This window comes from Globicephala melas, chromosome 9 (genome assembly GCF_963455315.2).
Source record: "Globicephala melas chromosome 9, mGloMel1.2, whole genome shotgun sequence".
NCBI classification, from domain to species: domain Eukaryota; kingdom Metazoa; phylum Chordata; class Mammalia; order Artiodactyla; family Delphinidae; genus Globicephala; species Globicephala melas.
In genome coordinates, this window is record NC_083322.1 from 2,578,958 (window position 1) to 2,648,721 (window position 69,764).

The following is a 69,764-nucleotide window of genomic DNA, read 5'->3' on the forward strand; positions in this document are numbered from 1 at the left end:
TTGCTCAAATCTTACACACTCAGGATTTTTGCACGCAGCTCAGAACGTCAGGTCAGTTAAAAAAAAAAAAAACAGTTTCGAGAGTAGTCTCATCTCAACGGGAAATACTGTGGTGTGTAAGGACGGCATCCAGGGTTCCAAAAGCGCCCTGCCAATGCTCAGACCCTCTCCGTTCAGTGATAGCGCGGCCCCTCGGTGTTTACAGTTTGATGGGGGAAGGAGAGGGTTAGGGAGGGGGGAGGGAGAATGGATTCTTGATCACAGTTAGATTTTTTAAATGAAAGAGCCAACTCTTCACTTTGAGGTTAAAAATGCTGCTTTGTGGACATGCAGAAAGGGCTATGAGCCTATTCGTATGGACCAGACAAGGAAATATACGAAAGCACACGCAGGCAGGAAGGAACCGTAACCATTCTGTTAATGATCTGCTTGATAAACTGTAATTTAAGAATTTACCTCTGTTTTCTAGCTTCTAAGTCCCGATAGATAGTTAATCTTTCGTTTCTGAAACAGGTTTTCAATTTGTTAACCTATGTTTTTGGTTTTATTTACAACTTACGATGCTTAAGTGGCACAATTAAAGGTGTAAATAAAAACGTGACTTGTGTTTTGACTGTGCGCTTTGAGCTACTTTCTTTAGGGTCTTTTGAGTGTAGACATTTAAAAAAATTAAAACACTCAATTTTTTAACTTGATATTTTAGCGGATAAAGAATGCTGCGGTACACTCCAGTTTAATAAACGACTTAATTGCAGAGATGACTGCATGGGCCTTGAAAGCAGTTCGTAATCAATCTCAAATCGAGGTTTGCGGGCAGAAGGAAGGATATTTTATCACGGCGCACGTGGTGGTGATAATGGAAAGTTCATTAGTGCCGGTTTTCTTTGGCTCCTTCCTTTTCTACAGAGTTCGTTCCTTGCCGAGCCTGGGGGGTGACGGGAGTGACGCTCGAGTGGTTTTGGCTGGAAGCAGGGTTAAGCGAAGAGGCGCGCCGCACAGCCCGCCCCGAGCCCCGCGGCCAGATGGCAGGGAGGGGCGCGGGGAGCCTTTGTGCGCCCGGAGCGCGCATGTGAATGCCGCGCGGTCGCCGGCACCGGAAGGGTTCACACTGCGTCTGAAAGGGGACAATGGAGGCTGGATATATCAACATCGGCGAAATCGAGTTCATTTGTGATTCAGCCCCTTTCACCATGGTTGTCATGCAAACTTCCTACTTTGATCAGCAGAGGGTGGAGAGGGAGAAAGCCCGCAGAGGCCGGGGCCGCGCCGCGTCCGCGGCGCCCTTGGCGGGTCCCCGCCCCCTTCCGGAAGGAGCCGCGGGGACGCAGCATCCTGCACCTTGACCTGTCTAGACGGCCCCCGAGTTTTTGTCCCGGTTACCAAGGGCGAGGGGTGCTCTTTGACCCCCGCGCGGGGCGGAGGTGGTTGGCCAAAGGGTCCTCTGAATCCTCGCTGGATTCCGGAGGGAGAGGGGCGTGCGGAGACGGGCGCCAGCTGCTCCAAAGACAGGGCAGCCGCGCCTGCGAGAGGGGCGATTCGGTCAGCCTGGCTTTTCCCTGCCCCCGGGCCCGAGCGGCCGCCGAGGGGCCACGGCGCGCAGGGCAGCGGCTGCGGAGCGCGAAGCCCGGCCTTCTCCCAGCTCGGGATGCGCTGGAGGAGAGACCCGAGCGCTCTCTCTGGCTCTGTCTGTCTGTCTCTTGCAAGTAGATAATAACAGCCATTACCTGTGCTTAATGCCTTATTCTGCATGTTCCATGACTTTCCAAAATTATCACCTGTAGAAGTATAGTTTCTAGCTTGAATAGAAGTTTGTTTTTCTGTCCACTTTCGAACATAGGCACTTTTTAAAAACCGGAATTTAGGCTAACCCCTTAAATTATGTAAATAATAGAACTGTGCACATGTTGTATCAGGACAGGAATACTGTTTGGGGGATGGGGTGTGCTGCCACGTGCATTCAGGGGAAGGTCTTTTAAATAATATCAACGTTAAGACGAGTTTCCTCCCTTTTTTGGCTTTTCTCCACAGATTCCCTTAGCCCAGTCGGAGGCATTCCTCACAGACCTCTTGGATAAAGTGTGTGAGCGAATGAATGACTACAAGCTCGAAGAAGACCCCGTGACTAAGGAGAAGACTTTCAAGAGATTTGCTCCAAGGAAAGGAGACAAAATATACAAAGAATTTTTAAAATTCTCTTTTTATTCTGATGCTTACAGACATTTGAAATTCTCGGTAAGCTATCTTCTTCGCAGAGGAATTCCGTACTCCATGAACATGTTTTTGGTACTTTTTTTTTTTTTTTTTTTTTTTGCTGTTTGTTTGGGGTTTTGTTGAGTTTCAAGACATGCCCATTAAACTGTTATCTATTAGCTTTGTTGTCCTGCTGCTTTCTCAGTGTTAACCGCGCACTTAGTGACTTGCCTTTTGAGACACCTAGGGGCTGTGGTATTTCATCTCCGTGGAGACAGTTAAGTGATATTTTCCAGAAAGTGCGTTACAAATCCTAGTGACTTGGAGGCACAGTTTGCACGTTGCTTTGCTCCTGGGGACGGTTGGGAAGAGGACTCAGTCCTCCCCGTGCCCGGGGAAGGTCTCTTACAAGTTCCTACGTCAGGAATCAGGGACTGTGTTTCCGAGGTTAAAATCCAAATTAAAATGAATGTCGTTTTCAAATATTTATAGCCACATGATGGAGGGAGAGTGACACACATCACTTTTTTTTCCCCAAGGCTTCACAGAAGAGGGAGATTTTTTTCCCTGAGTTCATTCGAGTATTTTAGCACAAACAAAAGCTTAGTATGGTAGTTGGCTTTATGCCGCATTTCCTCCCAACATAATGTTTATTTCACGTGAATGCTGGCCTCTGGCTCTCTAGAATGTGCCTGGCAAAATATATAGCAAGAGATTTCACTTTACTTAATGCTATTGAGTCAGACCAAGTGATGGGAAAGCCTGTTTGAGAAATGTCTTTGGTTCACACGTTGGCCAAAATGTCAGACATGCTGAACCCCTGGTATAAGGGCTGCAGCTGACTTTTGAAGATTTCATTTTAGTTTAAAAATCAAGGCAATAATTCAGGGCTAAAAGTACTGTAGAATGGGAATCACAGTGAGGAAGTGTGTTCGTATCTCACAGGTCTTCCATAAATATGTAATAGTGGAATTTAAATATTTTTAAATGCCATTTAAAACATTTTAGCTTCTCACTTAATGAACTCGGAAAATGAGTTACTAGTCTCCAGTGAACACTCTTTACCACCACAGTTCCTAAGCTTGTGCTTCTCCGACGCAGACACACGCTCCAGTCCGAATTTAAGATTTTTGGGTGCGTGGGTACATTTGAGCTCCCTCTTCTCTGAAATGTCAGATTTGGGGTGGGGGGAAGCAAAGAGAAATTACGGATGGATCCCTTAAGTGGTATGAGAGAAACTTTCCTGAGTAACTGAAAAGCCCCGTTATCCCGAGTGCAATTGAAGATGCACTTGTATTTTGGTTGCTGAGAAAGCTTAATTATTTTCACACTTCAGACCCTGTTTTAAAACCACAAAATGGATTATTATGTTAAATCTAAAGGAAACTGCTTTAACCATTTCAAGGAGCCGTGTGCTCTAAAGTTTCAAAACAAACAAACAAACAAAAATCCCGAAGACTTATAGGAGCTCCATCCCTCCTGTTCCTTGCATTCCATTCCAGTTTGAGGAAGAGGAACAAATACAAAGAACCATTTTCCTGCCTCACCCTCGTCTTTCAACAGGACTAATCAGTTAGCCAAGTCTCAGGAAAATGATGCAATTAACATTCTGGGAAGAGGGTTCATCCAATGCAATGTCGTCTTAAACCAAAAGGGCTAATAAAATGGACCACCTTGGTAACATGATTTTATATTTTTAGCTAATAAAACTGTGACAAGTTCTTCCTAACAAGATGTCCTGTGAGTGCATATCTATCCACATATGTTGTTATTCTGTTTCTACAGTGTGAAACTATAATGGAAGAGTACGAAGATGAACTATTCTCACTTATCGCCCAGGAGGCACACTACCTCGCTGACAAGCTGTGCAGTGAAAAACCAGGTACTGTGTCTGATGTAGCATGCGCCCTCTCCCTGGCCCACCCCTCCCTTGAGCTCAGCACTGCAGCATCTTTTTTTTTTTTTTTTTTCAAACCAAGCCTCGCTGTCTCCCTGCCCCTGACGGGGTCTCCACTGAATCAGAAACGACTCCATGTGAGAGAAAAGCACACAGACCTCAGGGCTCTGAGGCCTTTGCTGGTTGCACTTCTTCTCCTCGACATTTTAAATGAATTTAAAGATGCTTGATTTCCAATTGGGAAGGAGCACAGTTACAAGAATCCAAAGCGTTTCTCTTTTTAAACTTTCAGAGCTGTGGGCTCTCCATCCTGGACCAGGGGAGGAGAATCCCTTTAGGACTTGTGTACTTACCTCCACCAACAGAAAGTGGGACCTTTCTTTAGTAAGAAATTTCAAACGTTTTTCTGTTTGTTTATTTGGCGCTAGATTTTTTTTCAAGTTCCTTTCCTAGCCTACCTACTTCTTAAAAATGTTTTTCTGGGAGAGGGTGGAAGATAATACTCGATTCGTATTCTTAAACACACACATGCATACGCACAATAAGAAGCTAGAAAACACTGCCAGAAGTTTATTTTCTATATACAGAGTTGAAACACAGGGCCACCCTGACCCGACCCTCCATTTGGTTGAACACACGTCGTCTGTATCACGTTGATACTTTTAAAATACATTTACAAGAATGTAGTACAAGTCGTACATTCTTTTCAGATATCTTTGAAAAACTGAATGTGATCTATGAAGACACTGGTTGGAAGCTGGGGAAATACTTTGATGCAATTATGGAAGCTTGAGATGTTTAGCATTCGGCAATAAAGTATAATATACCTGCAGCCATAGGGTCAAATTTAGTGCTGAAGTCCTTAAAATAACAGTTACTGTGAGTAGAAGATAAATATTTGTCATCCAAAGTTACTGAACAAGAAAGTAACAAATTTCCATTCACGTGATGACGTTTTCTTACTCTGAGGAGATAATGGGGTTGTTCTCTGTTTAAAATCCAGTTTAGTTGGGAATTTGAAGGAGAGTGTGGTGAAATGATGCAGTCAGGATATAGCCAGGGATCCAAGAACTTTTTCCATTGATCTTGGTATTTACTGTTGTAACTTGTGAAATTCACGTAAATAAGTGCAGAGTCACAATTTCCCAAAGAAATTATTTTGGAAGGTTTTCAAGCTGTTCAGAGGTGAATGTGTGCGTTAAGATGTAAGCAAGAATGTAACGATGTTGAGAACATGTGTTTTCCTATTTTTTCCTCATAAAGGATTCGGGCTTGTCATAATCAGCTATGGTAAATGCAAATCATTTGCTGTATGAGCACCTGCTCAGATATTACAAAAGTCTCAAGAAAGTTTCACCAACTCTTTACGGCAGTAGTTGCCTCAGATAATAAGATTCTGAGGAAAGACTCTGTTCCCAAGTGCAGCAATTTGGCTTAATTTCGATAATATTAACTACCTCTTTTCATTCCTTCTGCATATTTATAATTAGAAATAAAAATTAATATTATCCTAAAGAAAATACAAGCGTAAAGCATAAACTTAGGATAGGTGCAGTATTACTAGTGTAAAATAAAACATGATCAAATAATTCTTAATAGCATCGATTTTTTAAAAACTGATTAAGTGCTTACACTGTAAACGTAAGTATCAGTGCCCTAGAACTACTGAGAACACAAAGTAACCACTCCAAAGAGTAAACCACCACATGGCTGCTACACAGTAAAATGGAGTGAGTTTTTTCAGGTTGTTTCTCTGTGAAACATACTTACGGATGTTCTAAACCACTTACAAATTAAAAACTAGGAATACCGTAATCCTAAAAAGAGAGAAGAGTCCCTGCCCTCCTAAACCCCCCTTATTATTGAAGTAAGTAAACCTCGGGACAAGATAAAGAGTTTTTCAAACTTAAACATTTTAGCCAGGAAAAAACTAAAGTGACAGAGCAATGAGAATAATTCCAATTAATGACTGCAACAACAAAGATATGATACGTTTTAACATATTGGGATGCTTTCGGAAATTTGTGGAAAAGGTGAGACTCTCGTGTTGCATAAAAAGTCCAGAAGCTTTTAAACATAATCTAATACAAGTACAGTAAGTTTCCCGCTATAGCATGACATTCACCCTCTGTTTTGTAAAGGCGATACTTTATTTTGTGCTGTTGTACCACAGTTTTGCTATGATCCCTCTGCACGATTCAAATGATGTTTTAAAAATATGACTCTGTGTGTGTGTGTGTGTGTGTGTGTGTGTGTTCATTGGAGGCTATGAAAACTACATTAACCAGTAACTCTGTACCTAGTATATACTATGAGCAGACTCTGTACTGAGAGCTCGTGAAATGTCCACATTGCTTTTACGGAGATGAATAATCTTTTCAAAGATAAATATTTCTAGGACTAGAGGTTTGAGTGGAAGTTTAGTCCCTTTATATACACCTTATGTGTGTGTGGTGTGTGTGTGTGTGTGTGTGAATTTTGCTTTTTTCTATTTCATGTAGACCTTTTCACTTTATTTTTAACAATTATATGGGAGCAGATGAGGGCTCATTCACAGACATTAACATTTCAGCTGTAGAGGTATAATTGGCCTAGAAAATTGTAAGGTATTTAAAGTGTACATCATGGTGATTTGATATGTGTGTACGTTGTGAAAGGATTCCCCCCATCTAGTTAATTAACACATGTATGATTCTTTAAAATATTAATATTCTAAGGCTCACCCCCTACACAAAATAAATGGGGAATAATGGAGGAAACATATTTTATGTTAAACTTAAAATGACTGTGTTTGGCTTTAAAAATAACAGTGTAGTGAGATTTTCATGAACATGTGTCATCCTTTCAACGAATGAAAAACGTCTCAGTGAAAGGCTATGGGTCTGCAGATGGGTCTGCAGATGCCCCTATAGCTTTATTCACTGGATAGAAGAAAAGTTATCAAATACACCCTGTTTGGGGGGCACGAGACAGTAATAGTGGTAGCAGGTTATTTCTTATGTATCTCTTTTTCTTTCCTAGGCATGAAGTAAAAGTGAGTTCGTTAGATTTTCCTGGTTGAATGTTTTGTGGCACATGACTCAGTCTTTTCCAGATTGTCGTTTAAATGTCTTGAAGTAAAAATGGTATTTTAAAATCTTAATAATATATAAGGTCATGATGCAAATGACAGCTATACTCCACTCAAGGTAGAACATGTCACTCTAGATTATGGATAAGTGGCTACTCTGGTCTGTGGAGGTTTTCATGAGGTAGAGTGAGGGTATAAACACAAATACATAAATACGTTTTGTATACATATCACTTCTGCTTTGATATCAAATCTCAACATTTAAAAACATCGGACCGATGAGAATTTGTGACACGATCATTTTGAATGCCACAGATGGAATAGGTCTCAGATATCCAGAAATATGTAGCCTACATTTAAAGTAAAAGCATTTTGACCTTTTTGTATAGACTTCCAAGCACTAATGGGGGTGTTAAATTCTAATATTCAAAATAATTACCTTCAAGGTTAATAAATCATACAAAATAATACGAAGGCCGGCCTATTTCCTATTTGAAATAAATTACGTAGCTAAAATAAACCATAGCCCAGTCTAAAGAGAGCGGGCATTCATTGCTTCCAGTTGGAAATGTACTATGTATCCAAGCGTCATTGCCTCTCTGCTCCTTGGATTAAATGCCCAGCGCAGGGATTCCCTGTCTCGAATGTTCCTTAAATACTCCCATGACCACGGGCAAGATGATACAACCCCTGGGCTTTGTTTCAGAATACTCCAGGAAAAAATACTGGAGATGGGACAGGAATAGCAGTGGCTGACCGAGCTACGGGGGAGTAGATTACATTCGTCTTCCTACTCTTGCGTGTATTTGAAAATGTCCGTAAGAACGTTTTAAAAAAAAAAGTGCTTCCACAAGAATGTGCTTTTGCAGAAAGTAAATTATGACTTCTGGGCTGGTGTTAAATGTGACAGTGATGCCATCTAACTTTTTTTTTCCATGTCTGTGTGAAACTTCTACTAATCACACTGAACTCTAGGAATGACGCTGCTACTTAGAGGAGAGACAAGTCACAGCCCCAAGGTCAATGTCTGCATTTCTGTCCTCATGTTTCTTCATGAGAAGAAACTTTACGTCTCTTGTTCATACTGCATTGTCTCATGTTTGATATTTTATTGAAAATCTCGTGTTTGGCATCATGACGAGCCCCAATTCTTTCTAGAGGTGAAGCTGAGGAGTGCATGAAACGAATTACCTTTGTAGATTTTGATACAAACAGGCTTGGCAGGAAAGCATTTAACTCAGTAATAGGAAAAAAGTGAAGACATTTCATAAATGAAATAAGGATTTAATAACGTGTACTGTATATTTCACGCACGTATACAAGTATAGTGTTCTGTCTGATAAAAACTAGATTTCATAAACACTTGATTAGTCATGAAATTAAGAAAACATGTTGCCGCAAATTCCAGGTTAATTTTTCTGGGCTGTGTGGCTATCACTGAAAGAAGCAAACTCACTTTATATCAGGAATAAAATTTAAATTTCTAGAAACCTTAAGTTTAAAAACTTTTTAATTTCTAAAATTTAATTCAATGCATAAAAAACAGTGAGTACTTCTACAGGGAACAATAACTCTGTTGGCCTCCCTGACGCGTACATCCTGAATTCAAATGACTTAGAAAGTTGATTTATTATTCATATATTTGTCATCATGTAGTCTCAAAGGATGATACCAGTGGCCATGTTTTGTTTTGCTGCAAACTCTCCTGTCGTGCCTTTGTTTCTTAAAGACTTTCACCTAACATTTAGCGTGTAGATTTTACTACTAACCAACCTATCATTCTTTCTGTGGATGTTTTTGTAGGTGTGGAGATGGAAGGAGAGGTGGGAACTTAGGGAACATTGCCTTTTGACCACGTTAATAACAGAGTGTAGTAATAATCTCACTCTTGGAGATTTCATTGTCTCTGTTAAGTTTACATTCATTGGAATAGAACTTTAATCATTTCAAAGGTCAGGACCCATTTTACACTTGTTTGAAAGAAGACGTTCTCATTGTTGTCTCTGAGAATCTACTAGGTAGGATGCTTATACTTTGTTGTGTGGATTACTATTTGCTAAGAAAAAGCCAAGACCAATGAATCCACTGCACTGAGGAGTGGAGAGTGGAATAGAGCAAAGTCCCCAGAACAAAAGCTATTTGCCATATGTTACCTGATGGCCTAGAAATCCTGCACGTTACGTAAGCCACTCAACTGACTCGTCAGGAGAAAACAATTCTTACATTTAGAAAAATCTGCCAAAATGAAGGGAAAGAGGTTTCCATTCTTCTCCTTTTCCCACCTCGACTCTTATTAAAAGTTAGATTTTTAAAGTTAATTTCATTTATTTGGGAGAACCGAGAAGGTTGGTGATTTTTTGATACGTCTGTAGCTGGCTAAGCAGTATAGATCCTACATGTTATAACCCGATGAGGCTGCACTGCATGCAACTGATAAAAAATGGAAAGAGGGTTTAAGAATAATGAGCATCACTTTTCTGTAGGGCAGTAAAATTGTGACTTAAAACATAGTCCCTAGAACTTTAGGAAACGTAGCTATTTAAGTTTAATTTCGTATTTCAAAGAATGAGTCATAAACATTTTCCTAACTTAGGCTTCCTTGGTAAGTGCACTAAACTGTTTCTTCACGGGAACATGTAGAGACACTGGCACGAAGTTCCCTCGAAAACCATAACATTGGTGATTGTGGAAGTGTTGGCTGCGGTCCGTCCATACCCTCAATGGTAAATCTGACACATTCTCACATCTAGACAGTACTAATGCTAATCGTAGAATTTAAGAGATTTGGGGCTTTTGTTTCCCACCTAAAGGACCGCGGGGAGGTGTGCCTTCCCTCCACTCATGGCTGTTCCGCATGGCTATCGCGGCTTCTGCTTTGACTGGAGAGAACCAAACATCTTGCCTCTGATGGGGAATATCTTAAGGTTTTGCTAAATAGGGCTTTTCAGGTTTTTCTTACTTCCCAGTAAAAATAATCTTGTCTCCTGCAAGATTTTCAATATCTCATGACTTAGATCATTTTTTTCTTTCCAGATTGAACTTGTTAAACGCATGTGAACGTTTGTAGTTACTGATTAACACTACATCTGAGTGAGCCACTGCGTTTCTTATGGCTGCGATGACTCTTAAGTTTCCCTCTGGGTGTGGTGAGGCTGCGCTGCTTTTGCTAATGAACAATAACGAGAGAGTAGCTAACTGCTGGCTTTGCCAGGCCTCCAAACACATTCCTGCCTTTTAATGACTTTTATTGACCAAAAACAAAGCAAAAGCAAAAAGCCAGAAAAAAAAAAAAAAGGAAGAAAAAGAAACAAAACAACACCTAGGGTGTGACAGAAAAGTTTCTTAGAGTCCATGAAAAGCACCTAATTCTGGGTTAGAAGAGAATCTCGGGAGAATAGGTGGGGAGAGGTTTATAATGCTTATTAAAATAATATGTGGAGAGAAGACATGTTTCAGGTGGATGATTTCAAATCGTACTTTTATGAGATGGTTTTTTGGGGTCTCCATGGAAGACTTCTGTGAGCCTCTCCTCATAAAGAAAAGACCAAATTGGCTGAGATGAACAGCTTATATTTTGTTGTGTGGATTACGATTTGCTAAGAAGAAGCCAAGACCAATGAATCCATTTCACTGAGGAGTGGAGAGTGGAACAGAGCAAAGTCCCAAATGGGAGAGATCAATACTTGATTTACTAAAGCAAGCCCTAAAAAAAAGTCATTAACTGGTTCCATTTTTTTATACCTATTTCTCTGCTTGGCTGGTATTTATTCATATATGTAATAGCATTATCTAAATAAATATTTGAAACTATATATCAATCTTAAAATTCACATGGTAATGGAATATGAGAAAAAGCGAGTCTTTGATGTGATCGTGTAGCCTGTTTGAAAATCTCATACAAATCTGTGAGCTTATCTTAAACCTTGAAACCCATTCAATGGCATATTTCATAGTTTTACGCCAAAATGCAATTAACAACGATATTATACTGTTACAATAAAAAGGATACCTATTAGATATGTGTTTTTATTATGATTTTTAACCTATAATTTAATTTCCCTTTATAAGTTTCTTAAATTCCTCAGGTTATTTGCTTTTAGAGCCAGGAACTAAATAAATAAAAGGTCAAATGAAATTGAAAGTCATTGCCCTTAAATTACCTAGGAAAAGAGGCAGGAAATGGCATGGTTCTCTCTGGGACTCGTAGTTGCTGCCCCTTGCCCTAAACATGTATTTGCTGAGGAAGCAGGATCCACTCTTTTTGTCTGTTTTCAGGACCTGCCCTGCTCAAAGGAGGTGGTGATTAAATTTAATATAATATTGGCTCATTTGTCTGTAGCGCCATCACCTGAAACCTCAAGCTTTGCTTCCTAAGGACAGTTTGTGGAAGTGGAGTCTAAAACATCAGATACAGGTCTGTGCCCGTCCCGATTCTCGGGGGACTCCGGAGATGGATGGGTAGATAGAAACATAGGTACGTAGCTGCAGCCTACAAACCTACATACATGGATGTGAATAAAGTCAGGACACAGACAGGTCCGCTAAAGCTTTGACTGCTCCGGGGTGGTCCCAGAAAAAAAGTGTCTAGAAATTTCTTTAATTCCTTAAGGGAAAAAATTATTCCTATATTCCCATCTTGATTTTCAAGATTTTTGAGAAAGAAAAAATATACCCTCCATCATAACACACATAGAAACACAACAGCAAAATATTTATGAAACATATTCGTTAAGAAGTTACTGGAAAACAAAAAATGCTCTGAGGTTACATGGGAAATGTATTAGAATGTTATTCTAATATGGCTTATGATTGTGGAACTCAGATTTCAAGGAACTGTGGGTCAAAATTGTATCCCCCCCACCGAACATAATAGCGCAAAGTAGCCCAATACAGAATAGCCCAATACAATGATGTGATATGTAGAATAGAGTCGTGTTCCATTGAACCACAGTGTCGGACAAAGTTCCTGAACTGCCGGCTTGGTTGATCTATGATGCAAGTCAGAGGCATACATGCCTTGCTTTAGAGCAGACAAAGATTCTAGTAACTTCTTTCTCCTTTCGGGATTGTTAATAAACCAACATCTAAGGAACGTAAGTTACATAATGGAACGTTGGAAGCCCAGTGTCAGCTAATTAAGTGTGGCCACGACTCGGAAAGATCCTGTAAGTGATAAGTTAAAATATTAATACCAATTTCCAACTTCTTGAATAGAGAGGTTGGCACCTGAAGAGTTAGAATGTATCCTGACATTTTGTATGAAAGGTTTGCCTCAAAGCTGCTCTCTGAACAAGTGGGGATTTCTCTGCTGCATGTTCTCTGATATCAGCCCATGAAAGGTGACGATAATCCTGGGGGTGACACCATTGTCCACAGAGAGAGAGAAGATTTCAGTCAGGTGATCTTCATTGTCTGATAGAAATGATCTTTATGGCTTTGTTGTTCTTCATCAAAGGGCCCTGATTAAGCATCTTCATGCCCTGTGGTTCGTAGAAGAAAGCAGAGAACCAAAAAATAGACTCTTTGGTCCCCATGAAAAATGGACCCTATTTAAAGCAACACGGTATTAAAACAGAGCAAAATCTAATACAAATGCAGCTTCAATAAGTGTTATTAAATTATGAGACCTTTAGGTGAAAACATACCCTCGAACTGCCTTTATATGCAATCAGAGCCGTGATTAAATATTAAAGCCCTAAGATTAAAGGGTCACTTGAGTGGGTTTTTTTGAGCAATACCCCCAAATGGTGAACAGCAGATGTTGCAAATTAGCCCCATTTTGTACACTTTGTGGGCATGAAAACCTGGACCCGTTCTGAGAGTGGAAACCCCAGGGGTCTGGGCCAGCGGTAGACAGGCTGACCTGTGTGCCTGTCGGTGCGCTGATTGTTCCGTGTCAGCCGTTCTTCCGTCCTCCTCCTGGGGCTGTGCAGGTCCTTCCACAGACAGAGAAGCATCTGGAGCGGCGTTCGTGTTAAAACAAAGCCCAGGACGAGCTGTTGACTGTCCTTTCGGATTAAGGGTGTGATACGCTCAGCCTTGAGAAAGGAATACTTCTTTCTTGTTTAGAAATCCTTTTCCATCTTCTTAGTGTCTGAGGCTCAGATCCAGCAGAGCCTCAGTTTCTGTCCTTCCTGGGACTCATTCCCAGCAGCGGTAGCTCCCTTTCCTGCACTAACCCGGCACTGAGGACCTGCAGCCACCCCAGGACTCAGGGCCCAAGCAGGGGGACCAGAGACCCTACTGCTCTCTGGTGAGGCTGTCACGTGACGCGCGCAGAGCCCCGGAGCACAGGCACCGAGGGGGCACCCTGGGCAGTTGAGGGGAGCGGGGCCCGTGGCGGGGCAGCCCCTTGGCCGTCTGTGGGGTCCTGCCTCCTTGCTCTGAGCAGCCCCACGCCCTTGAACCCGACGGTGCTTGTCCTGGGTCCCATGGGAGCCGAACTCTCCGCTGGCCAGCCCGTTGGGCTCACACAAAGCCTTGTGAACGCAGGGAGGCTGGAGCCTGACGGTCTCCCATTTGTCTTCATTGATCTGAACCCCGGGAGGCAGCCCGGCTGACGGCCCTTCTCTTAGTCTGGCAGCAGAAATGGAGCTTCAGAGTCAGATCTGAGTTAGCAACGTGCCCAAACCCACCCGCTCCCCGAAGCCCCTCGTCCACCCGCAGACTTGGGGCAGGCGGGCACCACTGCCGGACGCCTGGCACCTGCCCTGTGTTGGGCTCATTTCGTAGCAACTGTCCCCATCACGACTCCCCCCGGTCAAGCCTCCCAGAGCTGAGATGCCCCTGCTCTCTGCACACCTGGCTGTGCCCAGCGGGCCCCTGCACGTGACAAGGCCCCGTGGTAGGTGCTGAGAGGGACACAAGGAAAGGTGGCCATGCCCATGAGCAGGGCACCCTCCAGGCCCCGTGGAACGGGACCCCGACATGGGAACGGGGAGGTGAGGAGGGCGGCCTCGGCAGTCTTTGGCGTGAGAGCTGGTGCCTCCTTGGGTGGACCAGGGCCGGTCTCCTGTCTTCCTCCTGCGAGGGTCACCTCTTCCCGGGCGACCAGCCCCTTTGAGATCAGCAGTGGATGCAGAGACGGAAAGGGCCCTGCTGGAGACAGTGAGGAAATGCGGACACTAAGCCCAGCCAACAACAGCGTCTGGATTTGGAGAATGTATTCTCCTGTCAGTGGCCTTTGGTAGGAGTGAGAGAAGGAATCTGATAAGGTGAGGAGACCGTGAAGCCTGCCCAGTGCCAGGCGCCGAGGACAGAGATGTCTTCGCCCCGAAGCCCTCAGGGACACCTCAGTGGAAGAGCCTCCCCGCAGGTGGACGTAGCCGAGGGACAGGGAACGGCCTGATCTCAGTCTGTTCTTGGTTTTGCAGCGGGACTGGCAGGAATGCTGAGGGGGCCCCATCAGGCCCCCAGGGCCTCCACATGCACCCAGGGGCCACGCCAGGGCTGGACCTCCTGGGGGACCCACCATCTGGGCTTCCGTGGAACTGCAATCATCTGGGGGCTTGGGACATGGGCATTACTTGAGAGTCAAGCGACGCACAAGCTCAGATTGGAAAATTATTTCATCTAGTTTTGGTAAATTTCAGTACAGTAGAAAGCACTTCATTTTTAAAGTATTTTTCTTTTTTTAAAAAAGAATATTTATTTATTTGGCTGCATCGGGTCTATAGTTGCAGCGCTCGGGATCTTTCGTTGTGGCGCGGCGGCTTAGCGGCTCCGCGACACGTGGGATCTTAGTTTCCCGACCAGGGATCGAACCTACATCCCCTGCATTGGGAGGCGGACTTTTAACCACCGGACCGCCGGGGAAGTCCCCAAAGCATGCCTTTTTATTGGGTACTTTAGTTTCTTACAGAGCTGAGGGTGTATGAGAGGAGTTGGATGCTCTGTGATCCCTTTAGAGCTTTTATGTTTGTGTCTGATGGTGCACCTGTGCCCAGCCTGTGTCCCGGCAGCCTGGCAGGGGGAAGGGAGCCGAGGGGCCCTGCCCAGCGGACCTTCTTTTATCTACGGGTCGCCGCGCGGACCTGCTTTACCTGCCGGCACGACCTCTGCGGTCGCGAGCCCCCTGAGGGGACATCGATGGTCTTTCTCCCCATCCCCCTCGGGAGGCCACACCCCGGACCACCTAAGTGCCTGCTGCCCCCTGCTCTCTCTTCCTGGGGCCCACCGGGGCCGCGCCGTGGGGACCCTCGGCCCCCTGAATGTTCCGGAGGCGCCATTCAGAGCAGATGGGGCCGGGACAGGTGGGTGACCGTGGCCGCCTCGGTCCGCCCCGACTAAGAGAACTGCACCAGACAAAACAAAATGAAAACCACAAAACCCCCTACGTTCTTTCTTACAAGTAAAAAGGAATACACGCGTTTAGAAAACAGATTTTTTTTTAAAAAGAAAAGAACTTTTCTCAACTTCATCACCAGCTGATCGTGTACCTCATGTACGTATGTCTGTGCACATACGTGTGTGGGCACAGGGACGTGAATTCGACGTCCTTCCTCCTGCCCTGTGACTGGCCTTTTCACTCAACGTGTTGTGAGCTCCTTTCCGTGTCGTTCCATCTTCTTCTACACCATGAACTCTGGGGGCTGCCAGGCGTCTACCTCCTGTATCACACACGTCACATGTGTTTAATCTCCTATGTTAGGTCATTTAGATTATCCTCGGTGTTTTTATTATTGTGCGCAAGGCAGAGGAGAATTCTGGGGGCTGAGTCTTTAGCAAATTCAAGGGAATTCCCTGTGGCTGAATCTCCGGAAGCGGGAGTGCTGGCACAAGGTCATGTGAATTGCCCTGGGTCCCCACACGGCCCTCGTGAGGCCAGTTCCTCCTGGTCCAGGGAGGCCTTAGGTCCCTATTCCCCACGACGCCCTCGGAGTCCTAGGACACCGCCCGTCCTCCTGGGGAGGTTTGGCATCCAGGAGAGCTCTGCCCTGTTGGGCAAATTCCTTCATCTTCAGTCCAAGGACAACAGAACCTGGACCAACCCACACCCGCCTGGAGCGGTTCCCGGGCTGTGGGCCGGGGGGCTGGTCACCCAGAGTCGGGCCGGGCCACGCCACACCCCTCCCCATCTGCCCTGTGAGTGTTCCATTGCTCTGATAACTGCAGCGCTGGTGGTGAACACGGCACAGCCCTTTACAGTTTACAGACCTCTTCCATGGGCACCATGTGGCATCACCCTCACAATGACCTAGTTTAGAAATACAGTTATTATCTCCACTTGGAGATGAGGAAACCAGGAGCTGGGACTTCCCGGCGGTCCAGTGGTTAGGACTCTGCGCTTCCAACGCAGGGGGCCTGGGTTCGATCCCCGGTTGGAGAACTAAGCTCCCACGTGTCGCGCGGCGCTGCCAAAAAATTAAAGGAAAACGAAACCAGGATCTGGAAAGAAAGGGTGACCACGGTCAGAGGCCCAGGTGTCCTGACTGCAGCGCCAGCGCCTCCCTGGGGTGCCCAGTGTCTGACACGGGAATGGGGGTCCGGAACCCCTAGGCAGCCCCGCACAGTCGTGGACACGAGTCTGCTTCACCACGAGCAGGACTTCGGGGGTAGCACCCCGGGTTTGTCCAGGGCCACATGTCTCCTTAAGATCACGACAGGGAAGTGCACGGCAGCGTGGCAGAAGGACACAGCCCACCGTGCGCTGCGTGGGCGGCAGGGGCTGAACACCAGAACATGGACGCCATGCCATCGACTTTGGGTCACCGACACAGATGGGCGCTGGTGGCTGATGTGGTGCCTACGTGTGCCAGCACAGTCAGACCCGGGAGGAGTGGCCCGGACGCCATCCTGCAGGAACTGGCTGCTCTGAACACGGACAGGTCAGGAAGTCACCCCAGAGCCCTTTAGCCCCCCAGAGCCATTGCACTGAGTTCATCGTTGCAATAGCAACACTGTTCTCTGAACTTGCCTTTCCCCCTTTTTGCCCTAAAGAGCCGCTGGTCCTTCAGCAAACGTTCAACCCCCTCAACACCCCTCTAAGCAGAGCTTCTTGACTTTTTTTTTAACGCCATGGCAGCCCCGGGAACCCTCCTTAGACAAAGATGTTTAAATGCGTAAAATGAAATACACAGGACCTCAAGGAAACCAATTAGATTTAAATAGTTATAAAATATATTTTAATTGTGATGTGTGCTTCTTTACTGATACGTTAACTAACAAGGTCCAGCAGCAGGTCTAATCACTAATTCTGAAGCAGCAGACACAGAGCAGAAACGATATTATTATCTGTAACGATTGTAACATGATACAAAAATATCGTGGTTTAAATTGGCAACAATGTCACAGGCAATACAATCCTGCTGTAGCATCATCATGTCTATTTCATAATGAAAAGCGCTGGTAAATTTCAGGTGGAGAGAGATGAGAGCAAGGATGAATTTTTCCCACCCAAATTCACAGAACCCAGGTGAAGAACTCCTGCCCTAAAGCAAATAGAAATAAGCAGTCTTGTTTAGAGGACAAATGAGGCACAGAGAGGCTAACGGTTTGGTCCGAGGCCACACAGCAAGTTAGAGCCCCACTCTGGTACTCCCGTCAGAGGTGCTGACCAGTTGGTCTGGCTCAACTTCTCCCCTCCTTAGCCTCCAGTCTTAAAATGAATACTAATCCATGATTTCATCCTGAAATGCTTCCAAAAAGATCAATTGACATTTGCTACTATTAGTAAAGCTACAAAACGTTCTCAAAAGCACTTTAGGAAATGGAAAAAGCTTTATGGATAATACAAAACACAATTCCAAACCCCATAAACAGACTTGCTCTACCAGGAGGAATTAGAAGATTCATTTCAACTGAGAAAACCCCCCAAAATCCAACTACCAGTGCTCTTTTTGGGGGGGGCGCTGTAAAATTAGTAACAAGGCTGCTTGAAGAAATCCTTCAGACCAAGGTTCAGATTTAAAAGAAATATTTACAAATAAGTCAACTGTAAGCTCCACTTCCTATGTTTTGGTGGCAAAGGGAGATGTGACCATTGGGTCTTCGGAACCTGCGTTGCCAGAATTCCTTACAAAATTAAGGACTCTGAGGGAAGTATACCCCCCAAATAGACTAATTTCATACTTTTCCAGTAATGTATACCCAAAAGAATGGGACAGTGCGTGATTACTTCTTCATCTAACTAATAATCTAAATGAAAAGCTGGGCAGTTGGACTCTTTCTCCCTTTTCATAAATTAAAAGTAGATCTTCCCCTGAATTTTCTCTTCCTGTCGCTTTTTCCTACATCCCAGGGCAGCAGGGTTACTGACTGATGGACAGTCATCCCTCCTTTACCCAAGATGCTCTGAGCGTCCCAGTGAGCTCTCACGGAGGAAGCTGACCCTCACTCCCTCTGCCACTTCCTTGGGGCTGTCTTCCTGTCCCACATCCCCCTGGCATTTGCATCTCTGCTGCATCACCTTTCACCATACTGCCCCCACCCCAAATCTACCACTTCTTCCGCATCTCCTGCTCTGGGTCTACCAGCCTTCATGGAGGAAGATGGCTCCTAGCCTGGCTCCAGCTGCCCCAATCCTCCCAGCATCTGCCCCCCATCCTCTCTGCATCTGCTCCCCCATCCTCTCTGCATCTTCCCCCATCCTCCCTGCTCTCTGCCCACCTCAACCTTCTCTCACAGCCCGAGTTCTGCCCCTTCTCGCTTCCTGTCCCATGTGTTTTCTCTCCAGTGTTGACCCTTCCCACTCTCAACATTATTCCTCCTCCTTCCGGGTTTCTTGATCCCAGTTTTCAAGTGTGACTGCGCCTTTGAAGAGCAGGCTGAAAATGTTGTGAAATGACCTCCACAGCAAGTCTAGTGCCTCCATCACCTCCCTTCGTTACCGTGCCTTTTCTTGTGATGCGGACTTTTAGATTTGCTCCCTAGCAGCTTTCCCGTAGGCAGTACGGTTGTTAACTGTGGTCATCAAGCGGCACATCACGTCCTTTTGCAACAAATACTGAATCACTACACTGTACACCTGAGATGAGTATAACATTACATGCCGATTACATCTCAATAAAAATAACTATGCAATAAACAAGAGGCAGGTGAGCGGTGCTGGGGAAAGAGCTTGCAACGGAGGGACCCCGGGAGACCTTGGCCTCAGTGGTCAGAGCTTCCGCCCTCCCTGGGCGCGAAGGGCTTGGCTGGATGGTTGCTCAGACCCTCTGATGACTGCGGTTCTGTGAAATTCCGGATGCGACCGGCCGTGGTGATGCACGTAAGCATTTGCTCTCGTGGCTGTTTGTGGGCCTCAGCCTGCCCTGTCCTGTCTGTTTCAGTCATGTTTCTGTCCCCGCATCCCCACGTTGGGCTGCCTGCCCTCCCTCCAGTGCCCACACCCACGTCCTGGGAGCCCCCAGGGCCTTCCCGGCCTGGTCCTCGCTCTCTGGCTCAGATGCTAATCGGCGGCCTGCTCTCCCCTCTCCACTCCGCCTCTCATCCTATCAGCTCCCTTTGCTCTTCCAGCCTTTGTTGGATTGTCTCCTCTTTTTCCTTTTGTCTGTTGGTTCCCTAAACTGTTTGCACATTAAAAAAAAAAATTTCTGTCTTCCACGTCATCCCATTCTCTCCCGCTGTATCGCAGCCCACAGCCATGTTTCCTGCGGGCTGCCGTGGATGCCTGAGGCCAGCCATGGCAACCGTCGGAAGGGACGGGCAGTGATGCCCCGGATCAGCCCTTCCCAAGCCTCAGCTTCACCTCCTTCTTGGAGGAGGGGCTAGAAGCAGCAGCCCAGGGCTCCGGGGATAAAGGAAGAAGGTTCTAGAAGCCCAGCCCCACGTCCAGGTGTTCAGGCAGCTCCCCTCAGGTGCTGCTTGGCTGTGGGGCCTGCCGGGTGGGGGGAAGTTTTGGTGGAGAAACAGCTCTTTGCTCTATAGTGTTGCTAAAAATTAGTGGCAACTGTCCCAGTGCCAGGAAGAGCTTCAGGCTTGGCCCAGGGGCCCCTCTGTCCTTCACATGAACACTCTCTGACAGGTTCCCATCTTGGGAAAGCTCAGCCCCTGGAGTCTGAGTCTTCCTGACTTCCCACCAGGGCTGCCCCCATGTTCTGTAGGCTCACGGTCCCCACCGAGCCCTGCGGGCAGGGGCAGGACGCATCCCAGTTCTGGGTCCTGATTAGAAATTTAAAAGAGTGGCTCTGGTGAGAGCAGCTGCCCCATCACTCCCTGGGATGCGCACCCTTTTCTCCCTGGGCTGAGCGCTTCCCACCTGGAAAGACCGAGTGCACAGAGCAGGCAGCCGAGCGTGCAGGCCGGGCGGCCACTGGGGCGTGGCCCCTTCACCCTTTCCCTTCTGGTGGCTTCGGAACCATGACGTCCTGGTCAGTGGTGCTCAGGAAAATCCCCGGAGCGGGGGGTGGGGGGGCAGGGGCCGGGACCCTGGGAAGGGGGGTCCCCCAGCTACTGCTTCCTGTTCTGAAGGATCCCTCCTTCCCGGTTTCCTGGTGGCCGACCCAGGCTTGTGACAGAAGAGCCGGCTGAGAAGAGCCAGCAACGCTCAGCAGCAGGGCGCAGTCCTTTGCTGGCGGCGATGCCGCCCGGGCGCCTTGGTCATCCCAGCCTGTGCTGGGTGGGAGGGGCCTCTCTCCCCGCCCCTGCGCCTTGGTCATCCCAGCCTGTGCCGGGTGGGAGGGGCCTCTCTCCCCGCTGCTGAGGAGGACAGTCTGGGCCCAGGAGGGACAGCAAAGGCCTGAGCCGGGGGAGCGCACCTGCCCTGCCCAGCACCGGCACCGCTCTGCCCAGCTGCTCCACTGCCTCTCAGCCTTGTTCCTCGGGGTTCTACCTCCGATGCCCTAGTGCCCCATGCAGGCCTTGTACTTCTCTCCTGGCCTCTGGGAGGCCACGTCCCTCCAATCCGTCCTTCGCCTGCTGCCTGGCACAGGGCTCGGGTTGGCTACGTCGTGTGGACAAGGAAGGGCTTGAGCTGCGGGCTGAGCCAGGTTGGCGATCCCACCCTCTGGGCACAGACCCCTGGGGGATGCACATACCGCAAGGGACCTACAAACCCATCCTTCACCAATTAGCGCTACAGACAAAATACATAACACAGAGCAGGTGTGTGTATCACAGCTGAGACCAGCAGCTGTCCACCAGAACTCCTTCTCCCTTTCATAGCACCATCTCCTACCCCGGAGTGTGGCTGCCCCGTCAGGCCATTGCCCGGGCTCTCTGCATCGAGGAGTGGCCTTGAGACGAACCCCTGTGAGGGTGTGTGAGCCTGCTCCTTCCTCGAGGTCCATCCACCTCCAGCTGCGCCAAGCCTACACTGGCAGGCAACTCGGAGCCTGGACCAGGCAGGTCGAGGGGAAGCCCCAGCGGGAGCACAGCTGTGCTGCCCAGCATGGTAGCCAAGAGTCCTGGGGGCAGTTAACTTAAATTAGTTAAAATTTAATAAAATTAAAATTCAGGTCCTCAGTTGCACTGGTCACGTTTCAAATGTCCAACAGCCATTTGGGTGAGTGGCTACCATATTGGGTGACACGAACAGCTCTGCTGGACAGCGCTGGGAAGGATCCTGGGTTTCCAAATGATCTCTGGGGACAGAGCTGCCCCGTGACCTAGCCCTTGTCCCTGCAGAAGTGTCACCAGAGAAGAACTAACTTCTGTGTTCCTTGCAGAATAATATACTGTATTTGGGGACCTCTTCGTTGTAACACTCTAGCTCTATATAGATATACTTGTGGCTGTGTGGTGTGTGTATATATATATATATATATATATATACACATAAGACGTACGTATTTGTCAGCGGTCCAGATGTACACATATATAAATTATACCTCAAATACATGAAGGCGCTGATGTGATTGATAAAATGTCATTTATGGGGAGGGGGAAGGGTAAGCTGGGATGACGTGAGAGAGTGACATGGACATATATACACTATCAAACGTAAGGTAGATAGCTAGTGGGAAGCAACCGCATGGCACAGGGAGATCAGCTCGGTGCTTTGTGACCACCTAGAGGGGTGGGATAGGGAGGGTGGGAGGGAGACGCAAGAGGGAGGAGATATGGGGATATATGTATATGTATAGCTGATTCACTTTGTTATACAGCAGAAACTAACACACCATTGTAAAGCAATTATACTCCAATGAAGATGTTAAAAAAAAAAAGCCCAATGGAACTGAAAGTTGTTTTTTGTCTGTTTTTTCAGAAAGTACTAAAATTATAACTACCATCGGGTTATCTAAAGTCTTTGGATATTAAAAAGAGGTCCTTTCACCTGAAAAGGCTGGGAATCGCTGAGCCAGCCCAGAAGGACGAGTAGGGCTGGGGCGGAGGAAGTGGGCTGTGCGTTCCCGCTAGAGGGCGTGCGGGGCTGTGTGGGCGCAGCTGGGCTCCGGCCACCGGTCCTCAGCCTCAGGCCCAGACTGGCTCTCAGGGCGGATGGTTCCAGGCAGACGAAGCAAACAGGGGCATCCAGCTGTCTGGCATGGGCATGCAGTCAGCCATCCAGAAACGGAGTGAAGAGAGCCCCAGCGAGGGGGAAACCGAGGCACAGACAGACAACCCCAGTCTCCCACGGCTGGGCAGTGGCAGAGCCGAGATTCGAGCTCACAGCCCGCCCCTGGCCTCCCCAGAGTGCTGGCCCCTGGTAGCAGAAGCGCCCAGTTACGCCGGGTCCCCGCCCCTCCTCTGTTCAGGCTGTCAGGTTACAGGCAGTCGCACTCTCCGTTCTCTCTGATGTGTGTGCAGAGGTCACCCAGCACCCTTTGCTGAGTGGCGATAGTTCCCGGTCCTCCCCGTGCCTCGGTGATGGGGACGCACAGAGCAGCACATCCCCTCCCGCAGGCTTGGCACCCCAGGAGCAAGGGTCTTTGGGTCACAGGACCCGGTGCGTGACCGATAGCCTCAGAAGACCCCGCTCCTTGATCCCCTGTTTGGGGCTCCCCGCAACTTTACCGGAGCAGTGAGCGGCCTTGGGAAGGCGTCTTGCGGGTGTGGGAGGTGAGTCCCTGGTAGGCCTGGGGGCCGACGAATCAAGTCAGAGTTCTGGAGGGTCTCTCAAATTCTCAGAGGATTTGTGACCTTAGAAGACAGACAACCCAGTAGGGGCTTGGGCTGTGAGCCAGTGAGGCCGGGGAGGGGCCTTCCGTAGAGGCTGGACCAGCCTGCAGGGAAAGCATCAGAGCCAGGGTGGGAGGGGATTTCTGAAGAACGCCAAACGTGCTGCTTGAAAGGGACAACCGGCCACAGGGGACAGTTAAGGAACTGCTGGCTTCCCAAAGCCAAGGAGAGTCCGGTGGGTCACCAGGGAAGGAGCTCTAGTCAGGTGACCCTCACAGGTCAGCTAGCTTCCATCACACCATGGTAGCCATGGTGACCTGGAGCCCAGATGCAAACGGACCTTGCTCTCCTGAGATGAAAATGGGGCTCCAGGGAACCAGCGACAAGGGAAGTGATGCCGTGGGTCACAGCTCAAGAAGGAGCCAGTGGCTGGAGCAAAGGACCCAGGAGACCCTGAAAGTCGCTGTCGGGCCAGTGCGGTGCCGAGGTGAGCAGTGCCCCAGTGCACACCTCAGTGTGTCCCGTAGCAGGAGGCATCATGCTTTGTGGTGAAAATGGGTGTCCTGACCCCGCATGGGGCTCTCGATGGTCACGGTGGGGTGAGTGGAGACCAGAAACCCTGGAGGAGTTATCTGGACACGAGCACGTCCCAAGAAGAATAGCCAACAAGTTCTAATTCAGCACTAACCCAGCAGGTCTGGGCCAGGGCTGGGTGGAGAGAGGGGAGGGGGACAAAGGGACCCGGAAAGGCTAGGACTGTGGCCGTTTACAGAGCCTGCCTGGGACCCCTCCTCTGAAGGGCCCCTCCTGCGTCCACCCCTGGAAGGGGTTGACCCACCCCCAGGTCCAGGGAGGGCCCTGATTGGGCGGGTCGGTCACCGCATCACCTGGTCATTGGCTCAGGAAAAGCACATGACCCAATCTGAGCCAGTGAGGCATCAAGCAATGTCCTCTGGGAGCCTCTGGGAAGGACCCTCCCTCTCTCCAAGGATGGGACCCAGGGATGGGAGTTCCTTTTCTTCTGGGTTTGAACCAGGACGCTTGAGACCCCCATTTGGGCCAGAAGCCAACTTGTATCCGTACAGGGAGGAAGTCTTAGGATGAATCCAACACCTTGGCAGGCAAAGGGAAAGACTAAGGAAACCAGCCCTAGTGACATTGGTGAGCCTTGGTCAAGCCTTACCTGAAGCTATCCTACTGCTGGACTTTGGGGCTTGTCTAAGCCAGGTCAACTTGTTTTTTTCTGTTCCCTGTGACTGAAAGCATCCTGACACAGCTGTAAATTCATTTTATGTTAAGCAATGCCGACAGGCTGGATAAATGAAGGGTCTCACGTTCGTAACAATATCTGAGATGCTGTTATGATCAGTGCATTTAAAGGCATTACTTAATTCATCATCATGTCTTCCCCTTGTGAACTTTCTCAGTGAACAGAGAGTAAAGGACAGTGGCCATCATGCTGTGTCCCTCACATTTGGATGTTTAAAAAATGCCTCCTGCTGGTGGCGAGAACCAACCAGCCCAAGAAGGACGATTTGAATCTGTATAGGAAGGGGAAAAAGTGACCCTCTTCTGTTTTTCAGAATCATGTCCTGATTTGATTTCTTCTCTCTTTCCCCAGAGTTGTAGGCCCTGTGGGCTCAGCTGGGAGCAGGACTGCTGATCCCACTGCAGGACCTGGGTCCTCTTCCCAGCCCACGAGAGGGGCGCCAGCCCGGCAAGTGTGTCCTGGGCGTTCCCGAGATACCGTCCTGCCCCGGATGCCTGGTGGCCGTTATCCGTCCCGACGCCGCCGGCCGCAGCCCTGCTGGCTCATAGTCACCCAGCCCTGGGTTTGGTCCTAGAGACAGGGAGCTCCGCACGCCCTGCTGACAGCGGGGACCTAACCTCAAACGCTCTGAGCAGATGCCCCACCAGTCCCCAAAAAGCCAGTGGGAAAAAACTGTCCTCCAGTTGACTCATCATAGCTTGATTTCAGATCCACAGAGCGATTGGCCTTTGGCATCAAGCATAGTAACAGACAGAAGCTGCCCCCCACGTGCGCCCGACTCACCTAACACACACGTGTGCACATGCGTGTATACTTGTGAGTGTGCACACTCGGCCCCCTGCGTCCACATGTGGGCGTGCGCACACACAATCACACAGGCTGCACACAAGCGTGCACGCTCACAAGGCTCACACACAGGCTGCACACTCACACATCTCGCACATGGGCGTGCGCACACATCACATGGGTGTGCATCTCAAGCACACACACTCACAAGAACAGACTCGCACACATACGCGTGCAGGTGTGCACAGCCGTGGGCGTGCACAGTGGGCTGTACACACGTCTAGACGCCCAGCAGAGGTCTGCACAGGAGGAACTAGTGCTTCTCCGCTTACCCCTTGGGGTGCTTTCGGCCACCCTCCCCACCGCACCCCCATTTCCTGCTTCGGGCAGACGGCCATCAGGTCCTCTCATGAAAACTCCAGTATTTCCTCTACCTCTCGAGGATATTTTTAAGTTTTCCGAGAGACAGCGTTCTTGTATTGGAGAGAGGCTTGAATTAGGAACCGGAAAACTGTCCTGGAAAGCTGTCACGGGTGGGGCTCCTCAGGCATTGGCACTGAGCAGGGTGGGCTAGGTCCAGCTCCCAGGTTGGTGTGCCACTCGGCCGGGGAGGAGCTGGGCTGCGATGCAGTCACAACAGTGGCCCCAGACGACCCCCTGGGGGCTCTGGAGCCGGGCTGGCCCTTTGGAGGTGCCCACATTGCAGAGGGGGCATGCAGATACCCTAACGCGGGTGCACAACTTTGGGGAATCTTTTGCTTGTGTCTTAGGTAACAACATTAGCAAAGCTCAGTGTGAGGCTGGGACAGATAACAAGGGTTGAATCAAGGTGTCATCGCCCCAGACACAAAAGGGCTTTATAGAGTGGGTTCTCCCCGGGGCTCAGCCTTAGGACATGGGAGTCACTGCCATGTTCAGCCTCAGTCACATCTTGACAGATGTTCTGAGAGATCACATGGGCTTTAGCCACCCGCAGGGAACACGCTAAACAGCGTGAATGAATTTTGTAGTGGGCGACGGAGATGGTGAGATGCACAGGTGATTCTGAATGATAGTGTCAACATCACCGAGGGCCAAGAATTTAAATAGAGATCAGGCATAAGCCTTGCATGGAATTTAAAATAAACACTGGGACAGGGCGATCAATGAATACCCTCCGTAAGTCAGTCCCCACATCTCAGATGTGGGCAAGGAAGGAATTTGAAAGAGGCTATTTCGTCGGCTGTCGCCAGTGGAGTAAACACAGCACTGCAGAGTCCTACAGGACTCAGCGGCTCACAGGAGGGAGCGTGTATTCTTCTGCTCCTGGACTCCCAGGTCAGCGGCAGTTCGGCTGCCCAGGGATGGGCTCAGCTGGGCGGCTGTGCTGTGGGGCAGGTGCAGGTCTGCATCACATGGGTTCCTCTGGAGCCCAGGCCACCGGGAGAGCCCAAGCTCTGAAGTAAGCCAGCCCTCTGCAAACACTTCATGTCCAAAGCTCAACGTCGAAGCAGCTCAACTCCAAAGCAGATGGGGAGGGAGAGTGAATATTTGCTGAAAAATAATCCTATCAACAGGCCGAGGCAGTGTTTTCTGTTGTTGTGACTTTTATTTCTGAGTTTATGTCTTGTTTATGTTGAAATAAACATGAGGTGCTGGCACTCATGTCTCGACACGGCAGAGGTTGCCTCTCCTATACCTGCTCTTTTTCTGAGGTCTCCTAGCCTTTTCTACCAGGGCTGCCACTGATGTCTTTGTGCAAATTAGAGAAAGGCTCCCCCTCTGAGCAGTCATAGATTCATGAGTACAAACCTTGATGAGTGGGTGGCACCCTCCTGCAATTTAGAAAAATGTACCCCTTCCTCGAGGTGGATGCAGCTCTATGCCAGGAAAGAGAACTTGGCAAACAGAATACAAGCTGGGTTTTAACTCAACCACCTGAGGGAGCTGTTCTTGTGCCGTGAGCAACCTGCTCAACCGTACATGGCAGCCTCTTCTCCACCACTCTTCTAGCTCTGCGCTAGCAAATAACATGAAATTACAAATGTAGGCCAACGGATGCTCTCTGAAAAGCGAGAAGGAAAAACCCCTCGCCGCTTTCAGTCTTCAGTAGTGTGTAAACACTTTATATTCTGGGGTGGAGGGATCACACAAGTCCACTCAAACATGTAGTTTTCTCTTACTAAGTTAGTAGAGATGAAAATGTAAATTTATTTGAGTTGGACAAGCATCACCCAGAATGATCTCAAAAGAGGGATGTGGGTGTAGGAATAGTGAACACGTGAGCCTTGAATATTTATTATACTGAGCAGATTACGAGAATGTTGCTAATATCAACATACCCAAATTGTGCTACGTCAGAACCTCAGATGGTAGGGCGTGTGGCACGGCTCATTGGCTTTGAACGCAGATAAGCATCTGTACCAGAGACACATCACAAGTTCCTTAACCTCATTCTTAGCTTTCCCTTCTCAGCCCTCCAGCTAAATGCCCACATGGGCCCGCTTGCCTTTCAGAATTAAACCATAAGTAGTTATAACAACAGACATGCATCCTGTATCATCCCGGGGGCTGTGTGGGCGCAGTGCTTGCACTTCAATCTCCTTCCTCATTCTGGGTCGAGGCTCCTAGAGGGAGAAGTGGGAAAGGATGAGGATGCAGAGCAAGAGGTGAAAGTTCAAGGGCAGGGAGACTGTCTCTCTTCTCAGGACCGGGCTGGCACCAGAGTCAGGAGGAACAGGCCACCATCACTGGTGTCACGCACAGGGTTCCTGTTAGGTCGCTGGCCTGTGCCGCTCTGAAATGTTAACTGCATGTCTCACTGTCTCGTCGGCCTAACTCTCTGGGGTCCAGGCGGATGGGGGCTCACTGCCCTCTGAGGTCACTCTCTAACCCAAGACATCCGGAGCTGCAGAGGCGGGAAAGGAATAGGGGCAGCTCACACCCCACCAGCCTTGGGCCTGAGGTCCAAGTGGGTCGCTTTGCCCCAAGACCATTGGTCAGTGCTACTCTGCTTGGGAATTCCCTGCCAGTCCAGCGGTTAGGACTTTGCACTCTCAGTGCTGCGGTGCTGAGGGCCTGGGTTCAATCCCTGGTTGGGGAATTAAGATCCCACAAGCCTCGTGGTGCAGCAAAAAAAAAAAAAAAAGTGCTACTCCGCTGTCCCCGCCCTGCCTACCAGGGAGACTGGGAAACGCATGGGCGCAGCAGAATGTTTCAGGAGCACTGTGTCACCCCACAGCCCTCCTACCCAGCACTCGTCCTGTGCACTGGTGCCAGGTGTCCATCCCCGGAGCTCACTCCTTGGGAGCAGCCGTGCCCCCGCCTGCCCGGTGACCCGCTTTAAAATGCAGTTACTGCTAGACCGTAAATCTTGGGCCTGCCACGGCCAATGCGGTGGCTTCGGGACGTCACCTATGCCCTCTGTGCCTCACTGGTGGCTTCCCAGTAATAGGACTCCGCTCTCGGGACTGCTGTGCCTTCATCGTGGCTAGTGTTCGGGAAAGCTCCCGGCTGCTGCCGTGGGTGGTCAGGATCAGGGCTCTGCAGGCCCGAAGTGGCCGGAGGATGCAAGCCGGGCAAGCCGGGACCAGCGAGGCCCCCGCACCTGCCCTCACGGCTGGTGGGTGGCCAGTCCTCTGAGACAGTGCAGGACGAGAGGCCTCCATCTAACACTTTTCCCCAAGTGTTTCAATCAAACAAGCTTCTGTTCTTCTCCACCTAACACAGAACCTAGAGCACACGGTGCTGTGTGTCGCAGGCCGGCTCTGTGCTTCCTCCTGTCCCGTCTTCTGTGCTGCTCCTCTGCCGTCTCACCAAGAGCGGCCAGTTTCCGCTTTGAGAGGCTCAGTCCTGACTCGACTGCTCCGCTGCACGTGAGCTAGACTCACATAGGGTTAGCAAGACAGTGAAAACATCGGCCACAGCAACAGGTACCAAGCACCCAGAGAGGCTCGGCTCCCCCTGGGCGCCCAGTGGGACCCCGACACTGCAGGGCCTCTTGCAGGGACGTCAGTGCTGCCTCCATCAGGACCCCAATGACGATGCCTCCAGCGTCTCCTCTGTGCCAGGCGTGATTCTGTATCCCTCACAGTGCCAGCTCGTGGGGGTCTCCCCAGAGCCTGCAGGGTGGCTTCTCTCTTTCCTTCTCTCCAGGTTTCAGACGAGGAAACCAAGACCGCGAGGGGAAAGGAAGACTTGCAACAGAATAACCGTGCTCTGGGCAGCCCCCATGGGGGACGAAGCGCCTTTCTGTGAATTATTCTATGGGCGGGACAGCATCTCTCTGGATCACATGATGCTAAAGTCGAAGGCCGTGTCACGGAAGCCACAGACCAGCAGAGGAGCTGAGGGCAGGTGACTGGAGCACAATGACCTGCCGCACGCTGGCCGCCAGGGGGCTCCACTGCAGGGGCTTTACTGGGAGATGGCTTAAGAGAATCCGCATTACATGCGGAGTACTGGCTGCACTGGGCTGAAGAACATCGCCCCAAAGTCGTGTCCATTCATGAACCTGTGAATGTGACCTTGTTTGGAAATAGCATCTTTGCAGATGGGAGTGAAGATGAGGTCATACTGAACTTGGGTGGGCCCTAAATTCAATATAACTGGTGTCCTTATAAAAGGGGGAATTTGGACACAGACATGCATGCAGGGAGAAGGCCATGTGAGCACAGAGACAGAGATTGGAGTGATGTGTCTATAAGCCAAAGAACACCAGGAGTTGACGGTCTGAAGCTGGAGGAGGTGACGGACAGATCCCCTCCTGTAGCCCCAGAAGGAAGCAACCCTGCTGACACCTTGATTCCTGACTTCCAGTCTCCAGAACTGAGACAAAATCCCTACTGGTTCAAGCCCCCCGGTTTGCAGTGCTTGCTTGGGGCAGCCTAGGAAGCTGGTGCCCTGGCCCTTAGTGGGAACTCAACAAACGCTAGATACTGTCATTATTTAAGACAGAAAGACACAACGGACCAAATATCTGGGAACCCTGACTGCTGGAAGGGCTAGGAAGGAAGGGCTAGGATGTCTTCTAAGGAAACCACCAGCCAAAGTACACACACTCAAGGAGTTGAGAGAGACAGGAGGAGGGGTCTCCCAGGAAGGGTCTCCTCGGGCCGCCCTGGCTGCTAGCCACTGTGCTTTTTTCAGTCTCGCTTCCCTGGAATTCTGAAACTCATCATGTACCAGTTGTGGGTTTACAGTAACTGCAATGTGACGTAACTGGCTTCCTAACTTCAAGGGGACTTGAGAGAATTGTGGCAGAAATGGACATTCCTAAGTCCTGGAAACCAGAGGCAGTTTTGGGGGCGAAGGCTGCTGCCAGGCTGCCCATCCCCCAGTCGGCCTGCCAGTCGCCTCCCCTGGGGGACAGTGGGCCGGCTGGGATCCAGAAGGGCAGAGGAGGGTCTTTGGAATGCAGGGATGCAATGCATTGCTTTAGTGTGAGTCAGGTTTTATGCCCGAGGCAGAGGGAATTCAAACACACACTAGAGCAGAAAGACAGAAATTGCCTTTTAGATGACTGCCACCAGCAATATCCGGCCGGCAGGTTCTACAGGGAAGTTTAACCTTCTGTAACCTTACAGTAAGCTCTCCAGCGCCAGCTCTCTCTCTCTCTTTCTCCCTCTATCTCTCTCTCTCTCACACACACACACACACACACACACAGTCAGATATACAGATATACCTGCAATCATCTATAATTTTTACCATAATGGTTTTATCTGGGGTGGGGGCCCTACAGGCTGACGCCCTTCCTTCTTCTCTCTGCACCTAACATCTTACACATGCATACCTACACAACTCACACGTTCACATCTAACAGGAACTGAAACTTAGGCAGCCCCGAACCTGCAGGCTTCTTGCTCATCAGGGCAATACTGGATGTACAGTTGGAGCTCGGCAAATAATTAATAGTAATGAAAATTGACCTTGTAAAAATTAAAGTGAGAGGGCTGAGAGAAAGGAATTGGTTTGGTTGTCAAACCTCAGGCCTAAAGGGAAACAGACTGCTTTGGAGAACCTTTTAATTAATTTCAGAGTTTCCCTGTTTCTTTGGCAGATGAACTGAGTTCCTTTCTTGGCCATCAGGATATTTCGCAGACAGAGGGAGGGATGGGGAGAGTTGAGTGGTGTCGGGAATCGTCCCATCCCGGGAGCCTCCGGAATTCCCTGCCCTCCCAGCAGAGAAAGCTCAAGATGGGGGTGATGCAGCCCAAAGAGGGGTTCGTTTTGTAAGTTTACTTTTACTACCTCTGAATAAACCAGGAGGTCCACCTCATTTATAGCTAAAATAAAAATGGACCTCTACCGTCTGACCAAGTTCAGCCACTGAGCCGCAGCATTAACTTGTATTCTAACAAGATTAAAATATATTTGTCCCGGGGATTAGCATACTTAAGTCCCCTTTCCCCTTTTGAGCGGTAGCAGGGCACTTTGATCTGCCTTGCGTGGCAAGAGCGCGGCTTGGGCCCAGCTATCCGACTGCCAAGTGTGAAATCGGCCTGATGTCATCCTCATTCTTCATCGTTTACATCTTCCACCAGTTTAATTATATTTCCGCCACAAAGCTCTGGCGCCTCATTGCATATTCGAGTTTGACTAGGAAGCATTTAAAAAAAAATAGGTGCGAATGCAATACCGCTGTAGGGGGAAGGGAGGGGTCTGCAAATCTCATGGTGCAAAGGCAACGAGCCCCGGCCCTCGGGTTGCCCCAGGGACGTTCTCACCTGCATGGAAATGTGCGTCCGTCCCGGCCCGCTCTGTGCTGGGCCCAGCGCCCTCATTTGGTGCCGGGCACAAAGGCCATTGTCACGCCCGTGCGTTGCGTTTGGGGCTGTTTGGCTTGTGACTCCGGCGGGTTTGTATTACATCCATCCTCTGCCGCGTTGGTTTTGTTTCCTTGGGGCTCGGAGTCCACACGGCGCGCTCCTGTCGCTGTGTAAAAGCCATCTTCCTCACGGCGGCGAGTGAGCTTTGAGGCAGTGAATCGCCCACTTTGGCGATTCGCCCACTTTGAGGCAGTGTGCAACCGCCACAAAAAACTGTAGGGCGCACTCAATGCCCAAAGGGGACGTGTCTGGCTGACCTTTGATCACCTCAAAGGAATCAGACAGTTTAACTCTCCAACCAGACGCGGTACTCTGGCCCTCCAGCCCTTCGCAAATTCCCCAGAACTGCTGGGAAAGCCAGGCTGCCGGCCGAATAGGCCTTGGTATCCCAGTGGGGCACCTCCTGATACCTCAACCCCAGGGCCACCAGAGCCTCCCGGATGCCTTGCAAGGGGAGGGCGGGGGAGGGGATCCGTGGCCGGGCCGAGGTCCTGCGGGCACCCCTCCGAGGGCACTGGTGTTTGGGAGAGGAAGCAAACCACCTGCAGGCGTGCCTGGGTTTTGACCTTCACCCCAGCCCACCCGGCTCTATTCACACCCTGCTAGAGTGTCTCAGAGAGCCGGCACTCTCCAAGGGTCGCCCGTGAGGGACGTTGGGTGTCACTTCCACATACAAGCCGGACAGAACAGAAATGCAGGTCGGCGTTCTGAGCCTTCGGGAGCAGGGCAGCACTGGGAAATGTGCTGCTGTCGGACAGCCCCCTTCGTCTGAGATTCCCCGGGTCTCCCCCTTCCTCCGTGGGGTATACACAGGTAAAAACAATAAGTAGACGGAGTTGATGTTCACGTTCTCGATGTGGGGAGAACAAAGCGGCAACTCTACGCTTTTTAAAAGGTCCAGATTTAGGACCATTTTTATTTTAAATCATCAGACTTGTTAAAATGGGAGGTTAACCGCACACTGCTTCTTCAGTTGAATGATATAATTATAAAATTATCTCCACATAATTACCTCAGGATTATGTTTCATTCTGGTTAGCATGTAATCAAAGCCTGTTATGCTTTTCGCTATAGGAACAGCAATTAATTTCAAAGCGGTACTTAGACCCTTTAGTATTTCGACAAAATAGCTCATCATGTCACGAGGAGGCCGTCTGGCTTTCGCAGGAAGAGCCGTGGGTGGGGCGGGTGTGATGCGCCGGGGACGCGGGCTGGACACACTGCAGGGGGCAGCCTCGCGCCCAGCCCTCCACGTCCGGGTGGGTGCCCACCGCCTGGGCTGCGAGTCAGCTGTGTCTCATGGCCATGAGGCTCCCTGCTCAGTGCGGTAATTATCGATTGGAATGGAACATGGAGTGGCAGGTGAAGTTACTGAGCTTCTACAGAAACCCAAGGCGCAGCACCTTGCTCCGTTTTTGGAAAAGCCTGGGGAAAAGATCCTGGTATGAATACGGGTGCCTGTTTTCAAGCCCTGTGATTACAAAGTGCACGCGTAGCAGTGTTTCAAAAGAGAAGGGGTCTCATGATTCCAGAAAGTGCTAACTGCAGTCCTGCGTCTACTGGTGGGACTGTTTTCTGTTCTCCTTCAGCTCCCACCACTGCTCCACTTTTTATAACCATGTGAATATCATCTCTCCTATTTCACGGTCTCCCCCCTGTCCCGTTTCCCCTAACAACTATATAGATGCTGCACGGGATGGTAGTAGCGAGGAATGTGTAGGCACTTTACCAAAAACAGGCCCTGGGCTGGCTGGGACCCACGTGAGCTGAGCACAACATTCCCCCCGCAGAGCGAGAGTGCCACCACCCAAGTAGCAGCCCTGTTCTGTACCAGGAGCTTTCTGTCCATTTCCCCACAGAAACCCCTCACAGGAAACCTATTAGGTAGGTGTTCTTTCTGCTTGAAGCACGAATGATTGGGCTGTGGGGCTGGTAAGTAACGCAGTCGAACGCAGGGCTGCGTGGTCACAAAACGCTGCCCTTTCCTCGCCCTGCACTTCATTCAGTGCGAAGTGCTGTTATATAAATATCTGCATGAAAAAATGTGCCACTTGAGCCGTCTGCAAGCTGATGTGAGGGACCCTGAACCCTGGGGCATCTGAAAGCAAGCTCAGCCTAATGCTTTCTTAGCGGGCTTCAGTCTTGTCCCAAACAAATAGATGTTTGGAAGCCAGCATGTCCATCATTCATTCCCGAGATTGAAATCTGTCCAATTTTCACCCAGATGTTTTGGCACTGCAGGGCATAATCTGAGACTTAAAACGACAGCCACTGAGTTACAATGGAAATGGTTTATCCGGGCACCTTACTCGCAGCAACAGAGTAATGGTATTAGCCTTGGCAGCAATAAATTCTGCCAAAGGCTGGGTGACTCTGCTGTGTCCCCTACTGCCTGAATCTGAAGAAACGCCAGCTTTCCAGATTCATATTTTGTTGGTGGGAGTGTGAGAGACAAAATCCTCAGGAGAAAGTTGTGGCCTGAAGGGAAAACTCAGACGCGCATGCCATGGCCACGCAATGACGCCAGAGGGCAGGGGCCGGGGTCCTGGCGAAGTTGGAGGGAAGCGGCCAGTCTGCTGCCGGGAGGGGCCGCAGACACAGGAACCCGGCAGCAACTCCTCGCGGCACGCTAGGCAGCTGGAGCCTGTGATTACCCATCCAAAGAGGAGAGAAAAGCGGAGGAAGAAAGGGAAGTTAGCGGAGGGGGTAGAGGTTGGGGGAGGAGGAGGGCAAACCCCGGCGCAGAGCCTGACAGTCCTCTTCCAGACAAAGGACTTGGCGGGAGGAGAGAACCCCGAACGCGCCGGCTGAAAGGCGGTCGGAGGCCCCTTCCGCCGGCAGCGCGCTCGGGCCGCGCGGCCAAGTTTCACAGCTCGACAGATGGGGCTGAGCGGCGGCCCGCCCCGATCCTTCCAGACGGTCCGCGCACGCAGTGACCCCCACCCTCCCTCGGCCCACGGAGGACCCTGGGCGGTGTCAGGGTCCCTCCCACCCGCGTTCCCACCCCGAGCCCCTCCGCGGAGGAGAAAGCGCCGCAGGCCCGCCGCGCGCGCGGCCCACTGGGACCCTCAGCTCTTCTTCCCTCCCGGATCTCCGGGGAGACTGGGGCGGGGGGTGATGGGGCGGGGTGGGGGGGCTTCTCTGGGACGCCTTCCAGGCTGAGGGGGTGAAAAGGCGGCCAGGGAGGCAGATCTCGGCCACTCTTTGTTCCGGGCAAAGCGCGGGGCTCAGCCCTGGAAGGAGGGGTGGGGCAGGACAGCCAATGGGGCGAGTCCGGGGCTCCGGCCCCAGGATTCTCCCTTCACGGAACACCGGTCCTGGCGTCCCCCGGGGACACGGAGGGCCTAGGGCTTTGGGGACACCCTACCTCCGCCCGCAGGTGTTGCCCAGGCCTGGCAAGGGCCTGGGGCTGGGCTCCGCGAAGGGCAGCAAGCCCGGGCCACACCTGTTCCCGAGACTCTGGTCGTTTCCCCCAGCCCCATCCTGGGGGGCTCCCCACACCCCTCTGCGGGGATTGGGCCCAAGCCGGAGCGGTGGCCAGTCACCCTGGCGGCTGAGCAGGAGGCTAATAGCAACAACAGCGATAATAATAACGCGGTCGTCGTCAGTGTCAGCAGCCAGGCCCTGCGCGAGGCCAACCACGCTCGATCAAATCTCGTCATTAGGAGTCACTTTAATGCATGTTACTACATTTCAGCTATTTCAAGACTGGCCTTTTATTTTCTGCGGGCGGGGATCATAAGTAGAATGAAGTATACGAGATTATTAATAAAAACGTGAAGGGTCTACGAGGGGCTCGCGCGGCCCGGCTCACGAAGTGCGCCCTGGAGCTCAGGGCTCCGGCACCGCGAAGGGGGCCCGCGGGGTCAGGGGACTCAGCGCTGCGTCCCGCCTGCGACCGCCTGTCTCCCGCCACCCCATCTCCCCCCCAACCCGCCTCCTCTTCCTGGAGGCCTCTTCCTCGGCTCTGTTAAGAAGGAGAGGCGCTGAAAGGAGGTCCCCACCCCGAGGCCCGGCTTGGGGCTGCAGTGCGTGCGTGTAGGCAGGGTCGGGGTGCGGGGCGGAGGGGGGGGTCTGTCTCCCCGAGGCCTTGGTCGCCAGCCGCTATTAACCTCCCAGAGCGCGGCCGTTTTCGGAGGAGCCGGGACCTTCCCGGGGGCGCTTGGGGAGCTGCCCGGGCGGGCAGAGACCGGAGAGGTCGGATATTAAACAAGCGGGAGACAGAATGACTTTTAGCCGCGCCGGAGCGAGCAAACGCGGCCTCCCGGCCGGCCCCGCGCGGCCTGCGAGCGTACTTGCATACATAGTGCCTGGTGTTTGCTGTGCACGCTGTTCGCCCGGGCACACCTGTACCGAGCGGTCCCGAAGCCCCACGGATTTGCCCTTTTCACTCAAGGGAAAACAGAAAAGGTGGACCTCCTTGGAGATCAGACTGGGGGCTCCTCCCTTGTCTCCCCTAAAGAAAGCGCTTGGCCGTTTACTTTGGGCGACCTTCAGACCTGTGTTGACCCGCAGATGCTGACGCCAGCACGAGGGTCGGGCGCTACTTCTTCGACCCCTTTCGGCAGCCGGAGGTGGAAGGCTCTCTAAGCGCCAAGGAACCCTGCTCCGCAGGCCTGGGGGTGGCCGCGGCTGTCCTCCCCACCCCCGTCCCCGGGCTCCCAGGCCTCAGCCTGGTCTCTACCCGACTAAGGAGGACTGTGGACACAGCTCTGCCTGGGCCTGGTAGGGACACAACCAGGCCTGGGGGCGGGGGCCGTTCAGCTCCAAGGAGCAAGGACTCCTTTACAAAGGAACTTTCCTCGGAGGGACATTTAGGAAAACGGCCTCCTGCGGGGGCAACGACCTGGTGGGGGCCCAGCCCGGTGCGTCACAGGTGCTGCAGCCCGGGTCCAAATCCGAGACATATAGAACCATCTGTGGTGGTCCAGGTGGAACCGAGTGGCAGCTGGACTTCAGAAAGCGTGGCCTTCCCTTTCGGCCTGACTCTGGCCTCCACTAGCTCCTAGTGAAAGTGGCTGGCGAGCACTGAAGTGGATCTCCATGAGTTACGAGTTTAGACTGTAGCTGTTGAATTTTAAAAATGTAATAAACACAGGAGCAAAACCAGAATCTCAGCGTTTGGAAGGTCTGAGAGTTCATTTAGTCCAATCCCCTACCGGAAGGGGGGAAAAAAGCAAAAGAAAAGTCGTATGCCATTGTAGGCCTAGTGTCTGCTTGCATGCCTCTGAGGACGGGGAACTCATTACCTTACAGAACCATACATAGCCCCTTAACAGTGCTATGATTTGCCAACAGATTAAAAAACAAAACCCCAAAATGACTGCTTAATGTTCCTATGTTGTCTTTTTATTAAAAAGAGAGGGAGAGAGAGGCCAATCGGGTAATAGAAGTTGTGCTAGTGGGGTTTTATTTTGTCTTTAGGAACCCCCAGATCTGTGCAGGGGTGGGGTGGTGGCTAGGGAAGACGCTGGGGATGGTTGGCGTGATCCCGCCCCATTAATGCTCCAGGCAGCTGGAGCTCTGGAGCCTCCGCAGTGAGGAACTTGTCTTTGCAAAACCTGGGAGCCCCTCAGCTCCTGCCAGGAGGCCCAGCGTCCTTCCTCTTGGGAAGCCGGTGTGGAACTGAAAGGCCTAAAAGGTCGCCTTTGGAACAGATGATCCTCTCTAGTCTCTGAGCTTCTTTTTCTGGGAGAATAAAGCTTTTTTAAGCCAAGAAAGTTTGGAAATAGGGCAGTTGGGTGCTGTCCTGCGTGGCCAAGTGGGTTGTGGGTCCCGAGATGGAAAATCCCAACCGCTTCCAGCAGAGGCATCCGGTCAGCTCCGGCAAAGCCGGTCCTTTCCAGGCATCTGCCTTGGGATGTTGTCCACGTCCGTTGCTTTGGGGGTAAAGACAACAACCAAACGTAAAAGGGGAGAGCCTCTTTGTCTCAGGTCAACTAATAGTTCCTCTCCCCAGCGGGTGAGCGCCTCTGTCCAGCTCAGGAGCAGCCAGGGGGACGGAGACCTGTTGAGTCCTGCAAGATTTTAAATATTTATTCAACGGAAAAGCACCGTACTTTGGAACACTTCCTTCTGGTAAAGAAATGTGCACTTAAATTACTTTGGTTGTTCTGTATTCACACGAGCCATCCAAAGTGTCTTCATTATTTAAAAAAAAAATTACGCTTCTGGCTACGAAGGTAGGTATGTGCACACCTGCTGGCAGAGGCGAGCACCTGAGCACCGGGGAGGATGCCCAGGGTAGTGTGGCTGGACTCAGAAACACACTTAAAAAAAAAACTAGTCATTACACCTTGGACATCCAATATTTTACAATAAAGCGGTTTTTTTTATTTAATGTAACTTTCAAGAATTTAAACACACAAAAATGCAGGGGGAATGTTCACAATTTTGATAACCACAGTTGTAAATAGAAACATTCATTTCTTATAAGATTATAAATATTTACTACTGGAACAGTAAAACGCACATGTTTTATAAACTAAAAGCTAAAAAATAAAAAAATAAAAACCCAAAAAACTTTGCTTCCTGCTAACAAGGCATATCATTTCATGGAGTTTCCTAAGCAGCAGATGGTTATTCACAGAATTTTAAATTACAACTTTTGCTTTTATAGTTTTTGTTTTAAAAAGGTTTACATTAGTATGTACAAAGTGAAACTATTATCGCAGTGAAATAAAGAGGTTTAAGGCAAAGAGAGAAGTTCACTCTCAGTCCTCAGGGGCAGAGCCATGACTCCTGGCTCAGCCATGGTACGCCCCCTGGGCTGTCCCAGTGCAGATGGACATTTGGACACAATTCTTTTTCCATACACTAAACAGAAGACAGTGTGGAGTTATACATATAGATATAGATAATGTGTTTGTTTATATATATGTACTTAATGGGGATATATTGAATATATTTAATTTACACTGTACCACACCTTCAAAAAAATAAAATGTATATTTTAAAAAAACAAGAAAAGACAAAAAGTGATAAGAAATGATTATTTACACATTTTCTTCCTTCCTCTAGATCCTGGAGAATTCTGAGTTCCTTTAAAAGTCAAGGTAGCCACATGTTCCAGAATTGTGGACTCTTACACGTCTGCTTGTGTGTGTGTATATGAGCATATATATACGTACACACACACACACACACACACAATTTACCTTGAAAGAATGCTCTATAGCAGAAGCGGCCACTTTACAAAAAAAAGAAAAAAGGAAAGAAAAGAAAAGAAAGAAAGAGAAGAAAAAAGGAAGGGAGGAAATGCCAGTTCCCTCTCCAGGCCTCTGCCGGCCAGAGACGAGGCAGTGGACCTCGGCCGCGTTTCTGGGGCCCACGCGGCCCCTGGGCAGCTGACGGAGCCGCAGGGGAGTCTCTGGGCCCAGGCCCGGAGGGGTGGGGCGGCCTCACCGCCCGCGGGCTTCCGGCCACATACCCGGCCCCTCGGCCCTGAGCCCCGGAGCGGGTGCCCGGAGGTGGGAGGCGCGCAGCTGGACTGGGGACAGAGACACAGACGCAGACGGAAGCACGCAGGGAGGCGCGGGCCAGGCCTCGGCGAGGAGGGGGACCCGGAGGACCGGGAGGGAAGGCAGGAGGCGGGGACGGGGGAGCCGGCCGTGGGCCCCTCGGCCCAGGCAGCCCGGCACGTCCAGGCGCGATGCGGGAGAGGGCGGGGGTGGGGGGTGGGGGGTGGGGGCCGAGCCTCCAGCCGCCGCCCCGCCAGGGCCCTTTCGCCGCCGACTGCCGGACGGCGAGGCCGAGGCCGGGGATGCGGCCCCTCCTGCTGCCCTCACCAAGCCCACACGAACAAAGTGGCAGAACTCATAGACCAAGTAGGAGCTATTTATTCGGTTCACAGTCGTGTGAAATGCAGCAATAAAAATCTTTGGACTTCAGCAAGTTGTTTTAATTTTTTTCTTCTTTTGAAATTAAAAAAAAGAAAAAAAGTGTCCGATGTCCCATAATGGAACTTAGGGGATTAAAAAAGATGAAACCCTACGCAGCCTCCTTCGCAAAAAAAAAAAAATCGTAAAATTAGCATAATCTCATAAACATAAGAAAACTCAAAAAATATTTTATAGTCAGATATTTTGGATTTTACACCTCCTGTAAATTATATATACAGAGAATATTGCAGAACCATAGCTAATACACGGTATTTTCACTATTAATGCTGGTATAATCTTTATACACTGGCCCTTTATTTATGATTTGAAATTATTGCATTGTTTAGCTCGGACTGAGACTGGGCTTGGAGCCCGCCCCCTACTCACTGTCCGACTTGCCCTCCTTGGCGGTGGTGGAGTGGTTGTACAGGCCCTGCGCCATGAGGTGCACGGCCAGCGTGTTCTTGTTGCCCGTGGCCTTCTTGATCTTGGCGCGCTTGTTCTGGAACCAAATCTTGATCTGTGACTCGTTGAGGCTGAGCTCCTGGGCCAGGCTCTGGCGCCGCTGCTCCGTCAGGTACCTGTTGGTCTGGAACTCGGCCTTGAGCCTCTGCAGTTGCTCCGCCGTGAAGGCCGTGCGGGGCCGCTTGTCCTCTTTGTTGGGGTTCTTCTTCTTTGGTTTGCGAGACCTGGGACCTAGATAGGCATGGCGGACACAGAGAACCCGGGTGAGGAGGGCTGCAGTCCTGCCTCCTTACTCAGGGGTGCGTCACCCATGGGCATGGAAGGATGCAGAAGCCGGGAGGGAGGCGGCTGCCCAGGTCCAGCTGGCTGACCTGGAGGAAAGCTGGCCTGGACTTGAGATGGGACGGGGCGGAGCTCCCACCCACCTCCAGGACCCTCCCCTGGGGAGCGAGGAGGTGGCCCAGGGAGTCTGCAGGAGGGACTGTGAGTGCGGGTGAAGGGCAGGCTTAGCAGAAAGGGCTCCGGATGAAAGGAGAACTCCTGCAGGAAAGCGAAAAACCACAACTTTGTGGCCAGGCTTCTTCTAGCCCTTTCTGAGGTTCTGTCCAGGAATAAGGACAGGACGGGGGTAGGTGCTGGAAGAGAGGTGAGGGGGAAAGATCGGGGCGGGGCAGCCAGAGTAGCAGGAAGAGCCCTGGGGGGTGTAAAGGGACTCCCACAGGGAACACCCCCAGGTCCTAAGGGCCGGGGGTGCAGGGGCAGGTGGGCCCCGAGAACAGGAGGGGCCCAGACGTCTGCCTCCCCACGGGAAGGCGCCCACATGTCCTTGCCTGCGTGGGGCTGGAGCACTGAGCTTCCTACCCCTTCACCACACCAGGTCTCCCCAGTCCCCTGTCCAGGAGAGGGGGCACGGCGCACGGTCGGGAGCGGAGGCCGCTGGGGGCCCGGGTGACCTTGGACAGAGGTTCACACTTCTGACCCCTCACACCTCCTCCGCTGGGACACCCCACAGCACTTGAGGTTGGCTTGGCACAGAGGTGGTAAGGCTCTCAGGACCTGGCCATGAGAAAAGGCCTGAGAAACGAGAGCAGAGGGAAGAGGGCCAAGTGCGTTCTTTTCGTTGGTTTCAGAAGGTGGGCCCCGCGAGCATGTCTGTGAGGTAAGAGGCCTTTGCAGGAGGGAGTCACGGCTGCACGCCTGGGGTTCTTAATCTGTGAAGTGTGTGAATTGACTCTGGGGGGCTCCTGGCCCCAGCTTCTTCCGAGGCACCCTCGGTGGGAGGCTGGAGAAGGCTAGACCTCGGGCAGCCGGAGCACCCAGGTCCCCGCCCCTCGCCCCCCGCCCCTCTGCAGGGTCAAGGGGCTGCCGGGCCACGCAGCGCAGCGCTGGCGGAGGGATCCAGCTGCGAGCCCCCCCGGAGGCACCCGGACCCGGACCAGGACGGTGGGTTCGGTCCTCAGCTCGCGCGGAGCGAGGGGTCTGGGACGGTCGGCAGGGCCAGGAGGCGCCGAGCCCTCCCTCCCCCGCCCACCGAGCCCCGTCCTCCCTCTGCGGGAGGCACGATCGGAAAGAGGGGGCCGTGCGCGCTGGCGAGGGGGCGCCAAGGGCTGATTCGGCTCACACTCCGGGCCTTTTAGCTTCCAGAGCACGCCCGCGCTCACACCCACCCACGCGCACTGCCCCACGCGCGCGCACACTCACGGTCCCGTCGCACCCACGCCGAGGGCACCGGCTCCTCGCCCAGACGCCTGGCTCTTACCGGGGGGGTGTGGATCCGGGGCGGCGGCCAGCGTCCCTGGCGCGCCAAGGAGGAAGGTGGTGTCTCGGCGAGGCCTCGACAGGCCCCGGGCGGCCCCGCGCCTGCTCGGACCCCCACCGAAGCCTCGCGTAGCGGAGCCGGTTCTCCGTCTCCACTCCCGCCTTCCCCACCCCCCCAAACTCCTCTGGTCCTGGGGCGCTCGCACACAACGAATCAGCCCACAAAAGATACCATTTCACGCAAAGAAAATCTTCCTAAAATCAGAATTTTTAGTTCCTTTTCTTTCTTGATTTTCTTTCAAACCGCAAACACTTATGGAGTCTCGCAAACAGGACCAAACCTCCGCAAGAAAACTCTGCGTTGCTGCTTTCTTAAACGCCAAGAAACAAATCTTGTCTTACGGGTTTTTTTGTTTTTTTTTAAAGTCCAGGAAGACCAGCCGCCGAGCCAGGCCGGGCTGCCGGGCTCCCGCGGGCCACTGGGGCCTGGCGCGGCCGCGACTTCGGCGCCGCACAAAGCCGGGCCGAGGCTCCTCGCCGGCCGCATTGTGAGCCTATATGTTAATTAAATATTAACAAAGGAGAGAGGCGAGAACAATGGAGCAAATTTCAGATCTAGCTGGAGAAATCTGGATTTCATCAGAGATATACACACCATCTCTGCGGGAAGGCGGCCAAGGGGTGACTTAGTTGTGCTGTGAACTGGGTAAACAACCCCCGCAAAACAGTTGAGGGCTGGGGGGGAAAAGGGGGTCCGGCCTGCGCTGCCGGCTCGGGGACAAATGGAGTCTGCGCCTAATGGCGGTTCGCAGCCGCAGACCCGCATTTAATGCGGCTGATGATTTCTACGGGGGCATGGACTTAGCTTTTAAAAATCCCGGATCTATGAAAAATACGCCCAGAAGCTCTGCACACCCTCACGGGCTCCCGCCACATTTCCTCTGAAATCTGCTCCTTTCCTACGCAAAGCTGCCCCAGGAAAGCTCTGGGAAAGGTCCTTTCCATTTGGGGATTGCAGGCCTCCCTCCTCCAAGCTGTGTGCGCGCCGGCTCGGCAATCAAACCAGGCACGGGGCAAAGGGCGCCTCTGTTTCCATCCCTTCCCTCCGCGGATCCCCCCAGATCCCCTCATCAACCCCAGCGGAGGAAGAGCAGACAGCCTTGCTTTCTTCCCCGGCCACATCTGGGATAACTGGGTCGTAGAATGAGTCTAGGTCTGCGGTGGGCTGGGCGTGGGTCCCGGGTCTGGACTGAGTTGGAAGAACGCGGAGAAGGAGTAGAGAGTGTGAGCTTCCGGGCCTGTCTGCCAGCCACCCCGTTCCCACCAAATAAACTCCAGCCAAGGGACGGATGGGCTAGGGGCTGCAAGGAGAGGCCCAAAAGGCAAGAGAGAAAGGAGGTCCTGTGCTTTTGCTGTTCTACGAAATCTGTACCCCCTTGTGAATCAGTCCTGTCCCCTCTTCTCCTGGCCGCTGCCGGGATCAGCGTCAGCCGCAAACAATGTCGCTGTGTGTACGTCTTTGTGTTGGGAGACAGGAATCCTGGTGTCTTCTTCCTCCGGGTAAGTTCCCGCGCCAGCGCTTCCCCGCAACCCCACGGGCGTCCCCACGGCGGGCCAGGACATGGGTCCCCAGGACTCACCTGAAGAAGGTCGGTCCGAGTAGCGCGTGCAGTAGACCCAAGCCGGCCAAAGCATGGGCTGCGCACCCAGGTTGGCGCTGGCCTGCGAACTGTCCGAGTCCGAGCTCACAGACAGGTCGCCGCCGCCCAAGCCGCGGGCCTTGAGCGCCCCGTCCAGGGGGCCCCCGGGGTCTCCGCCTTTCTTGGCGCCGCTGTGCAGCGAGAGCGCCTTGGAGCCGCCTTCGCCGTCACCCGAAGAGTCGCCGCCGCCACCGCCGGGCAGCGGTCCGCCCGCACCCGGCGCACCCGGCGCGTTCTGCCGGGGCTCCCGGCTCGACCCCAGGAGCTGCTCGGCGCCGCCCGCGCCGCCGCTTCCCTCCGCGCCGCCCGCGCCGCCTTCGCCGCCGCCTCCGCCGCCTCTGCCTCTTCCGGAGCCGGCACAGCACGTCCCCGCGTCCTTTCTCCGGCCGAACTCGGGCCGCAGGATGTTGTCGATGAAGAAGTTGGTAATGCGGTGTGGATGCTGGTGGTTGCCCGGCGCCTGCAGGACCGCGGGCAGCATCAGAGCCCGCCGGCGGCCAGTGTCCGCGTCGCCCGGGCTGCTGCCGCCGCCGCCCGAGCCGCCGCTGGGGCTGGATTCCGGCTGCCGCTGCCCCTCCACCGCCACCGCCGCCGCCGCCGCTTCGCTGGGCTTGGGGTCATTCTCCTCCATGCTGTTGGCAACAAATCCCAAATCGCTTCTCCGGGGAGTCCCTCCAATCAGCCCTCGCTCGGCCCGCTCGCTCTGCACGCGGAGACTCTCGCGGCCAGCCCGTGCCCCTACCCCGCCGAGTCTTCCGAGGGCGTGCGCGGCGGCCACAGCCAGGGCTGGGCTCCTACAAGTCGCCGGCCGCGCTCAGAGCGGAGCCACGTTCCAATCCACGAGTTGAGTTAGAAAATACCAAGAGTCGCCCCGCGCCCAGATGCCGGGAGATTCAAAAGAGTCCGGTCCTCGTCTTCGCAGCGCACCCGGGCGCTAGACAGTCACAATGGTCCAGCGTGGACCCGGGGCGCCTCCGGGCTCCGCGCTCCTCTCCACGTCCGGCTGCCTCCGTTCCGGCGCTGCCACGGCGGCCGCCCGGGACTAAAACTCCGCGCATGCAGGCAGCGCGCTCCCCCGCGCTCACGCCCGCCGGGGCCCACTCGGGCCGCCGCCGCCGCCCGGCCGCCCCCGCCCGCGCGCCCCGGCCGGCCCTCGAGGGTGCGGGGCGCGAGCGGTCAGCGCGCCCGCCGCCGCCAGCACGCACATGGAGGCCCGCGGGCCTGCGCTGCGCTCCGCCGGCCTCGGGGCCCCCTCCGCGCGGCCGCCGCCCCGCTGCGGACCGGGGCGCCCCACCGGCGTGCGGCCGCGCCCCCGCCGAGCCCCGCCGAGCCCCGCGGCCCGAGTCGCATGGGTGAGCGGCGGGAGGCGCGGGCACGGCCGGGCCGGGCCGGGCTGGGCCGCCCGCGCTCCCTCGCCGTCTGCGCGCCCTCGCCGCCTCGGCCTCCGCGCGGCTCGGAAATTTCCAGGCCACTCAGCGCAACCCGAGACACTTTGACTCTGGATTTTTGTTCTTATTTTTAATAGAGCCCCCTCGAGTGACGTCGCGGGCCGGTCTCCTGGACACGTGCCTCGGGCCAATGGTCGCGGCGCCGCGCGCCCACGTGACGCGCCGGCGGCCGCTCGGTGACAGGAGCCTCCCGCCGCCCCTCCCCCGCCGTCTCCGCCCCTCCCCCCCTTAAAGCGGCAGCGTCCTGGCGTTCCGGAGACCGGAGCCCGAACCGGCGAGACCGCGACCGCGTACCCTGAGCTCGCTCGTGTTTTCCCTGCCGCTTCTCGGTTCAGGGATCTGAGAAACCCGCGCGAAAGCCCCGCCGGGTCACCCCGGCGTGCAGACGTGGACAAGCGCTGGAAGATTGCTATTTTTTAACATTTCCATATTGTTTACCGTGGGGAAAAATCCCACAATTCCTTGCACAAAATGCATAAATAACATTAAGTGAGCTGCCGAGATACAAAGGGACTTTTGTAGTCCGCCTTCCTTGCTGGTCGGAGAGGGGAATTGTCACTTACGTTTGACTTTGGTAACCCGGCAGATTCCTGTCTTAAACGCAGAGCTGACGCGCAGGACCCTCTTCCTACAGACACTCATCGTAAGTGTGCGTGTGTGTGCGCGTGTGCGCGCTTGTGCAGGGAGCCGCGTGCATACGGTAGGATTCCACCCCGGGACAACGATCCTCCTGAAAGTGCATGCAGATCCAGAAGAGCTCGGGAATACGCTTTGGGACTCCGTGTGGGGGAAGAGAAATAAAGGAGCATAAGGCTTATAAATGAGTCTTTTCTGGAAAGGGAAGGGGAGCTGACGGCCAGCCAAGACTTCAAAACCACGTGGAGCGAAAATACTCCAGAGCAGCTGCCTCCCCGCAATTTCCCAGCCATCACCTGCCCCAGCCCAAGCCTCTCCCCCACGGAGGGACTACCAGCAAGACATTCACCTCATCTTCTTGTCTTAAAACCCTTTAAACTGGTTTTTCTGGACAGCAGGGCCCATCTGAAAGGGAAATTAGAAATCACGTGGTGGAGTGGCCCCCCAATTTGTTCCCCCCCCCCCGCTTTCCTCTATCCCTTTCTAAATTTCCTTTCCAGTTGCTGTCAGAATGTCCAACTTGAACTTCTGTTTCCCCTTCTCTCCCCCCTCCTCTTTCTGGCTCCTTCTGTTCACTCTTCTGTCCTTGCCCCCAGCTGCAGACACCCCACCAAACACCCGCTGTTACCCCAGGCATGCCTGTCCATCGTTTAAAAGGCACTTTCATGGAAATTTTCAAAGTTCGAGAAACATCCAAAAGGGCAACTCTGAGGGTGCTGGGGCGCCGGCACAATAAAAGTACACTGGAGGGGGATGAGAGGAAGGATGGGGAGAGGCAGAAGAGGGCAAGCCCCGGTGGCTTCGGGGTACCCAGCAACTGAGGCCCCCCACGGGGCCGGCCCTGGGCCTGGGGCAGCCAGCAGGAGGCTGTCAGGCCCGGAGGGATGGAGTAAGGTCTGGACAAGCAGCCCTCCTGGCGGTGTGACCACCAGGCCACGGTGAGGCTTGAAGGCTTGACCCTGACCTGGCTCTCCTTTTCTCTGGTTCCCAGCCAGGTCCTATCCTCTCTCCACCCCAGCTCTGTCCACCCACTGCAGGCTCCAGAGTCAGGCCTGGGCTGAACTAGAAGCAACAGTTACAGGGTGCTGCTGGGGGGAATTTCACCTGCGGATGAGGGGCATGCACTGGGCAGGAGGAGGTTCTGGGCTGGGTCACCTGCTGCTAAATGCAGGTAGGTGGCTGGGTGTGGGTAGGCTCTGGAGGCAGAGGGGGAGGTTCATTGGTCCTCGGTGAGACTCAAGCAGGATGGAGAAGCACTTCCCGCTGGGGTGACTCACATCTCTCTTCCCTCCCCCATCAGTGGAAGGGTCTTCACCAAATTATCTGGCTAGATACACACCTGCCAGTGGCCCTCCCTGGGTCTCAAAAAATGAAGCCCATAGTCTGTGTGTGCCTGGAAAAATGAAGCTGGTGAGTTTTGTGGGAGCACCCTATTTACACATGTTTAGGGTTTGGGGGGAAATTTTCCTGCGACTCTGGGAACCCTAATCATCAGAGAATGTCCCATTATTTTGGGTCTCTGGACCACCAAGTGGGTAGAGGGAGGGCCCAGGACTGGTTGGTTCCTGCAAAGCCACCGCAGGTTAATTTCTCCACCTGTCCCATGAAAACCAGTTAGGCTATCTCCTGAGAAATATTTCTGATGTCTTGGGCATCTTTGCCTCTGATTGACTTAGCATTAACTGAGCCCAAGTGCTGGACTTCTGCTGTGTTTTCTCCTGCGATCCAGACCCAAGTTACTGGCTGCAGCATGAGCTCTGCAAAGCAGCATGTCATCTCCAGGCCAACCTCACTTTTGGGGGGATAGCATTCTGCAGACACTGGTCTCCAGGCTGCAGATCAGGCTGGTCGAGGAAGCAGGCCAATTCCTGAGTTACGGGCCGTGGTGGGAACGTGCAGGAGGAGGGGAAAGAGGAAGGAATGAGGAGGGGAAAGAGGAAGGAATGAGGAGAGAAATCATTAGAGAGCATCAGGCCACTCAAAGCCAACCCAAACATGAACATAATTCCGGAAGCGAGCGCCCCTTGAGAGTGGGCCCCACCCAAGGGTACAGCGTGGAGGGTGAGAAAATCTGGAGGGAAGCTGCAGAAAGTTGATTTGCCCCGGGGCTGAGGGAATCCTAAATCTTACAAACACAGAAATCGGAACAAGCTGTTTTCAGGAAGCTCTGAAACACGCTTGAGGGCCGACCGGCCGGGCGGGATCTGGGACCCCGCCTGGCTGTGCTTTCTGGGGGCGCCGGGGAAGGCGGGGGACGCATTTCCAAGCGTTCGCTGCAGAACCCGAGGTGCCGGCCCTGCACCCAGCGAGCCACGCAGCTCTGCTCTCCCACCTGGACGGCGGCCGTCCCGCAGGGTGGGCTTCTCCGTGTGAACAGGCGACCAGCACTGGACATTTGTTTCTCCCCAACATAGTGAGGCCGAGGCCCGGGACCCCCATCCTTTCTCCTCTCGACAGGCCCAGGAGCGTGGAGGCAACCCCCCTCCCCGCTTCTGGAGAACCATCCTCTAAGCTTCCCCGGTGCTCTGCACAAAGGGGGATCTCGGAATGTATCGAGGGGAAAGACGGCTGCTGGGCACGGTGTTTGCATAGCCCCGATGCTAGACTGACAAAATCTCCGGTCGCAGAGAGCTCCTGGGGACGCCGGGTGCTTGGCTGCAGATCCAAGCCTCCCGTTTTTTCTTAAAAACGAGGCCGGAGGAGGGGAACTTTTCCAGCCATTCTGCGGTCTCCTTACTTGCCACACTTCTCTGGGAGGGCGGGGGGACGCGAAGAAAACAAACGAGCGCGATGTGAGCGGTGTTGGCTCACAGCGGTCCTTGTCACTCGGTTGGTAGAGAAGCCCAACAATTCCGGAGGGCGAAATCTCAACCCCAGCAGAATCAGGCCGGGGAGCCCCGCGCCCGTGGCCGAGAGCCAGCCCCGCGCGGCCGGGGCCTTGGGGCCGAGAGGGGAGAAAGGGCCTGGCCCGGCGGAGAGCCACCCTTGGCTCCTGGGGCTGCCGCCGCGACCCCGGCCTGCAGACAAAGGCCGAAATGATGGGGCAGGCGGAGGAGGGGGTGGCCGGGCGGGGCCGGCGCGCGCGGCCGGCGGGCGCGGGGGAAATGCGGGTGTGCTCACCTCGCAGCCACGCACCGGGCGAACTTGGGGGCCTGGGGTCAGGGACCTCGTCCGAGTAGCCCCAGGAGAGGGTTAAAGCGCAGCAGCACAGGACCTGGAAAGGGCCTGAAGCGTCGTGGGGAGTGGGGCGCAGACGCCCTGGCGCTCCGGACCCCGCCCCTCTCCCTGCCCCGGGCGGCAAGGGGCGCCCCGCTCCCGGAAGTCCCCACGTGGCACCCAGGAGAGCCTGCTGGGTGGGTTGGCGCCAGGCGGAGGCTTAGCTGAGGAAGGGGGAGGGCAGCGAGCGGCATTGCCCGTCCGGACCCTGCCGCCAGAGCCGGAGAAAAGGCGGCCTGTGCTCGGCAAAAGCCCCGTGGGAGTTAGGGGGTGTGAAGTGGGTGCCCTCCTGTCCAGGCCACAGGGAGAGGACCTACTTTTGACACTTATCCTCAGCGCCAGCCTGGGAGGGCTGGGGAGATGGGCGGAGGGTGGGCAGTTCTCCAGAGCTGAAACCTTCCCTAACCTGGTTTCTCAGGGAAAAGGATGCTTCTAAAGGGAAATCATAGGATCGCCCCACTTGTGCTGGGAAACACACACCCAAACTCATTCCTTTGCTCTGGCCCGGCGGCCCACCATCCGTTGGCTTTCTCCAGAGCCAGGCGACTCTTGCCTTAAATGACCCGAGCTGAGATTCCCTGGGAATCACCTTGTGCCCTAGGGGCCCCTTTCCTGCTCTCTCACCCTGTTTCCCTGCCGTTCTCCATCCCAGTAAAATTTGGACGCCTCGGGAAGTTGGGCCCGCTTCCATTCCAAGTGGACCACACTGTGCTCACCAAGCCCACTGAGCAGCCTGTGCAGGGTCATGACTGGGAGTCATACAGACTGTTCCGTGACCTCAGGCCTCCACGGTAAAGAAAATGTCCCCTCGGAATTGCGGCAACCAAGAAGGAAGTGACACATTCCAAATAATCCAGAGGCAACTAAGTAGCATTAGTTGGAATTTGAAGAGCGGCACCTATAGCTTGAGCCGGCTGAGCACACGAAAACAAGAAGAAAAGATACATAAGAGGATAATGAGTTGTGAAAGACAACCCACCACCCTCTCCAATCTTACAATTACTTACAAATAGTGGAAGGAATTCTAGTGTCTATCCACTGTCTTCCTTTTGATCTTTGCAAGGAAAACAAGATCTTCAAAAGGAACTCCTGGAACACCTGCCTCCCTCACAGAGCATGGGGTTTCTTCTCTTCGCTTTCTTTCCCTGAAAGCCACAGGAAATCACAGCGAGGCGAGCATGGCATAAACTCACGGAGGCTGACTTCACACTATTTTTGGAAACATGATTTTGAGTGGCTAGACAGTTCCAGAATTTTAGACAAGTTCAGGTTTAACTTAAACCACCTGGATCCAGCCCAGCTGACCTGCCAACTGCTACTGAGACAAATAACTCATTAGTCTGGGTCTTATACCAGGAAGAAAATATCTAAACCTTCACCCCCAAATATCAACAATAGAGCTTCGCTGGGGGAACTCATGCAGAGTTATGTACTGGTTACGTTGGGGGAGAGAGCTTTTATTTTAAACCTATGTTCAGATAAGTCATGAAATTGATTTCTTTTTTTCCTTATCAAATAGAAATATATTAAAATTTACAGTTTGATATAAAAGAGTGAAACTACATTGTGAATGAAATTAACACATTTCCTGTATTTGATGAAATTACCGATCGATTCCACTGATCAATTCCACTGAGTTCCACAGGCTTGGAATTTGTTGGCCTGGGGGCACAGGCTTTGACCTTGGTGGAAAGTTTGTATAGTATGGGGGGTATGTCCCCTGATACATTCCTGTGCTAAGGGCAGAAGAACACTCTTGGGGGATTGGTGGCCTTTTAGGAGCACAGAATCTTGATCACTGCATCGTGGGTGTCTGCTCTTGGCGGCTGGTGAGCACTGAGGCCCAACTACCCTCCCGGGGCAGCTCCAACTGGTCCGGTCAGGACCCAGAGCCAGGGAATGGCCCTCAGCAGTTCTCCCAGTACTCATATCCGCTTCTGTGTCATCATCCCAGCAGACCTCACCCACTTAAGGAAAAGCCCACCAAAGCGATATTTTCAAGTTAGGACACAGTAGAGAAATGCTCTTTCTGTTCCCCCCAAAACGCTTCCTTCTCCTCAATATCTCTAAAAAAATCTTCCATTTCTCTGCAGGCAGCTCTTCACGTTGCATCTTATGTTACGGAGTTTCAGGGTTTTGTGTGTCTCATATAACTTAATCCCCTAAGACACAGCAGCCTCTGTGACGACGGCAAAGTTCAGGAACTCTATACCTGCTGGAGGATAAACACAGGCTAGGAGAGAGAAACGGGATATGCATCAGGATTTCCCACATATGTAGCTAATGCCCTTAAATTCCTAGGGATTTACACCTGCCCAGCTACCCGGAGCCAGAAATGAGAGCTGTCCTAATTAACTACCCAGTTTAGCCCTCCGTTCGCAAGGCCGGGGCTAACTTTGGCGGCGGCGGGGCAGCCTCTGGGTTTCAGATGTTGGGGGCCTGGGGGCGAGGGTCTGAGGCTGCCGGCGGGGACTGAAGGTTTGGTGCCAAAACGCTCCGACGGTAAAGCGCGGATTCCCCAAACAAATGACACATTTTGGGCGACGCTTTTCTGTCTTATTTGCAGATACAAGTTCAGCTGCTGCTCGTGCAAAGCGGCCAGGAAAAGCTCAGCCTTGAAAGTAGAATGTGAAACCAAGTCTCGACCGCTAGGAAACCTCGATCCGGGGACATTCTCCGAAGTCGGAGGCCAGAATGGATGTCGGATCGAGAGGCAACCCAGAGGCGAGCGTCTGCCAGGGTCCGAGACTGGGCCGAACGCAGGCTTGCAGCCTTTCCGCCCGCGCGGGAATCGCCTTTCCTCAGTGAAACAGCTCCTAGAAAGCACGAAATCGAGCCAAAAGAAAGCGGCATGCCCGTCTGCGCCGGGGCACGAGGAGAGCTCCCTCTCCGGGAACCCAGGCGCCTCGCACATCCAGGCTGGCCGGCGGGGTGGGGGCAGGGTGGACCTTGCTGGGGTTCGGGGTGGCGGGGCAGAAGCATCCCCGGCACCCACTGCGGGCCCATCTGCTCCGCCGAGAGGGGAAGGGGAGGGGCTCCGCCATGCCAGCATCACCCAGGATCGCCTAGTGGTGTCTCGGCGAGCACCCAGCTTCTCCGCCCAGGGGGCAGTGGTCTCCGTCGCAAGCGGGGATGCGGCGCCCCAAGCCGGATGTTTCCCTTCGTGCGCGCACGGGGGGCGGGAGGAGGTTGTGCCGGTGTGACCCGGTCTCTTGCTTCCATGAACTGGCCTTCTGCTGGGGGCGCGGCTCGGCTACCCCTCTCCAGGCTCCCTTCCCCGTCTCGCTGCGCCGTCGGGTTGGGTGAGGGGATCCCTTGCTGGAGTTTGGAGTGGGAGACATCCTGGAGGCCCCGAAGCCGGTTTCCTCAGAGGGTCTCCCTCCCGCCCACCCCGCCTGGCTCATCTGAGTAAGCCGCGAATCCCCGGGCGGGCTTGGCTTTAGGGGTGATTCCTAGAGACCGGCCAGGTGCCCCGCCGCGCCCCGAGAGGGAGGGAGGGGGCGCTGAGGCTGCGGCGCCGGCCCCGCCCCGGAGCTTAGGAGGGTCTACACTCGCGCTGGCCGGCTCGGAGCAGGCCGCTGGGGATACGCCCGAGAGGGGACCCCGGCCCAGTGGAGACTCTGGGCTCTACAGCGAGGTCCCGGGAGTCGGAGCCCGGATCCATGAGACGGACTTTTTGGCTAAGAACTTTCCACCGACGTGAGAGCCTCTGCCCCCAGGCCCCCAAATTCCGAGCCTTGTGAGACGCAGCGCCCGCGAGGAGGCAAAGGGCGCGGCTGGAGCGGAGCCCCCTACGCGGCGGCCAGCTCCCTGGGAGCTCCGGGCCCCGGCCCGGCGCGGATTTGTGAATGGACCGCAGAGCTCTTTGCAGCTCACAGATCAGAGGGCTGCTATCGCCCCACCGACGTGGTCCAATGAGCCGCCGCAATAGCGCTTAGCTACAAAGCCGGCACGGCCCGGACTCGGCGGTTCCGCGCGGCGCGGGGAGGGGACGCGGGAGGGGCGAGTCCAGGCCGCGACTTCAAAGCCGCTCGTCCGGACTCAGTGAAAGGGTGGCGCTCCGGGGGGTGGGGCACGGTCCGAAACTTCATCCACCCCCCCCCGAAACGCCCCCAGGCCGTCCTAACCACCGCGACCCGAGCTTCCGGTTGCCTCCGGCCCGCCCCGCGCGCGTCCTTCGAGTCCCCTGGGGCCCCGGGGCGCCGCCTCGTCCCCGCGCCGGTCCCCGCGGCCTCGCGGGTCTGGCCACACCTGCTTCCCTAAGCAGCCGCGTGGTTCAAAAGGTACCCCCGCTGCCCCCTCCCACCTTTTAAAACCAAAGTCTTTCGTTGCCTCCCTCGAGTTCCCGTTGTTGGGGGGAGATTGACGCGCGTGGGTGCCCCGCGGAGGAGCCCGGCTTCCCCGCTCGTGGGTGGAGGCGCCGGGAGGGCCCCTCCAGAGCGGAATGCGTGGGCAAAGCCGCCCGTCCCCGCTCCCATTCCCCGCTGGCCGAGCGCCCACTGCTCCAGCAGCGCGCGCCTTCAGGACGCGAGCTCTGCGGGTGCAGTCACCGCCTCGAGGCCTTCTCCCACCCACTTTGCAAATGCGCGCGCTCTTTCTTCTGGAGAGCCGTGGAGAAGGGGGAGGGGAGGCCGAGGCACGGTGGCGGCAGGGAAGTTTGCTTAAAGGGAGGGGGAGAGAGGTCAGAGGTTAGGAGGGATTAAGGCTCGGTGGCCGCGCTCATCCTCAGTGGCCCAGGGAGAGAATCACTGAAGCAGGGGGTCCGGACATCTTTCACAAAAACGATTTTGGGGGGAGGGCGTTGGTCCAGTGAAGACAGGGAAAGGTCCGAAATGGACGAAAGCAGAGGAGGACAGGATCTGAGGGATGCCCAGCTAAGCAGGAAGAGGACCTGGGAGAAAAGAGGGGCAGCGCTTCGTCTGCATGGCTCTGCGCCCTGGTGACAAGGGCGTCCCGGGGAGAGTCTCCCTACCGCGGGGGCAAGAGGCTCCGCCCTCTCCTGCAACCTGTCCACGGACTCCTCAGCTTCCATCCAGGGAATGGGCGCGCCTCTGTCAGGCAAGGCTCTTAAAGGGCCTGCTTCTGCCTGGCTCGTCTTCGCTATCCTTTTGGGAAGACCTCCAGAAGGCCCCCCTCTGCTTCCCCCCCCATATTCCCCGGAGGACATTCCCCCTGGGATGAACTGCCCCCCAGCCACAAGAGGGAACTTCCCAAAGCTATGGCAGCCAAGGGTAAAAGGAAAACACGACTCTGCTATTTCCTTCCCCACTTAACCCTCCTCCACCCCCGACTACCAGCCCTCTTCCCACCAGCCCGGAAGGGACGGCGCCTTACCTATGTGGCATCGCTGCCCTGATGACAATGGAGATTTCTCTCCAGCTCTGAGCATGAGATCATGCACCTGACTGCCTGCTGGCTGCCTCTACCCGGAGTTCTAAGTGGGCTTTTCAAATTTGACAGTCCAAATGGGATGGGTTGAGTCCTGCCCCTCGCCCCCAGTCCGCTCCTTCCCCGTTTTCCCCATCCACCCAGTTGGGAGACAGTCCTGGTTGCTCCCTCTCACAGGCCACCCCTGGTCTTCAGCTGCGGCCATTTCTGCGCACACCTGGAGGGCTGGTCTTTCAACCTCTGCTGGCTCCCGGCAGCCAGTTCTCTCTCCACACTTGGTCTACACCAGTGGTTTCCAAGAATGCTGAGAATTACACAACCCTAAAACACACTTTGGGGCCACTCCCCTCGCCTGAGGTTATAAGGCTGGTCTCCCTTGGCCAGCTTGAACACCCCAACTCTGCTGCCAAGCCCTTCCCACTTCAGGGGGGTCCCCGGCCCCTGTCTTTGCTCTCCCCTCTGTGGAACATTCTTCCCCCAGACCCCTGGATACAGATGATCCCAGAGAGAGACCGCATCGCTAAAACAGCTCCTGCCCCAGTTGTATTCTCCGCAGCACTCGTGGCTATTGAAGTTATAAGTACCCAGGTGTGTACTGCCGGCTGTCCTACAAAGTGGACTGTCTGCAGGAGCAGGGGCCCCAGCCGCGTCCCAGCCGCACTCTCAAGGTGTCTCAGCGTCCTTACACCCCTCGTGGTCATTGAGGGCCCCGAGGAGCTTTGTTTATTTGGAATATGCCTATTGATGATTCACCCACAATAACAATAAAAACCCACTTCATGTTTACATAAATCTTATATTTTAATGAACACTTACTATATTTCCCAAAACATTACAAAATTAGAAGAGTGGTGTTTTACCTTTTTGCACACTTCTTTATAATGTCTGGCTTAAGAGGAGATAGCTGGACTCTCATTTCTGCTGTGCAATCCATTATTTTGGTTCAAGTATATGGAGAAAATGCAGCCTCCCACAGACACGTAGCTGGGAAAGGAGGAATGTTTTATCAGCCTCCTCACACAAGGGTGGCTGTTCTTCCTGAATACCACACAAAACTCAACAGGTGGAAGTTTCGGAACTTAGTTGCAATATGGAATCTGAAACCACGTCAATGAATACTTCATGCTCTATTACGTTAAAATCCATTGATCTATCTTACACTTTGAATGGGTCTTTCACCCATGAAAGATTTAGCAACATCATTCATTGGTTATTTGGAAAATAATCCTTCTCTGAGTTATGCAGTTCTCCCAAATGTTGACAGGTTTCCTTAAACAATGTCACAAAGTTACTTCTGTTAATATCACTGCTGAGCTCATCGGAAAGGTCTTTAAATACTGGGAAGTTGTCTGACTTATGCTATTGGATACACGTTTTCCAAAATTTTACTTTTCACTTGAAAACACAGTTTCTTTTTTTTTTTTTTTTGCGGTATGCGGGCCTCTCACTGTTGTGGCCTCTCCCGTTGCGGAGCAAAGGCTCCGGACGCGCAGGCTCAGCGGCCATGGCTCACGGGCCCAGCCGCTCCGCGGCATGTGGGATCTTCCCGGACCGGGGCACGAACCCGTGTCCCCTGCATCGGGCAGGCGGACTCTCAACCACTGTGCCACCAGGGAAGCCCAAGCTAATACTTTTTTTTTTTTTACTGCTTTTTCAAGGACATTCTTCAGTGAAACTGGCATATTTTTTTGAATTTTATTTTTTTATACAGCAGGTTCTTATTAGTTATCTATTTTATACATATTAGTGTATACATGTCAATCCCAATCTCCCAATTCATCCCACCACCACCCACTACCACCCCTCCCCCTCTCCCCCCTTGGTGTCCATACGTCTGTTCTCTACATCTGTGTCTCTATTTCTGCCTTGCAAACCGGTTCATCTGTACCATTTTTCTAGATTCCACGTATACGCGTTAATATACAATATTTGTTTTTCTCCTTCTGACTTACTTTACTCTGTATGACAGCGTCTAGGTCCATCCACGCCTCTACAAATGACCCAATTTTGTTCCTCTTAACGTTCACTGCAGCACTATTTACAATAGCCAGGGCGTGGAAGCAACCTAAATGCCCGTCGACAGACGAACGGATAAAGAAGATGGGGTACATATATACAGTGGAATATTACTCAGCCAGAAACTGGCATTTTTTTAAGCACAACTCTGAGTGCACGGCTGTGAGTACGACGCCTGCTGGTACGGTCGGAGCCGTGGTCTCCACGCTGCTGAGGCCTCAGCTTCCTACTTGCCGCTGTTTCTGCAGCTTGTGCCAAGGTCTGGGCAGTGACAAAGGTAAGTAGTAACAGCATAACTGTAAAAATGGTTGTGTGTGGACCCTCGGAAAGGGTTTTGGGGATCTGCAGACCACATTTTGAGAGCTGCGGGAGTATGTCATGAATGAATGCGTTTCCCTGGAGTCTTCAGAGTTGGATACACAGTCCTTACCCAGAGGTCTTGCGCCAGCTGTGTTTCCAAACTTCTTTGACTTTAGAAGGTGACAGAGTGTATGTAGTGTGTACGACCTGGCCCAGTGGTTGCCGGTAGCACCCTGTAATCAAACACGTTACTCTTTCGGCAGCGAGAGCGTAGGAAGAGGGACAGCAGCCGTAAGAAGGCTCACATCCATTCTGATCGCGTTTTGCCACCAAATGAGTTTCAAAAGTGACTTTCAGTGTGAAAGCATTCGGGTGTTGGAGTTGGAGACCTTGTATCGTTATCTCCACTCGTGGAGGGGCAGCCGAGGACGGAAGGTTAGCAGCTGGCCCAGCCCGAGGCCCACTGGGGGTGGAGGCGTGGAACTCGGACACGGGCAGTGGAGGTCCAGGGCCTGCTGTACCTCTGCCCTGTGATCCCTCCTCCACGCTCCACGGTGCAGCCCCCCACGCAGGGCTCAGATCACGGACATCCAGGTCTGGGGGGCACTCAAGTCCCCTCTCTGCCTGGCCCTGGGTCTCCTTCCCACCCTCTCTGGACGCGTGTGTCCTGCATGTGCAGAACGGCCGCCGCCCAGGGCTACGGATTCCTCTACTCACCAGGCGCTTTCCAGCTTTCAGACTCTTCTTCTTTTGGTCTCACGTATGAGAATCCAAGTTCCGCTAGGACGTCGGCTGCTTGAAAATTGTAAATCCTTAGATTGAAAAGGAAATTTTGCCTTTTGGAAAATTCGACTTCTGGATGGCCAGTAATGCTTAGAAAATGGTTATTCTTTTCAAAATGATAAGAAATATAAATTTTCTTTAGTAATGCTGCTAGGGAAAACATTAAGTGAAACAATGTCTGATCTAAAACTTGATTTTAAATGTCAATAACATGAGGTTAATTTTTTTAATTGTGAAAAAAATAACAAAATTTCCTGTCTTAACCATTTTTCAAGGAACAGTTCAGTGGCATTAAGTACATTCATTGCTATGCAATCATCACCATCTCCAGAACTTTCTCCTCTTCCCAAACTGAAACTCTGTCCCCATTAAACAACTCCCCATCCCCTCCCCAGTCCCTGCCCCCCCCATTCTACCTCCTGTCTCTACGAATTTGTCTATTCCAGGTACCTCATGTAAGTGGAATCACACAGTCTTTGTCCTTCTGTGACTGGCTCCTTTCACTGAGCATAAGGTCCTCAAGATTCATCCATGCTGTAGCAGGTGTCCGAATGTCCTTCCTTTTTAAAGCTGAATAGTACTTCGCTGTACACCACATTTTCTTGATCCATTCATCACTTTTTGGCTGTTGTGAATAACGCTGCTCTGAACCTAGGTGTGTAAATAGCTCTTTGAGCTCCTGGTTGCATCTCTTTTGGGTATATACTCAGAAGTGGGATTGCTGGATCGTATAGTAATTCTGTTTTAAATTTTTTCGAGGAACCGTCATACCGTTATGGACAGCAGCTACACCATTTTACGTTCCCACCAGCAGCGCACGAGGGGTCCAACCCTTCCACATCCTCAGCAGCACCTGTTATTGTCCGTCTTGTTGGTAGTGTGAAGTGGTGCCAGCTTCCAGACTTTGGAAAACAGTATCCCTTTCACCTGGAATACTCCCCCTTCCCACCTGCCTGAGGAGCTCCTCACCCTCCTAGCTCAGGACCCCCAGTCCAGTGTCTGCGCTGCTTCTCCCCCTCTCACAGAGCTCCTTGCTCCTTTCTGTGTGCTTCCGAAGTGCCTTATCCTGATGCATCCTCCCGGCCACCTGCTGGGCGGGAGGGGGAATCTGTGAACCAAGCCTGGAGATTCCAGTATGTGGCCCCCAGGGCAGGGCTGTTGTACCTCCAGGCCTCCTTCCAGTTTGATTTGTTGGGGGAGGGGATGGGGGAGGAGTGGATGGGGACACAGGGACGGTGACTCCCAGAGTCGTGTGTAGCACTGAGCGCTCAGAATTTGGCTAGTGTGACTGAAGAATTGACTTTTAAACTTTAATTAGCTGCAATGCAAATTTTAAAACTGATTTTCCACTCAGCTCCTGGGAACTCCCACATGTGTTTAGAACAACTTGAGTATGTGAGCCCGCCTGCCACTGCAAACTGTATAAACGTCAAACGCACATCAGGTACTTCCAGTGACAATTTAGATGTGTTAGAAGTGTAAATTGCTACACAGTTTAGATATGCCATAGGTATGAAGTGTGCGTGGAATTTGGGAAGACTTAGCACAAAAAGACCTGAATGTAAAATAGCTCGTTGATTTTTATGTCGGTCACTTGTTGAAGTAGTATTTTGGCTATGGGCTAACTACATATATTAACTTTACCTGTTTTTTTCTCGTTTTCTTCCCACGGCCACTATACATTACACGTGGCCACCTTCTTTGTCTCCTGGACAGGGCTGTCCAGAGGAATGAGTCTGCACCCATTAGAGGAGGGAAAAGGTGAAATCCCAGGCCACAGCAGAGGAAGGGAGAGCCGGGGGTTGCTTTCTGCTCGGGGTGGGTGGAGGGGATGTGGCTTCGGAAGTGAGTGTATCAGTTTCTGGGGCTGTTCAGCAAATCCCACCCCCCGGGGGGCTTAGAACTACAGAAATGTATTCTCTCACGTTCTGGGGAACTTGCCAGAAGATCACGCTCCCTCGGAACCTGTAGGGGGATCCTTGCTGCCTCTCCTGGCTCTGGGGTCGCCTGCAGCCCTGGGGTCCCCCGGCCTGCAGACACATCACTCCCACCTCTGCCTGTTGGCATGGGCCGTCTCCCCCGCGGCTGTGTCTGCCCCCTTCCTGCAGGGACAAAGTCATGTGGGATTAGGGCCCACGTTTCTCCAGCGTAAACTCATCTTACCTTGGTGGCATCTGCAAAGAAGACCGTATTTCCAAATAAGGTCACACTCGTAGCTCCCTGGGGTTATGACTTCAATGTAGCCTTTTGGGAACAGAATTGGGCCCGGGGCAGGGAGGTGGGCGGCGCCTGGTTCCTGCAGCCCTGTGAGCCCTTCTGAGGAGCCGCCTTCGTGGCACGTTCCCAGCCCTCTGTCCCTCAGGCCCTCATCTGTGAACGGAGGGCCACAGTGGCTTGTTGGGAAAATCAGATGAGGTTAGGCCTGCAGGACAACACCTGACACACATTACGTGCCATTTGAAGGTTACTGCTTGGTACTGACATCTCCCCTAAAGGCAAAGGAAAGCCATGGAGCATTTCCTGGAGTAGGGAGGTAAGTTACACCGAGGTGAACCCAGTTTTAGGACCACACTGTCCCCCCACAGCCACTAGCTTCATGTGGCTACATGCATTCCTGTTAAAGTTTGCACAATGAGAAATTTGTTTCCTGGCGCTCACTAGCTACGTATCAAGTGAAGATGCGGCCAGGGGTCCTCAGTGGGACTGGGATGAGGGGGCGGGGAGCCCGGAGGAGGCAGGACCAGCACCGCCCCCGCCTGAAGCCTGATGGTGGAGGGAAGGGGGGGGAACAGACGGTGGGGCTTGAGTGTGTGTGACCAGGAGTGAGGCCAGCACGCGTCTGTGCAGAGGGAAGACGGTGGCGGTTCTGTGGGCTCAGTGTCTGTGTCCCCCCGGAATTCATGTGTTGAATCCTAACCCCCAATGTGAATGTGTTAGGAGTGGGGGGCTTTGGGAGGTGATCAGGTCAGGAGGGTGGCACCCCCATGAATGGAATGAGGGCCCTTATAGGAGGGTCCCCTTGCCCCTTCCCCCATGTGAGGACACAGTGCGAAGACGGCCCTCTGTGAACCAGGAGGCGGGTCCTCACCAGACACCAAATCTGCCTGTGCCGTGATCTGGGGCTTCCAGCCTGCGCACTGTGGGGAATCAATGTCCGTTGTTAGGCCCTCCCGGTCTCTGGCTACAGAAGCCCAAACGCACTCAGACAGGATGAAGGGGTGGGGTGAGGCTGACAGCACGGGATGGACAGCTGAGCGCGGCCAGCCCCCTGGGTTGCACGGGCCCCCTGGGACAGCAGAGGTGCTGCAGCTGCTGTGCCCGGGACCCGGGGCGGGGACAAGAAGACGGCAGGCCACAGCGCAGGGGGAGGCCGTGGAGATGGGTGGACGGGAGGCCAGGAGGCCAGAAGGGCGGTGGACGGGGAGATCAAGGTGACCGCGGAAGGCTGGGAGACAGGAGCAGGGCTGGGGGCTGCCTTGGTGGCCAGACCCTGTCCCCCCCCTCTCTCCGGGGCCTCCTGGCCCTGCGCCCCAGCCCGCCGCGACCTCCCACTCCCCTGCCATGCAGCTCTCGCCCACACTCATGTTCACTCACCTTTCAGAGACACCCCCCACCCCCCGCCGGTGTCTGCGCTGGGCCCGTAGACACCTGTGTGGTTGCTGGAGCCAGGGACCATCTCAGGGAGAGGTCCCCAGGACAGAGAACATGATGGCTTGTCCCCAGCACACGGCAGCCGCGACGGGTCACATCTGTGGGGCGATTGCTCTGTCCTTGGCACCGTTCTAGAATCTTCCCGTGGAGTGATCTGTTGAAACGCCCGACAGCGCACTGGGCTTCTGTACCAGTTGGGGCTCTCCAGGGAACCAGCAGGAGAATCCACTAGGAGACTGGTTTTGGAGAACTGGCTCACGAGATGGTGGGGTTGCTAGGTCCAGAAGCCGTAGGGCAGCCGGCAGGCTGGACGATCTGGTGGGAGCAGAGGCCACAGGCTTGAGGGTTCCTCCTTCCCTGGGAAACCTCCACGTTTGCTCTCAAGGACTTCAGCTGCCTGGGGGAGGCCCACCTACCTTAGGGAAGGTCATCTCCTTCACTTAAAGCCACCTGATCCTAGGTGGTAATCACCTCTACAAAACATCCCCACCGCGGCCCGGCCCCGGGGCTAGTGTTTCCAGACTGGGTCCTGGAGCCTCACCAAGTGACCAGAAAACTGATCGTTCAAGTGACCCAGGGTGTGGTCAGGTCTACAGGAAGAGAATTGAAATGCAGGCTCCTGGGCCCCAGCCCAGGCCCGTGGGGCCTGACTTCCTGGACGAGAGACCTAGAAACCTTCATTTTAACTAATGTCCCTGATGCCAGAGGCCCACGAGGGTCTGAATCCCCTGGGGCGGGGCGAGGCTTTGGAAGGGTGGAGTGGGGTCTCTTCCCTCAAATGCACCTGCTGTCGTCAGCCACGGGCCCCTCTCGGGTGTGACACGGGGGCTGCTTAGGTGTGGCCCTGGGGTGGGACGAGGATGAACGTGAACACGAACAAGCCGCGATTCCTCCCAGGTTACTTGGTGGGAGTGTGATGCGGAAAACAAAAAGCACCCGCTGAGGCCTGCAGGGTCCCAGACAGGACGACAGTCTACCTGCTGGGGTGCTGGTCCTGCCAGCCCGAGACGAAACGCGGTGTCGGGGTTGATACTGAGGGTCCCCAGCCTTCGCCTCTCCAGTGCCCTCCCAGCGCCCCCACCCCCACCCCCCGTGCTCCCGGTCCTGTGGGCGCCCCTCATCCTGATCTAAGAAGTGACTCCAAGCTGAGATCAGACAGCCTGATGCGTCTGCCTGCCCACCTCCCGCCCTGTGAACTGACCGCCCCGGAGCGGGGGCAAGGGTGAGCTCAGGGCCCCCAGCCTTCCTCTCTCCAGCTTCTCTGCACAGCAGCACTGCGTGTGTTTTCACCAGCTCTCCTTTGTTTCCGCCTGTGAGATTCAGATGGAAGCTTTGGTGCTGCGTCCTGTGCCATCGTGTCAGTTAGGGCCAGGGCCCACCAGCCAGGAACAAGTCCACGTAGCGGTGCCCCAGGACTTACAGAGTTCCTCTGTCTCACGTGGAAGGAAGTCGTGCAGGGCTGCTGAGCTGGGCCTGCCCTCCTGGGAGCTGGGCAGCTTCTCGGAGACAGAGCAAAGCAGGGTGAGGTCAGGAGCCCGTGGTCCTGGCATGTTTGCCGGTAGACCCTTTCCATTTTGGACTCACTCCCTGGGAGGTGTATCCATTTCCTCTTGCTGCTATAACAACGGCTGTAAAAAAAAGAAAAAAAATTATTACAAACCTAGGGGCTTAAGACAACACAAAATTATTCTCCTGCAGCTCTGGAGGTGAGAAGTCTGGGCTAAAATCACGACGTTGCCTGGGCTGGGTCCTCATGGGGGCTCTGTGGGGGTGGAATCCACGTCCTGGGCTTTTCCAGCCTCTAGAGGCACAACCTTCCTTGGCTCTTGGCCCCCACTCAATCTTTAAAACCCATCCCTCCAGCCTCTGCGTCCGGCTCACTCTCCTGTTTCTGGCTTTGACCCTCTCACTTCTCTCTTACAAAGACCCGTGTGAGCACATGGGACCCACCCAGATCATCCAGGGTAGCAGCTCCACCTCGAGGTCTCGGTCACATGTGCAAAGTCCCTGTGGCCGTGTGAGGTAAGCGCCCTGGTCCATTCCAGCTGCCGTAATAAAACACCACACACAGGGCAGCTTAAACAACACTCACTTATTTGTGGAGGCTGGGATTCTGAGATCAAGGGGCCAGCAAATCTGGGGTCTTGTGGGAACCCGTTTCCTGGCTTATAGACGGCAGTTTCTCCCTGTGTCCACACATGGGGAAGGAGCGGGGAGCTCTCTGGGGTCTCTTATTAGGGCACCGACCCCGTCATGAGGGCTCCGCCTCACGACCGCATCACCTTGGGAGTTAGATTCCAACACACGAATCTGGGGGCGGGGGGACAAATGCTCAGTCTGTGGCAGTAACACGTTCCCAGCTTCCCGGGGACTGGGGCGTGGACGTCTCTGGGGGCCATTCTGTCTAGCACAGCAAGTCTGCGGGGAGGCAGCGCGGATGCTCTGAGAACCGCACATCTTACCACGCGTGCAGTGACAGGTTTGTACTCCGGAGCCAGCAACTCGCCCTGTATCTCCGGATGTCAGGCTGGATTCTCTCTGGACGGGGGGCGGGGGGGGGGGTTGTCCCACGATGCAAGATCATTTGGGCAGGTGGCTGTGCACTGAGCATTGTCTTGGTCTCATCGAGACCTACGGAGTCAGAAGCACCACGTCCCAGTCCGGGCTGTGACTCTGGAAGCTGCTTTTCAAGCAGCCTGTTGGGTTGTTGCACGCATACTAAGATCTGGTTGTCTCTCTTCTAGACAAAATGAGGTGTGGACAAGGTCCCGGGAAGCAGCAGACCCAGGCCGCCCCCTGCCCTCCACATTCGCCCCCCACCAGGCGTCATCGGGCACCCTGTCTCCCTGGTCCCACGCCCTCTGTGTGTTTGTCTCCCCAGCTAGACCGAGGGTTCCAGGAGAGGAAGGTCTAGGCCCACGTTGCCGGCCGCTGCAGTGCCTGTGGGTACTCGATGGAGCCCAAGCCCCTGGCCGCCCCCTGCGATGTTGGCCAGCCGGGGTGCCCGCGATGCCCCTCCACTGACCTGAAGGGATTTAGGAAACCAAAACTGACTGTGGTTTGCATTCAGAGCCTCCTGAAGTTTGGACTGCAAAGTAGAAGTCATTTTTTTCAAGCTGCACTTAAATGATCTTACCTGTTCTGCGTCTGTGCTCTTGGAATCCTGTCCCTGGGGACTGAAGGCGAGGTGACTGGCCTGGGCGGGGCACAAGAAGGGCACCGGCTCCCACCGCCCTCAAGCAGCTGAGCAGCTCTGGGCGAATCCCCACCCCTCTGCGTGCTTCCAAGATAAAGGTCTGGGGAGGGTCCCTTCTCACACCGCGATTCCACCTGGAACAGCCTTCCATAGGTGGCTGGGCCGACGGGATAATTTCTAGGCTAATTGAGCATCGCCCCCAATTCCACCCTCTCCGAGTTCTCTCGGAGAGGCTCTTGATTATTCACGTAGGAGAACATGGTTTTAAATAGCACCTCAATTTGCTTCTTCACCCATCAAGCGGGTCTCTGTGGAGAGCGGGTGCCCAGGGGAGCCAGTCTACCTGCAAGAAGAGTCTGGAGGAGGGGACCGTCTTCCCCACCAGGGAGGAGACCTGCTTCCATCTCATTTCCATGTGGTGGTGCTTCTCATGCCACGACAATTAAAAAGATGGAGAAACCATTTGCATTTTCCTGGGTGTTAATGACCTTTTAAACCAGTGTTCAATTGTCTAGTTTAAAACAGCAGGGCTCACATTGCATGAATAATTCAACTGCCGCTCAGTTCTCTCACGCACAGGGCAAAAACCTCATTTTTGACCTAGTTCCTAAAGTTGAATCCATTCGTGTAATCTTTATGCACGCGTGGTTTTCGTTTTTTAAGGTATATCTTATTTTACTCGCATCCTGAGTAAACAGTGCCAAGGTTTGGGGCCTGAAATTGATGAAGCAGAGACCTAATTTGTCTTACATCACCCGAAGCCTTAAATTTAATTCATTTTCTGTCTTAGGCACAGAGGTAACTACTGGTTGGCCGTGATCTGGCTCAGGTGAGCATTGTCGGGGCGTAGACAGAAGGAGGTGTGGGAGGCCTGGCGTTCAGGGTGGGCTCAGGGCGGTCAAAGGCACTGGGGCCACGGGCTGCTGTCAGGGCTGGGGGACCGGGTAGAGCGAAACGAGGGTGAGGCCACAGCTCCCCCCGGGGGCACCGCCTCCCCGCCAGGAGCCTTCAGTGGAAGACAGAGGATTGTCTTAATGAGCGTACGGCCGGAATGCTTCTATTCCAAGCAGCAGAACTCTCTGCTGCAGAATCAAGGAAATGCAGGGTCCCGGGCCTCACCCTGAATCTGTTAAAACCGAAATTCTAGGCTGGGCCTTGGGGTTCCACACTGCCAATGTGCTCCCCAGCTGTTTTTTTTTTTTTTTTTTTTTTTTTTGCGGTACACGGGCCGCTCACTGTTGCGGCCTCTCCCGTTGTGGAGCACAGGCTCCGGACACACAGGCTCAGCAGCCATGGCTCACGGGCCCAGCCGCTCCGCGGCATGTGGGATCTTCCCGGACCGGGGCACGAACCCGCGTCCCCTGCATCGGCAGGCGGACTCTCTACCACTGCGCCACCAGGGAAGCCCCGCCCCCAGCTGTTCCTAATCGCTGTTAGCGTCCTGTAGCTGCCATAACGAAGGACCACAGAGCTGGTAGCTTAGAACAAGAGAAATGTGTTGTCTCTCGGTTCTGGAGAACCCCTGTACTTGCAGGGGTCTGACGTCAAGACGCTTCCTCTGACACCTGCGTGGGAGGACCCTTCCTCACCTCTTCCGGCTTCCTGTGGGTGCAGAGTCCTCAGGGTTCCTTGGCTTGTGGACACATCCCTGCAATTTCTGCCTCTGTGGTCACATGGCTTTCTCCCTGTGTGTCTGTGTCTTCATGGCGTTTTTCCTCTGGACACCTTGTAGGTTGGATTAGGCTCACCCTGCTGCAGTGTGACCTCATCTTTACTAACTCCATCTGCAAGGACTCTGTTTCCCAGCGGGTCCCATTCACAGGTCCTCGGCGCTAGGGCTTCAACGTGGCTTTTGGGGACGCGGGTGGGTCAGCCGTAGCAGCACTGAAACGTGAGCATCTCCAGCGTCAGGTGAGCGCCATCATCATCCGTTTGCTGTTTGTAAGGGACCCGCAAGTGTGGAGTCATCCGTCCACACGCAGCAACTACTCAGCTGGTCCGGCACCGTCTGAGCCCCAGGTTTTCCCAGCTGAAAGGCAGTGTGATATGGGGGTGTTCTCGGGCCAGCGTGGACGATGGGCAGGGAGACCGTGATATGCGCCATGTGATTCATATGGGCTTCGGGGGCACATTTGGGGGCATGTCTGACCTAGCACGGACGTGGGGAGTGGGTAAGTGAGGGAAGAAGGTATTTTCAACAAAGATGCTTCTCCCTTGGAAAACTCCGTGGAATAAACGTGTTCATCCTCTATTGAAGTAACAGCTCAGCATAAAAGGAGCGACTGTGCTGGGACCTCTCACCCACTACACCCTTGGAAGTACCCCGTCATTTCCCAGAGGGACCTAATCATTCTCACAGGACAAGCCCCCAACACCCCAGGAGAGCACAGCCGGACCTTAAATGGTCAATCACGGCATTTCTAGTCTTTCCAGATTGAGCAGTTTGATCAGAGAGGAAAGCTTTCATCTGCAAGCATGGGGAACCCTAAGTTCTGGGGGCTGAAATCAGCCCTTTGCCGCCGAGAGGTCTGCTTCAGACCTTGGCGATGTCAGGGCCGTGTCCCGTGGTTCCCTTGGCCTTTCCATCACTTTCCACCCGTGATCTCAAGCAGATGCAGGGTCTGAGGCCGAGGCAGGGAAAGGAGGGGCTGGATGAAGCCTCCTGTCACATCCACCCCTCCCGACAGGAAGCCCCAAGCTCTCCCGGACGCCCGGGGGTTTCTGCTCACATCTCAAGGACCAAACCATGTCACATGGGCACACTTAGCTGCAAGGGAAGCTGGGAAGGTGAACATTTGGGGTTTCTAGGCTTTTATAATAAAAGCGAACAAGGGAGAAAGGGGTTGGAAACGCGTGTTGGGTCACCCAGCCTACAATGTCTGCCACGAATAGACCTTCCTCAACATTCTTCCTCAACGGTGAAACTGGGATAGAACCCAGGAACTGCGGCTCTGAGTCCAGAGACCTGGCATCCACACACTGCACACCCGGGGGACCAGGCATGGCTGTCCAGGAGGCAGATAGCCATCCCCTCCCCGCTGTGTCCTGGCCACACGCCCACCTGAGGTTTAGGAACCCACCTCCCGAAGCGGGTGCAGTGGCAGCTGGTCCATCCCTGAACTAGACCTCACCCAGGCCGAGGGTCAGCAGGGATGCAGGGCTTCTCCAGTGGGCGGGATGCAGGACGGCTGGGTCTGCCCCCACCTGAGCCTCCCAGCCCCTGAGTCCAGGCTGATGGGCGGCCATAGTTCCCTAGGGAAGGGGGGACAGCCTCCCACCACGCAGTGACTGGAAGCCTGCCTGAGGGCTGACTGTGTCTCGTGCTATAGGCGTCGGCCGTGAACGGGCAGCCAGTGTGCAGTCAGGCCATGCAGAGCCGGTGAGCCGGGGCCCGCCACCCCAGTTCTGCTCACCAGGTGCAATCGCTCGAAACAAAGGGGGGTCCTGGCAGGGAAGGAAGCTCACAGAGGCAGCCCGGTGCCGTCTCTGCGCCAGGGCCTGGCCTTCCCACGGTCCTGGCTGGTGAGCACGCACGTCCCCACGTGGTGGGCGATGTCAGTGCCCCCCATTCTGTCAGGTGCCTTCTGGCTGTTTTGTGGGCCCCCTGTGCCCCCCACACTCTTTCCTTTCTAACACCCAGCACCGGGACACTTCTCTGGAGCCCCTGGCCTGCGAGCACCAAGGGCTGGGACACGTGGGAGCTGACTTTCCTCCCCCACCGGCAGGGACCCTCCCGGAACAGTCCGGTCTCCTTTGCTCTGCTTGGCACGCTCCAGGGCATCTGCCCCCGGGGGTCCGGCTGAGGCTCCCGGCGCTCACTCTGCCCGGCCTCCTCCCTCCCTTCTCTGCTTCCCCCTCCCTCTGGCCAGTCGTCGGTGGGGTCACTCCCTGACCACATCACCTGCACACAACTCCTCGCCTTGGAATCTGCTTCTGGGGAATCCAACCTATCCCATTTCACAGATGAGGAAACTGAGGCTCAGGCTGGTGGAGTAAGTGGTGTCCGGCTCAAAGGGAAGGGGCTTCAACATCCATCGGTAAAACCGAGATGCTGATGGCTCAGGTTGCTGGCAGCCCTTAAATTATTAGAAGTTACTCTGAATCTTCACATCCACGAGTCTACGAGCTCTCCCCATTCTCTACCCAGGAGCCTCCTCAAACCAGATAATGGAATCCTCGTAACAGACTCTGCTCATAAATAAGCAGAAGCAAGTGCGGTGACACAATGCAGACAAGAGCACCCGGTAGGGACAACCTTGATCTAATTTTCGCCAGCAGCTCAAGCCGTCTGTGCCCACAGTGATGTCACAGTCATAATGGCCGTCCCAGTGACATTGAGCATTTAGCTCTGCTAGACAACAGTATCATCTTACATGAAATGTTTAAGCCTCATGACCACTCTACTAGCGTTCCGGATTTACAGACAAGGAAGCTGTAAATTACTGGACTACGGTTACACAACCAGGGAGTAGAAGTCAGACTAGGTCCTTCTGGCTCCAGAGCTGTGGATCCCCATTCCTGTCTCTGTCACGCTTGAAGCCTGAACGTGGAACAAACTCCCCTGCACCAAAGAGGCATACAGCTGCTTTAGCGTTCAGCCTCCGCTTTCCACATCGACACAGCCCTGTGTCCGGCCTGAAGCCACCTGAGACTCTACAGGCACGTGGCAGGGAGGATGGACTGGGGGAGGCCGGGCTGAGAGCTGCTATAACAAAACGCCACAGGCCGGGTGGCTCAGACCAACAGAAGTTTATTTCTCACAGTCCTGGAGGCTGGAGGTCTGAGATCGGGGTGCCACATGGTGGGGTTCTGGTGAGGACCCTCTTCGGGGCTTCCTTGGCCATCTTTTTGCTGTGTCCTCACATGGTGGGAGGGGTGAGGGATCCTCTGGGGTCCCTTCTATGGAAACACAGGTTCCATTCACGTGGGCTCGACCCTCATGATCTAGTCACCCCCTGCCCGTTGCCAAGGCCCCACCACCTAATGCCATCACCCTGGGGGTTAGGTCTCCGAACGAGAATACTGAGCGGGGGGACACATCATCTCAGACCATAGCGGATGGGATCGGGGACTGGGGAGTGGGGTGGAAGAGAGGTGTGAAGAATGTTGTGACTTCAAGGGGGTGGGTTGGCAGGGTCGTGGGCAGGAACGGGACGAGGGCCTTGAGCAGAGGCACAGCGTGGCGGCCCTGGGCTGAGGAGCCGGCAGAGGACCGCGGAGGAAGGACCGCTGGCAGAGACCTGAGCTCACGCTGAGCCCCTTGGTCTCCTCGCTGTGAGACGCCCTCTGAGAGCGGGTCAGAGGTC

At 53.5% G+C, this 69,764-nt stretch overlaps 2 protein-coding genes across 7 annotated transcripts; one reads left to right on the top strand and one right to left on the bottom strand.

Annotated features, from left to right (window-relative positions):
• Positions 1 to 1,031: 1,031 nt before the first annotated feature.
• On the top strand, positions 1,032 to 11,170 carry CNPY1 (canopy FGF signaling regulator 1). 6 transcript variants are annotated; one of them, XM_060305047.1, is made up of 5 exons: positions 1,032 to 1,193; positions 2,029 to 2,232; positions 3,976 to 4,072; positions 8,095 to 8,176; positions 10,191 to 11,170. In XM_060305047.1, the coding sequence occupies exons 1-4, from the start codon at positions 1,128 to 1,130 to the stop codon at positions 8,130 to 8,132; spliced, it is 405 nt and encodes a 134-aa protein (XP_060161030.1). In that variant the 5' UTR covers positions 1,032 to 1,127; the 3' UTR covers positions 8,133 to 8,176; positions 10,191 to 11,170. The 6 variants fall into 6 exon arrangements, with proteins under 6 accessions (XP_060161030.1, XP_060161029.1, XP_060161034.1 ...); XM_060305046.1 differs by having other exon boundaries at positions 8,095 to 11,170; XM_060305051.1 differs by lacking the exon at positions 1,032 to 1,193 and adding an exon at positions 1,251 to 1,539 and having other exon boundaries at positions 8,095 to 11,170.
• A 28,056-nt stretch (positions 11,171 to 39,226) lies between these two features.
• Positions 39,227 to 44,941, bottom strand: EN2 (engrailed homeobox 2). Its single transcript, XM_030853687.2, has 2 exons — positions 43,765 to 44,941; positions 39,227 to 40,597 (listed from the first exon to the last, which is right to left on the bottom strand). The coding sequence occupies exons 1-2, from the start codon at positions 44,453 to 44,455 to the stop codon at positions 40,281 to 40,283; spliced, it is 1,008 nt and encodes a 335-aa protein (XP_030709547.1). The 5' UTR covers positions 44,456 to 44,941; the 3' UTR covers positions 39,227 to 40,280.
• Positions 44,942 to 69,764: the final 24,823 nt, after the last annotated feature.

Bases quoted from the DNA above. Each gene is read 5' to 3' on its own strand.
- CNPY1 (XM_060305046.1), top strand. From the start codon at position 1,128: ATGGAGGCTGGATATATCAACATCGGCGAAATCGAGTTCATTTGTGAT. The intron at 2,233-3,975 runs GTAAGCTATCTT...CTGTTTCTACAG, and splicing joins ACAGACATTTGAAATTCTCG to TGTGAAACTATAATGGAAGA. The intron at 4,073-8,094 runs GTACTGTGTCTG...TTTTTTTTCCAT, and splicing joins GCTGTGCAGTGAAAAACCAG to GTCTGTGTGAAACTTCTACT.
- EN2 (XM_030853687.2), bottom strand. From the start codon at position 44,455: ATGGAGGAGAATGACCCCAAGCCCAGCGAAGCGGCGGCGGCGGCGGTG. The intron at 40,598-43,764 runs GTGAGTCCTGGG...ATGCCTATCTAG, and splicing joins CTCGGACCGACCTTCTTCAG to GTCCCAGGTCTCGCAAACCA.